The following is a 72089-nucleotide window of genomic DNA, read 5'->3' as shown; positions in this document are numbered from 1 at the left end:
GGGTAACTTGGGCTCCTGAACTGGGTCCAGGCATCCAGGTGATTGTGGTTTCCATGTGCCATTAAAAACTGTGTCCCTTAATGTTGCACCTACACTTCATCAGGCTTCTATAGAGGGAGGCTCCAAGGCAGGAAAAAAAGGCTGACCACGATGGACACCTGAAGCACACAAGTCTTTTAGGGGAGGGATGTGGCTGGTGGCTGGTGGCTGGTGGCCAGTGAGATGGCTCACAGTTACAGGTGCTTACTGCCAAGCCTGACCACATAAGTTTGGTTACCAGAACCCACAGGGTGGAAGGAGGGAACCAACTGCTGAAAGTTGTTCTTTGACCATCACATGTGCAAAACAGCATGTGTTCAGTCATACTCCCACATATGTTGGGGGGGCAGTTCCTATAGAGAAGAGAGGAAGTCATATATAGTGTGACAAAGGCTATAGAGAAAAAGTGAAGTCGTATAAAGTGTGACAAGGGCTAGAGAGGAGAGAGGAAGTCATCGGCAGTATGGAGAGAGTTGTAGAGAAGAGCTGAAACCACAACAGCTGAAAAACCTCCCACCCATTTTGTCCCAACTGAGAAATGTCTTGCCCGAGCCACTGCTTCCCAGGCAGCTTAGCCTAGAATGCAGGCCAGATGTTCCCAGCTGTGGGAGCCAGGCCTAGGCTGAGAAAATTCAGGAGGCCTTTATGAATGGCAGCCACCTTCCTTCGATGTCAGTAGATCCTCCCTACAAAACAACCAAACCAAAAACCAAAAACAAAACCAAAAACAAAAACAAAAAAACCCTGCTAGACAAACAGGTGGAGTGGGTGGATGTATTGATTTGTTCTTCGGTAATATCATACATGCATAGAAAGTAGCTTGAGCATAGCCACAGACAGCTTCCTGCCTGACAAGCACGTGGGGTTTCTCCAAAGTTCCCAGTAGCATGGGCATGAAGGTAGAAATGGAGACTCCCTGTGTGGAGAGATGAGGCAAAATAAAGGGGAGAGGAGAAGAGGAAAAACACAATGGGGCGACCTTCATTGAACAGCCATGTAAGACTCATTAAAGATTTGCTGGGGTAGCTGAGGGTTTCCAAGGCAACAACAAGCAGCGTTATGTAACCCTTAGTCCCAGCCTCTCCCACCCACTCAGTATTTATACGCACTAATTGTAATCTCAAAACTCACTTCCCTCTTCCAGGCCTCAGCTTCCTTTTCAGAAACATGGACTTCAGATCAGCTGGGATCTGGTGGCACGCACGTGCAATCTTAGTTCTCTGCAGCGTGAAGTGGAGGCATCACAAAGGTGGGGTCAGCCTGAACCACCTAGTAAGTCCTTGTCTCAGAAAAGAAGGGGAAAAACATACTGACAAGGGCCCTAACCTTGTGAGGTAGGTCCTCCTGGTGTCGTTTGCCATTTTCCCGACAACAAGGGGTGGAGGAAATTGAAGTAACTTCAGTGACTTCTGAGGTCACGCAGCCACTAAGTGGCAAAGTGGCTTTGAACCTCTGTAGCGTGTGCTACAGAATCTATATGCAAGCAGCTATTAGCACAAGGCGCTGAGGATAGAAATCGACCAAGGTCAGGGCATATGACCACTCAGCAGCAACTCCATCAGCAGAACAGCTGAGAAATAAAAGGAGACAAAAAAGAAGTCTATTTAGCAGGTTGGAGGAAAGTTGCATAAAAGGGAGGGTTCAGATAGTGTTGAACCCTCCTCGTCTTGGAGCAAACTTGTCCTTGTCTTCTGTTGGCACCCTCATTACTCTAGCAAATTAAAAGGGGACATAGGATTGCCCCCTCCTGCCACTTTGCCCTGAGCCCTGTTCTCATTTAGCCAGGTTAAAGCATCTTCCTTAATTGCCAGCAGGAGCTCAGTCTTGCACAAGGAGAGCATGGATGATAAGTTAAAACAAGGGACCTTTGTCTGGTGCACACAGTTAGGCATCACAGTCACCTTAATTATGCAATGATGTCACCCGCTACCCCGGGAAGCTCTGAGGCTTAAGCCCTGGGAGGCCCATGAGTAATGAGCCATGAGCACTGTGCAGTCTGCCTCCTCTGCAGTGACTGCGCATGGGCAACTGGAAAAGGAGACAGTGAGAAGCAGGAGAGGGGAGTGGCCCAGAGGACTGTGATCAAGGCCTGATCCTGGGGTTCCCTGGGCTGTGTGATGTTGGGGAAATAACGATGTAACTCGTGTGGCTGGGGTGATATAACTCAGCTGAGGAAGTTCCTGTCACACAAGCATAAGGACCCGAGTTCTCATCCTCGCACCTGCATAAAGAGCCAGGCCAGGGATACCTGATAGCCTAGCACTGGGAAGGAGAACACAAGATGGTCACTCTAGCCAATCGAGAGTTCCAAGGTCAACAAGACCCTGTTCTAAAATAATGAGGTAGAGAGTAATACAGTGAGACCCCTGATGTCAACCTCAGCCTTAGATTACATGCAGATATGTGAACACACACACACACACACGAGAGAGAGAGAGAGGAGAGAGAGAGAGAGAGAGAGAGAGAGAGAGAGAGAGAGAGAGAGAGAGAGAGAACAAAATAAAATGGGTAATAAGTAATTGAGGAAGACTCCAATGTCCAACTCTGGCCTCCACATGTGTGCACATGTGTGCACATACCCCACACCCTGCACAAACAAACCACTTCCTACAGGATGGAAAGATGCCAATGAGACAGCACATCCACGCCTCGGGGAAAAAAAAAATCACTTGCTGTAGCAAGGGCACCCTTAGCATTAAGACAGCTCCCTCCCTTGCTACTCAAGAAGAGCACAAGTGGACTTCTGTCAGTGAGGCCTGGCCTCCTAGTCCTTCTCTGAGTGTCAAGTCTCCTCTCTTCTGCGGCCGCACCTCCTTGTTTTATGCCACAGACTTAAGACTGGCCAGGCTTTGCTTGGGACCCGGACTAGCAGAGGATATCCCACACAGAGCTTTCATTTATTCCTAAACACAAATGGAGAGCAAAGGCCTGTGGGGTGCAGATGAGGCCTGTGGTTTCCTCCCGACACAGTGAAAGTTTGGTCACCACCAGCTCCCAGGCCTCTTGCTTCCCTGGGATGAAGAGGCTGCACTCTGTCATTCTGTTCCTTCTGGCCAGTACCTTAGCTGCTGGGGCACAGAATCTCTTCCTCTCCTCATGTCTTCCTTTCTGACGATGTGTAGAGGCACCTTGTCTCCCTCCCGGTGGGCCAGCAGGACAGCCCGATGGCCTATCTCTTCACCTTCTGCTGTGTCCCATGGCTTTCCACATGTGAGCCCTGACTCTCTGCTCTGCCTCCTGTTGTGCCTCCCAGCACCCAGATTTCAGTCTTTCCCAAGAGCAGGCAGGGACCTTCCTGCCTCTGTTTCAGGTGGTGAGAACTCCGGCTACTCCCCCAGGAAATGAGCCCAGGGAACAGACACGTCATGCAAGGGGACTTTCTGAATGTAGGGACAGCGGCATATTCAGTCACACATCCCACAGGCTCTCTCTCTCCTCACTCTCCATCTTCATCTCTGTCTTCACCTCCCCACCCTTCTCTTCACACACACACACACACACACACACACACACACACACACACACTCACTTAATCACACAGTCACACACATACACACTTATAGAGCTATACAAATACACACTAAAACTCAGATGAACACATTTCACATTCTCATCCTTAAGCATGTAGACTCACCTGTCACAGAGCCGTAGACACACTCATTCACACACAGCCATAGATTCATACACATGGACACACACACACACGTTCACAAATAGCCATAAATTCATACACACAAACACATATACCTTTGCACTCATTCCCACACAGCCATGCATACACATGCACACACACACACACACACACACACACACACACACACACACACACACACAGAGCCATACATGCCCGTACACATACAGGCAGACACCCATTCGTATACCCACAGACATCAGCACACTCAAATACACTTGTACATACTTACACACCCTGCACCATCCACAAAAGAGATAGAACTTGACCAAGCTCCATCAATAGATAAGAGGTCTAAGTCCTTCATGGATGTTTACGAAGATCACAGAAAATGGAATTTTCATAGTGAAGGGATGGGCTTGGCACAGAGCTGACATGGCTTCATTGAATCCAGAGGTGGCCCCAGTAGTGCGTGCTTTGGGGAAATGTCCCACCATGAAGACAAGGCCACCCATGAAATGTTGCCTTTTTGCTAATCCTTTTTCACAGCGTGAGTCCTGGGAAACAAATGTTCCAGCCCCGCAAATGAGAGTGCTCTGGGGATGGAGTGATGGGGGGGTAGCTCTTCCTGATTTGGGAAGTACCTGGGAGAAGCTACAAGCAACTATAGTGAGCATGGCAGTCAGGTGACTGAGATACACATGTGGAAAGTCAAGTTCCCGATCAGGACACTGGGAAAAGGACATCTCTGTCATATCCCAGGCCACTATCCCATCCTGTTGCATGAGTGGGCTGGTGAAGGTCTGAGCCCACTGGGGACAGTGTGGGTGGGGTAAGACAGAGAGTGCCCTTTGTGTACCAGCTCTTCTCACTCAAGAGCCACACGCGTTGTCATGCCAAATGATGGAAATATTTTGTTTTCCACATTGCTTGAGGGCTTCCCATCCTGGCAGAGATGATACGGACACCAGAGCATTAGGGCTGCCTTGGAATTTGAGCAGACTGGCTAAGAATGGAGCCCTCAAGACCAGGCAAGCTGCTCCCATTCAAATGAGTCAGCGCTTCACTCTTTTTTTTTAATTGGGGCTCATCAGGGTTGCAGTTTCCACTCTTAAGAATATGAGGAAGATTTTTAACGCATCTCTTTGTCTGGCATGAATGTCCTCTATTCCTCTAACGATAGCCTTAAATTGCTAGTCTGTCAGGTCTCCAGCTAGCAAGGTCAGCAGAAAGCACAGCCCCACACCTCGTCATCACACATAGGTGCCCACTGCCACACTGACTCTGCAGTCCTGAGTTCCTTCTTCCTTCACATGCACGTGTGACACAGACCTACACTCTCTTGGAAGCCCGTAGCAACCATCCCAGAAAAGTGTCAGAGGCCCTCCTGTGTCACTTTTCTGTGACTGCCGAAACAAATCCAACAAATTAAACAAGATAATAGACACAACACAGAACACAGACCGGTCTCCCTCACAGCTCTGGACGCTGGAACTTGGAAACAAAGGTGTGGCCCAGGCTCACAGGAGGGGTCATCTACAGTTCCCTGGTGGTGGCTCTGTCACTCTAGTCTCTGCCTCCGTCTTCAGCTCCCTCTTATGGCTGTCTTTCTCTTAGGAAGACAGCTGTCATTGGACTTAGGCCCCACCAGGAAATCTTCTCTCAACATTTTTAAGCAATCGCAGCTACAACCCCTTTTTCTAATAAAGTAGCAAGACTCTACAATCCACAGATGCAAGATAGTGAGTACAAATCTTTCCACAAGACTATTCACCCAGTCACCACTGCAGCACACAGAGCAACAACCGGCGACAGCATACAATGTAGGCACAACATGTCGGACATGATATGTAGGCCCCTCAAATACATAAATTTGAATAATTTTCCCATTTGAATTACAAATCCCTCTGTGCTTGTTGTTCTAAGTAATGGTGGATATAAACCAGAGTCCCCTCTGGCTCATTCAAAACCAGCTGTGATGTCACCCTGGCTTCAACAAGGTAGCCAGGAAGTCCTCTGAGTGACCCTGTCACTCATGCCCCCACCCCACCCCAGAGGGCTATGCTCAGGCGCAGATACCACAGGCAGCCAATGGGCAGTGGAAAGTACATAGTAAAGGCAGCAGGCTCCGGCCATTAGCAGAGCAGCGGGGGGGGGGGGGGGGGGGGGGGGGGGGGGGGCAGGGTGCCATGACTCACTAATGACAGTTTCTCTGTCTGGCTCCTATGTCCCTTGCTTAGCAGTGGCGTTAGTCCTAGAGTCTGGTATAGAAGGGTGGTGTTTAAAATCTATTGTTACCTAGCACCATGCTGTAGTGGGCACCTGCAGTGAAACAGAGGTTCCTGACATTTTCCCCCACAAGGCTACCTGGGGAGTGTGTGAGGAAGGAGACTAAGGGCATCCAAGGCTTGTTAGCAACAGCCTCCACGGGGTCTTCATCAGGGGCATATTCTGGAGGAGATGTCTCCTCAGGTAAGGTCAGTGATGCATAGGTGGAGCTGCTAAGGAGTGCAGAGCCTCATATTCTCTCTCTCTCTCTCTCTCTCTCTCTCTCTCTCTCTCTCTCTCTCTCTCTCTCCTCTCTCTTACACACACACATACCACACACACATACCATACACACACAAACAACACACCACACACACACATACATACAACACACACACACAACACACACACAAACATACACATGCCTTCTCCTGCTCATGATCAGCTTGGTGGTGGTAATACCTTGGCCTAAAGAGGCCTAAAGAGGCCAAGACTGCTCCTTCACTGGCTTCCTGTTTTCCTTCTCCCTTAGTAGCATAAGCTCAGTCCATGGGCCTTGCCTTTGTCCCACACATGACAGTTGTTTCCCATCTGTGTATAAGGCAGCTATGTGTGGAACAGAGCTGAAGATGTAGCTAAAAACTATCTTGGACTTATGATCCTCCTGCCTCTGGCTCCAGTATTCTGATTACAGGCAACTGCCACAAAGCACAGGTTATGTGGTGTCAGGGACAGACTTGGGCATGCCAGGCAGGCAGACTGCTCGCTGAGCCATGTCCTCGGCATGGCCTTCTAATCTCCAGCTCTGAGATGTCCCCTCTCCGAGTGCTGAGACTTTAAGGCAGTTGAGATGTCCTTCACCAAACCCCTCCACCCACACTTGATCATCCACTGCCAGTGGCCTGGAGAAGGACAGTAGGATGCTAACAGGCTGAGAGATAACACCTGTCTACCCATAGCTCCAGGAGACCACCTAGAAATTCACTCTGGCACAGAAGGGGTTAAGAGACCTGAGACACAGAGAGAGCAATCCCTTTTTGTGGTCTTACTAACAAGCTGAAGCTGATCCAAACCTTGTTTAATGAGCACTTATTTTCTACAAATAAGTTCATGGGGCATCCTCCCGTGTCATTAAACCAGAAAGAAAGCATTTGTTCTAACCTGATGACCTAGCTCAAGAATTAATTGTGAGGTTATTTAGAATTACAATCTTGTGACTCATTCCCCAAAGAGGAATAAAAAAGGGTGGGGGGCCACTACCAAGGAGTCTCACCCTGTATATTTTATTTTATTTTATTTTATTATTTTTGGATGTTGTTCCCTTTAATTCTTAGAAACCTCAGTCAGGATGGACTGATAATGTGCAAACAGAAGGGAAATTTTCAGGGCTGCTCACTGCTGCAGTTTCACAGAAGGCCAGGCAACTGGTGATAACAGCTCAACTCAGCATATTTTAATGTGCTCCCATAATTAAGCATTCACCCAGTTTCCATGTGGGGGACCTCGGGCTTATTTCTTAATTTCTGAAATCGGTTGTCAGGAGGTGTCTGCAAATGATGGATGCTCTCTCTCTCTCTCAGGACGTGTGGCCAGAGGTTTGGGTGTGTTCCCTGGCACCTGGTGCCCGTGGGTGGCACTGATTGCCAGGCATTTCTTAAGAATACATGACGAGATCGGCACATTGGGCTTGTTAGCTGCTTCCTCTGTTGCAGGTCTCTCTTCTGCTTCTTGTGGGTCCAGTGTCCTGACAGATGTTGCTCTCCCCCGACCCCCTCCCCCACTTCCCACCCTCCGACTGCTACACACGCATCTCTCCAGGCTGCAGGGAGAGCAAACTTGTCTTTGCTCTAAAAATAATCATGACATACGTGTCATTCCTGAAGGCACACTCTGAACCCTGGGACCAGGAGTAGATGTCGTTAAAGAGGATCGGGCAGGCTGGGACCCTGTGCTCTCTGGCACCTGGAAGCCTCCAACCCACTGGTGCACCTCTGCTTGGGGAAGCTGCGCTTGGGTTCCTAATTCCCTGCCAGGGGCAAAAGAAACCCAGATTGCTGCCAAGGAACCAGCTTGAGCTTGTGTTGCTGACACTTGTAAAAGTCTTGCTTTGACTTGCAGATGGGAGAAGCATATCTCAAGCTGAGCAGTGATGGACAGAAGGAGGACACTTGATGCCCCCAGGAGATGCTTCTCTTTGTGGAAACAGCCATTCCAAAGAGCGGGGTGAGGAGAGGGTTGGACTCCTGCGACTGTGGGCTTTCCACCCTGCAGCCTTACCATGAACACCTTTCCTCCCGGTCGGCTTCAAGTTTAGAGGAAAATAAAGATGACTGCCAGAGTTACACAGTGTGAAAGGACTCGAATGCAGGCCACGGGGATCACAAATGCTAAGAGGTAGCTAAACAGGAGCCAGAGGAACTGGTTCACTTTGGAGATGGATTCTAATGAGGATCAAGAGTGAGCTACTGGCTGGTCCATGTGCTCAGCCAGGAACACGGCATCGCCAGGTCTGCAGCAGCCCCCAGGCTGCCAGTGCTGTGCTGGGCAAACCAGCGGCCAGCAGGAAATTCAAGACAAAATTCTTCCCAGGAGACAGAGTGACAAGGAACAAGCCTAAAAAGGAGGGATCCAGGAGTAGAAGGGGCAGAGTGGGGTGGGGGTGGGGGGCATGACCTTCTCTCTAAGGACTGGCTGGGATCTCTAGTCCCAGAACCACCCTTGGGATCCCACCATCAGCATTCAGTAGGTGTGTCTGCAGTGGCCAGACAGAGCATGCCTGTGCAGACACGCAGAGAGCCACGCCCACCCCTCTACAGTTAGCCTGGAACAGACCAACGCCAGATGAAGTTGGGAAAGGCACAGAGGGGATGAATTAGGCCTCCATCAGGAGTGGGGTTCTCCATAGACTTCATCCCAGGCCCCCCTTGTTCACTCAGTGAGCTCACAGACTGCTTTAGGCCCCTCCCTCACCTCACAGAACATCTGATTTGCATACCCCTTAGTTCACCACCCACACAGGGGAGTGAGTGCAGCTTCTGGCCCAAGAGTGAGAGGACAACAGAGACAAAGAGATGCTAATTTATGTTTTGTTTGCTGCACGCAAAGACTTTCATGACCCAACGTTTAACTGAATTTATATTTTAATCCACCTAGAAAAAAAATGCATACATAAGAGAGTTTCAAATATCTTCTAAGATAATAATAGTTTAAATAAAATGTACTTACAATACACCATCAGCCTGGGAATGTAGCTTAGTGGTAGAGGGGCTACCTGATATATGGAAGACCCTGGGTTTGCTCCCCAGTAAAACACACACACACACACACACACACACACACACACACACACACACACACACACACACACCATGCACATCTAAAAAATTGCTAAAACAAAACAAAGCAAAAACCCATGTATCTGTGAGGATGGGTCCACAGTGGTGGCAAATGGACTCTGAACTCTCAGTGGCACAGCACACAAAAGTTTTTCATTTTGCCACATGTTCAACTAAAATCGGGGAGATGGTCCTACAAGAAGCTGGCCAAACTTGAAGCAACTCTAGGCCCCACAGAAAGGAAAGAAGAAACCAACAAGGGCAGGCGACCCTCTGGTGCAGAAAAAGCATCACCTGCTTCCACCAACAGCCCTCTGGTCAAAACTAGTCCCAGCAGCCTAGCCACAGTGGACACAGGGACAGTTGGAAAGTGTGTCACGGAGCGGCCTCTCTGGCATCGAGTCTGTTCTGGAAGCATCCATTCTCTATAAGAATGACCCCAAACCAGCCAAGTGGTAACTCAGCTGCTCTACTGAGGGTCATCCCCAAAGACTGGACATTTCCTCTTCTCTAGAGTCTCTCGAGAGGCCTGGGAAATGGTACTGTGTCTATATAGAAAATAAAATTCTTGAGATGGGCTCCTAGGGGGTGCCCTGCTCCCTTAGGAAAATGCATTTCAAGACAAAATCGAAAGGGAATGTTCATATTACTTTGAAAGCTTGGCATAAAGGAAAGAAGCTCGTGACAAGTTCACAGGGCATCACTGTGTTAAGGGAAGTAAGCCAGGCGAGAAAAGCAGCCGCTGTATGCGTTCTCATCTTCAGCATGTGTGTTTATTTATGCGTATGTGGATAGGGGTGGGGTATACGCTAGTGGGACGTGAAAATGGGAAAGGAGCCATGAGAAGGGAGACAGATCTCAACGGAGAAGACAAGAAGAGAGTGCTAGTGTAGTTAGTACACAAAGGCAGACCGGGACCACTTGGAGGAAGGAAAGGGATGGGTCACAGGGGAGGACTATAAACAAACACACACAAGCTTGGCAGCCTCTTCCAGGTAAACCCACTCTGTTGTCCTCTCCACCTTCCCAGGACCTCTCAGCTGAATAATAAATACCAAAGACCCCGACACCTCATGGTGAAGGGCCTGACCACGGAAGGGCCAGAGCAACTATTTGGTTAAATCATCACACAAGGCCTCTCGTATTATTTTTATTGTTTCCTCCAATTAGAGGTGGCATACCATACTAGAAGCAAATCAAATGGACTGAGCCTTTAAGATATAGGCCACGGTCCCTTCAAAGGACCTTAGGTGGGCATGTCTCTGGTTTGATAAAGCACCAGGAACCCTAAGAAATGGAAGCTCAAAAGCCGAAGCTGGAATTCTGTCTGGCCTGAGCCTGTACAAGTCTTGAATTTGCTGTCTCAGATGCTGTGAATTTTTTTTATTAATTTATTCTTGTTACATCTCAATGGTTATCCCATCCCTTGTATCATCCCATTCTTCCCTCCCTCCCATTTTCCCCTTATTCCCCTCCCCTATGACTGTTCCTGAGGGGGATTACCTCCTCCTGTATATGCTCATAGGGTATCAAGTCTCTTCTTGGTAACCTGCTGTCCTTCCTCTGAGTGCCACCAGGTCTCCCCTTCCACGGGACATGGTCAAATGTGAGGCACCAGAGTCCGTGAGAAAGTCATATCCCACTCTCCACTCAACTGTGGAGAATGTTCTGACCATTGGCTAAGTCTGGGTAGGGGTTTAAAGTTTACCCGCCTGTATTTTCCTTGGCTGGTGCCTTAGTTTGAGCAGGACCCCTGGGCCCAAATCTGCCTATCATAATGTTCTACTTGTAGGTTTCTAGGACCCTCTGGATCCTTCTACTTTGCTATTCTCCCATGCTTCTCTCATTTAGAGTCCCAATAGGATGTCCTTCCCTCTGTCCCAGTTTCCTGGTAAGTGAAGGCTTTCATGGGACATGCCCCTTGGGCTAGTATGCAGATATAAGTGAGTATATACCGTTTGACTCTTTCTGCTTCTGGGTTAACTCACTCATTATGATCATTCCTAGTTCAATCCATTTATCCACAAATTTTGGGAATTCCTTGTTTTTAATAGCTGAGTAGTATTCCATAGTGTATATGTACCACAGTTTCTTTATCTATTCTTCTACTGAGGGATACTTAGGCTGTTTCCATGTTCTGGCTATTATGAATAAGGCTGCTATGAACATGGTTGAGCAAATGTTCTTGTTGTGTGCTGGAGCATCTTCTGGGTATATTCCAAGGAGTAGAATAGCTGGGTGTTGAGGAAGCCCTATTCCCATTTTTCTGAGATGCTGTGAATTTATAAGTGCAACTGCCCTGCTGTGTTCATGGACAAGGAGGTAGGCAAAATTCTCAAACAAATGAAAAGAGAGGGGAAAAAAAATCCAAATCAAAAAACCTTAAACTGCCCTTTTATGGCCACTGACACAGCAGCTGCTAGAATGACCCCTGACCTTCTCCCACCTGGAGGAATAGTGTGTTTTGCCCTCTTTCCAAAGACCTAAGATAGATGTAGATGTTCTTTCTTTTCCCATCAAAGGAAAATGAAGTTCAAGGTGCAGAGGGTTAGCAGGTCAGCAAAGCAGTCCGGATTGCAGAAGAAATATGTTACCCACATGAGCAGGTGCTGGGAAGAAAGGCTAAGTGGAAAACTGTCTCCACGGACATTCACCTCAGCAAGGTGGCCACCCACCAGGTTAAATCTGGGCAAAGACTGCCAAAGGAGTCCTGGAACAGAAAGCTCAATCTTGAAAAATAGAAATAAAGGCAGGGGTGGGGGGTGGGGGCAAATATAAGGAAGAAAGAATCGATTAGTTGCAGGAATGACGGAACACACACACACATACACACATACACACACACATACATACATACACACACATAACGCACACGTATACATACATACAAACACACACACATACACACATACACACACATACACACACACACACATACACACATATAACGCACACATATACATACATGCATACACACACACACACACACAAGCACACATGGTTAAGTGAAGGAGGGATGATAAAGCTTAAACCATCTGAACTTCTGAGAGACTTACCCACAGGTACATTACTTCAATGAATTCTTCACTAAAAGCACATGGTATTGTCCCTCTGGACAGGAGTTTCTGATTGAAACCATCACAAAGGCGAGCAAAGTCCACTTGGACAGGAATTGAGCCACGACAGAGAAAGGCAAGAGGTCCCTGGCTGTGGTTAGCACCTCTCAGCCCCATTCTCTCGGCTTGTGTTGGCCTGCTTCAGTGCCCAGGAAAGTACTTGGGCCTACTCAGATCTCAAACGGCCATTTAGAAGGGTGGGGTCAGATCCGGGGCACTGAGACAGGACAGGAGTTGTGGGGAGTCTGAGGTCTTCCAGCACTCAAAGAGTGGTGCCTGGAGTGGAGGATGGAGCTAGGGCCCTTCCTATGCCATCACCTGAACAAAGTGTCTCCCTGTCACACCACTGTCACTGAGAAAACAACTGATGTTCACTGGAGCATCTGCCTGTGAATGGTTTACACAGAGCCAGCTCTCCCCCTGGGTGTCCATCCTATGCGCTGATGTTATTTAACGGAAATGAAAAGAGGAGACTGGGGAGTGGTGTGTACCAGCTGAGTCAGCTCCAGAGTCCTCCTGATTGCAAGCCTGAATCAACTCCATATCCTCCATCTTGCAGGGGCAGCTAGATGCCCACCATCCCCATCAGCTAAGTACCGAGGCCACTGCTCTCTGACCGTAAGATGTGAGGGTAAGATCTCCTTCAAAGCTTCCAGGAGGGTGGGGAGGCAGAAGACTCTGGCCTTTGGGAATGGTGGGGGTGGCTTACTCGGAGACAGAGTGTGCTCTGTTCTCTGGCCTAGGGATGCCTGGGAACTTGGAAAGTGGAGGTGCCCTGGCTGCAGGTGTGCCACATAGACATGCTGAACATGGGCCAATTTCTGCAAAGGATGAGATAAAACTGCATTCTACAGGTAATTACATGGTTGTTTCCTGCCAGGGGCAACTTGTGTTTGATGTGCTGCATTTTGCATTATAACATATAACATGAAGTTGAATTTCCTATCCATAAAACTGGCAGGTCTAAACTTACATTATTTAATATCCCTCTCTCTTCCTCTCCTCCTCCCCTTCCCTTCCCGCCTCATCTCTCTCTCTGTCTGTCTCTCTGTCTCTGTCTCTCTCTCTGTCTCTCTGTCTCTCTCTCTCTCTCTCTCTCTCTGTGTGTGTGTGTGTGTGTGTGTGTGTGTGTGTGTGTGTGTGTGTGTGCTTCCTGCCATGACAGTCTGTCTTCCCACATGTCTAGAGACAGGATCACATGGCCATGGACTAAACTGCCTGAAACTATGAACCAAAGGAAACCTCCCCTTCTTGTAAGTCATGTATCTCAGGTGTTTTGTCACAGTGAAAATAAGATAACCAGCAAAGCTGTAATATAATTTAACAAAGTACTTAGGGGTTCTTCACTCATTTATTGATGAGTGGTTTTTTTAATTTTAATATATTTTATTAATTTATTCTTATTAAATCTTAATGGTTATCCCATCCCTTGTATCCTCCCATTCCTCCCTCCCTCTCATTTTCCCCTTACTCCCCTCCCCTATGACTGTGACTGAGGGGGACTTCCACCCCCTTTATATGCTCATAGGGTGTCAAGTCTCTTCTTGGTAGCCTGCTATCCTTCCTCTGAGTGCCACCAGGTCTCCTCATCCAGGGGACGTCGTCAAATATGGGGCACCAGAGTTCATGTAAAAGTCAGACCCCACTCTCCACTCAACTGTGGAGAATGTCCTGTCCATTGGCTAGATCTGGGTAGGGGTTTGAAGTTTACTGCACGTATTGTCCTTGGCTGGTGCCATAGTTTGAGCAGGACCCCTGGGCCCAAATCTGCCTATCATAATGTTCTTCTTGTAGGTTTCTAGGGCCCTCTGGATCCTTCTATTTTGCCATTCTCCCACGCTTCTCTCATCTAGAGTCCCAGTAGGATATCCACTTATATCTGCACACTAGCCCAAGGGGCATGTTCCATGATGAGTGGTTTTATTGATACCTGGTAAGTGCTTTTGAAGCTAATGAGATGAGAATGAAGAAGTAAAGTCTCTGCTTTCTCTGCCCTTGTGTCCTTGCTCTATGTGGCTGTGACCAAACAGGGAAACAGTGTGCCATCACTTCGGAAAGCGAAAGGACTGTGAAACAATGCAATGGGGACAAGGCTGTGGGAACTTAAACCACTTCAGCCTCAGAGGCTCTAGTCTCACCTTGAGACTTCTTTGAGAAGGTGAGATTTGAGGCGTGAGCATCGTGGGAGGCAGAGCCCCATGAGAACCCAGGACACAGGAAACAGCAGACACAAAGCCCCGGAAGGGGGTGGTGGGTGCAGCTGATGGGCTGGGAGCTAAAGAGCAGCACAGATGGGGTCAGTGGGGAATGGGATGGCAGGGAGGTAACCAGCAGAGGGTCTGAGGTCTTGCCCAGATAAATGTTATTTCATAGTTGCCAGGCACATGGCGACCTAATTGTTGTTTCTAGTGGACGCCCTGAACTGTGATGTAAGGAGATGGTGGATGGCGCATACACTAGAGGCTTAACAGATGGGTAACAGAAATGTCTGGAATTAGCTTAGCAGCTATGAACTGGGATGACACAGGAAATCCGGGCCGTTTTGAGGTAAGACTAGAAAGAACCTGATGATTGGTTATATGCCAATGGCCAAAGGACAAAGACAGAAATCACAGATGACTCTCAGAACTGAGTCTGCTCAACTGGAGAGAGAAAGTAGAGATCCCAGCAGAGACAGGAAGCCCAGGAGGGTGCGCAAACCAATGGCTCATGATACACTAAGTTCTTTGTAAATTATTTTTTTCTCTAATGTGTATGAGTGTTCTGCCTGAAGTGTTCTCTGTACCGTGTGAGTGCCTAGTGCCTGTGGAGGCCAGAAGAGGCCATCGGGTGTCCTGGAACTGGAGTTAGAGATGGTTGTGAGCCTTCATGTGGGTGCTGGGAATAAAACTCAGGTCCTATAGAAAAGCATCCAGCGCTCTTAACTGCTGAGCCATCGCTCTACCCCCATACACACCAACTTCTCAATGTCTATTAGAATTGGGATGACAGGGAAGGGCCTAGACAGATGGATAGAATTTAAAGCCATGGGCCAAGAGGAGCTTCTAGGTCCCCAGAGATGGGGAGTCTCAGCATATACTTTGGGAGTACCTTAAAATTGAGACTCCAAGGAGGAGAAGTCAACATAAACTGAGACTTCCTTTTGCAGTAGATGGTAATTAACACAGAGCTCCGCAAATGGCTAATTCTCGAAGGATGAGACATTGCTCACCCCTACGTGAGATGTCCCTATCACACCCCCTTACCCCGAGGCTCAAGGATCATCATAGAAGAGGAGGCAGAAAGACCAGAAGAGCCAGAGGCAGTAAAGGACTTCATCAAAATGGCAAAGAAGTTGCGCATATGAAGTCACAATGGCTGTGGCAGTATGCACAAAACCTGTGTAAGACTAGATAGGCCTTCGAGAAATGCTAACTGTGAGGAGGCTTGAAAATTAATACCCATGTGTAAAAGTCATAATTGGCCAGCCTCTGCTGCAGTAATAGATAAGCCCAGCATCTCTGAAGGATAGATAATGCAATAATGCCTGAGGGGATTTGGGCAAGCACCCTCCAGTCCAGCCTTCTGTGTTCTCAGGACCTCAGAGGACAGAGGGAACAGAGAAAACAAACCTCCTCTTGGCCAGGAAGAAAATACAGTATTTCCTTTTCCATTGACTAGAACAAATCACACAAGTCACTCTAACTGAAAGGATAGCAAGAAAATATAATGGGCACATATAAAATTCCGTGAGCGTAAGTACCCATGCCGCAGTGCGTGTGGGTCTTATCAAAACTAAAGGCAGGAAGGAGGCCTTGGCTCTCCTCCTACCTGGATATCTGGGGTACTCTCTCTTGTTCACATGATCTATGTGAATTTGTGTTCTGACCCTGCGTTATCCCCTCAGGACTTGGATCTCAAGCAGCAAGATTTGAGAATTAATATCACCCAAAGGAGACACTGCCTCCTTGGGAAGCCGTTTTTATCCAATTAAAATGCAAAGCCAGCCCGTCTAATGATAGCCCTTCTGGGCCCAGATCAGGAAGAGGCGCCCACATGCCCGAGTGCATTTATCTAATTTGTGAATAATGGCTCCTTTTATTGGGTACTTACTATATATTGCTGTGATTATTTTTTATTGTTATTACTATTGTTTTGAAAAGCAGCACAGCCAAGTCAAACTCATATGTGGGGCTGAGCGGCCAAGAGCAAGTTATTTTATCTGCTCAACCATGTAAAACAGAGATAGGAACACCACCTCCTTAGGAGCTTTGTAGAGGCAAGAGGTGGTGCTTAAAGCCTCATTTCTAAGATGGGTACTCAATAAATAAAAAACGCCAAAAAAATGTTATCATTAATTATTGCCTCAATAGAAGAATTATAATTCAAATCCATGGTATATTTGAGCAATGGTAGCAAACCACTGTCCACTGAAGCCGTTCATTCATGAGAGGACGAAACTGATAGGAAAGAAAAGGAAACGAATGTTGAAAGAGCCCTCTGAAGCCATCTGCTGGCTTGCAAAGCCACTGCTCACAGTGTGCCACACTTTTCCCAGGTGGACACTCGGCACTGAATGACCCCTTCTGTGGGGGAATTCCACAGCACCTCTCAATGCTGTTTTCCCTCCCAGGAGCTCCAGCCATCCCCCTTCCCCTGAATCCTGACTGACACCCAGCAATGTTCCATCCAAAGGAAGAGGCTGGCAGCATGCTATAAATACTGACCCAGCCATGTTTAGTTACATTTCTGTGGAAAAACATCACTGAGAGGTGACTCTTTCTCAGCTGCCCTTCTCCAGACAGCCAACTCACTAGGTGTGTGATTTCTAGCCATCACCCCCTGTAGCAACACTCGAGCTGACACTGTCACTCTTGCCATGGTGTCATTCATCCCCTGAGGTGCTGAAGTGTTATTCGAAAACACAGGCCAGATTTTGGAAACCAGACACCTTCAGTGGAGAAACCTCCACTGTAGAAATTCTAGATGGGACTCAACGCCAAGCAGAGACTTGGAAGAAGTGACTTCTGGTGTGGTAAGATGGGAGTCCAGCAAATGTTAGGACCAAGATGGCAGGTGAGCCCAGAGACGGAGAACTCACATTCCTGACATACACATACACCCCAACCCACCCACAGGCAAGCCACAGAGCTTCCCCGCTAGGCCCCATCCCTAGTCACGTCAAGATGAGATGGTGCCAAGAGGCCAGAAGGACAATGGATAGTACAATAAGATCCTCAGGCCATTGTTTGATAAAAGCATCCAAAGTTTCTGTTTCTCCCCCAATTAAAACCAAAGTCAAGGCAGGTGAAGAAGGTGGTTGTGGTAGGTGGAAAATTGAAATTTTGTTCCAGCTCTGAGCCACATTCCAGGATCTTTTGCAGCTCATCCGTGTGAGTAAGAGCTAAACCACAACCATGATTCTGCTGCACGGGTCACACAGAAGATGCCATATATGTCACTCGAACCATCGTGGTAGATTAAGAGTCTAACAGGACAACAACTGTAATTACAGGCAGAAGAGATGGAAGGGAAGACATGTGGGTCAGTTTTAAACCAGGGCCGACTGACTGGGAGGTACCAGAACCAGATGGAATTTCCACTGGGAAAGTCCTCAGAGTCTCTAATTCATAGAGCTAGTTTGTCATTCTTTACCCAGCGAGCCTATGATAGAAAGACATGAAACACAAGTGCATGGCTGTGGCACAGCGCTAATCAAATCATCGGGGAACAGACTGCCCTGAGCCACGGTTCATAACAGAAAGTCAGAGAGTCTGTAGCAAGCCATGCAGACCTACACTTGCACTTAGGTGCCAGAATGGACTTGTACAGGTTCACAAAGACTCTTAGATTCCAAATGGAAAACAGGCACAAACGATGACGGTCTTCAACTTCCTGCAGAAGCTGTGGAAAGTGGTAGGAGTCAAAAAGCATTAATAATATATTTGACTGGAAGATGGGGAGTTAGAGGCCTATACTGTTCCCTCGCCATCTGTTCCCTATATAACTAGGATGTGAGAGATGAGTTTGAAGAATTAGATTCCGTGTCTGGGGGGAAAGTTCTGCTGAGATGATACTGTTCTGCCATCAGGATGGGCAGGAGTCCAAATGTCCCATTCAGAAGTTGAAGTTGTTAGAGAAAAGCACCAAGATAACCCTGCCCAGATATGATGGACAGAGCATTCAATGGTGCGGGGTAGGCTGTATTTTTAGTGAACAAATACTAGTGATAGAGTCAACACCATGGAAGGTCCCCAGGGCAGGTGGTAAAGCCAGAAAGAAAAGTGATGCTCAACCCAGGAGAACCAAGAATTAAGTTTTAGCAGACAAAAACATGTTCTGAGACTGTCTTAGGTCTCCATTGCTGTGATAAACATCACGGAGAAGAAAGGGCTATTTACCTTATACTTCCTTGTTACAGTCCATCCGTGAGGCAAGTCAGAGCAGGAATACAAGACAGGAATCCAGAGCCCAAAACTGGATCAGAGAGGCCATGGAGGAATGCTGCTTACTGGCTTACTTCCTATAGCTTGCTTGCTCATCCTGCTTTTGGTCATATGTCCAGGACCATCTGCCCAGGCTTAGCACCCCCTTCATCTCCAAAGCCTTCGCCTCCTGAATTACAGAGCTTGAGCAAAACATATAGCACCACGGCTTCCAGAATAGTCACAAATTTTAACTTTTCTCTCAGGGGTCCCGCTCCCCTCCACTGTATCAAAGGACACGCTGATTCATAGACATTAAATTCCTAGTGCTCAACCTCAGTCCCATGACAGCATCACACCCCGGTGCCTTTGACGCTCATCTTTGTAACTGAGTCAGCAACAGAATTAGAGCTCCTTACAAGCATCCTTAAGATGCAATGCCACCTACACTGGTACCTAGACAAAAATACAACTACGGACTGAGAACCCTGAGAAGGTCTCTATGCATATCTGCTTGTGTTTAGATTCTCTTTAAAGCAGATAGTTGTCTGAATGCTTCTCTCCAACTTCCTCAGATGTTATCCATGATAGTAATTATTTTAAATAAGCAAAAATTAAAATTCTATCCAAAGAGGAATTTCTAGTAAATCTCTCGGTTCGTTCTATAATTTTGCATTTAATTCAATGTTAGTGTGAAAACACTGACATTAAGGAAGTGCTAACAGGACAGGAGAGATAGGCACTCAGTGGGCAAAACCTCTGCAGCAGGAGGAATCTGGGCTTGCATGCTCAGCAGCTGCATAAAGGCTAAGCGTTGCCTTGGGGATCTGTATCCTCAGCATTGAGGGGCAAACACAGGCAGATCCCAGGCCAGCCAGTCTAGCCAGAACAGCAAGTTCCTGGTTCCGTGGGAGACCCTGACTCAAAAATGTAAGTCAGGGAGCTAGTGGATCTGCAGGTAAAGGTACTTGCTGCCAAACCTTATGACTTGAGTTCTGTCTTCCAGACCCCATGGCTGAAAGAGACCCGATTCCCAAAAGTTATCTTCTGACCTCCTGAGGCACAGCCCACCCCTCTCCAGTCAATATAAATATGGATAGATGGATGGATGGATGGATAGATAGATATATAGAGAGATAGATAGATAAATAGATAGATAGATAGATTTTTAGAGGTGGGAAATTATAGAGAAAGATGTCCCAACATCAGCCTACAGCCTTCTATGAACAGATGGTGTGCTCACCTGAACATACATGCATACAGCAAACATGTGCACACAGAGAAAGAAAGGGGGGAGAGAAAAAGAAAGAATTAATATTAAAGGGATGGTTGCTCCTTCAAACACTGAACATATTTTACCTTTCTTGATCTGACAGAAGCATTACAAAATGGAACTGTTTTGGACCCCATTTCATTAGACAGTCAATGCTTTGTTGCACAACACAGACGTGTGGTTTATTATTAATGAGAACAAAATACATAAATATTCGAGGCCACATGGCCAAGCCAACTCCCTCTGACAGCAGAGGCATCTTCTCAGCCAAGGAAACTGGAGAAGGGAGAAGAGAGCCTTGATTGGCTCCCAGGCCATATTTTCTCTGCTCACGCTTGTTTTCTCACTCTTCTCTCTGTCTGCGGTGTTCAGAAGGCCATGGGGCAAAGAGCCTCAGAGCCATTTGACATTTGCTTGAGCTAGGGCAACGGCAGTTGTCCTCGAGAGAACTCAGGAGATTTTTCCTTTAAAGCTTTGAGGAATCAGAGTTTATCCCCAAGGAGAAAGATAATGATGTCAAAAAGAAAAACAGGAAGAAGAGACAGACAGTAATTCCTAACTCAGTCCAACACAAGCAATATCGAAATCACTCGATTCATCAGGTTTCCCACATGCGTGGTTTACTTATGATGGATGATGGGGTGCGTGAGTATGCACGTGCACGCGCGCGTGTGTGTGTGTGTGTGTGTGTCTGGTGTCTGTCTGCATTTGTTCATGTGTATGTCTATATCTCTATATATGTTTATATCTATATCTGCCTGTGTATGTGTGTGTATGTATGTTCATATATGTGTCTTTATATCTATGTCAGTCTATCTGTGTGCATATGTTCATGTGTGTCTCTATGTGTGTCTATGTCTGTCTGTCTGTCTGTGTGTATATGAGAAAGAGAGAGTAGATGTGTTCTAGACACGAAGTCAATATGAACTAGAATAGCATTTCATTTTTGAAAAGATCCATCCTGTTCTAAATTTTTAAATTTTTCTGAAGACTCAAAAGTTGTTCCTTACCAAGAGGAAGGTCAGTGTCCATGCCCTGCCTCACCATGGGTTAGTTCACTCATTGCCCTTCCATTAAATATCTATTCCTTCACACTGAAGGGAGTCTGAAAATACATGTCATTCTAGTTACAATATAGTATGTATTTATTCCATAACACAATATGGTATCACATATGTACAATACATAGGAATACACATGTATATATGTGTATATGTGTCACATCCTGTTATTTTCTCTGCCTACTACAGATAATGCCGTATTTAATAGTGCAATAATAATAAAGAGGGAAATACATACACTTCCTTGTCACGACCCCTCCAGTGGAGTCTGTGTGACAAACATCACCATGAAACCCGAGGCTACGACCCCTACCCAAGGGAGAGCCTCTGGGAAAGGGTCTGATGTTCCTGCCAGGAGGGACTGATTACAGCACTCATTGTTTTGGGAACATCTTGACTGTTTTCTCTTTCTGCCTTTGTTTTTACTTTCTTATCAAAGAACTTTTTAGATGTAACTGTGTAGCTAGGTGACCCTTAACTTGAAACTGCAGCCAAGGGTCATTCAGTCAAGTTTACCACTAAGTTCCATTCCACTTGTTAATAAAAACATGGCTAAGAATTAATCATAGTTTATAATATGACTTACAAATAAAGTGTTTGAGTAAGCTCCAGATAGTGGCGGAAGAGCTAAGAAAACAAACTGTCCTGACTCACAGATGTTTGGAATAATGAGAGAACATTGGCCTTTGATAAAGAGGGTACATGCACTGATACCAATCTAATGACTTATAAATGATTGTTCAAGATTGATGACGACATTATTACACTGCATCCTGTATTTTGAATTGTATGAAAGAAAAAAATGTAACCACACACACACACAAAAATCCCCATTTCAAAATGTGTATAATGTGGCTTGTTTGCCTACAAAATACATTCAAACTCAAATATCCTCTGAGTTGGTCTGTTTGTTACTCGCCTATCTTCTGCTCCCCGACGCTTCGAGAACTCCTGACCAGCAGGACCTATACCCGACTGAGACGGTCCGCGGCACTTCCTGTTTTTTCTTTGTGTTTTCGGTTCTTCCTTACTCTTGGTTGCAGTTGTTTTGTGGATTTTGTTTTGTCTTAAGGTGGTCTATCACTTTCTAGCCCAGACTGGCCTCCAACTTGTAATTCTCCTGCCTCAGCTTTCCCAGTGCAGGATGAAGAAAATGTCGCCAGGCCCTGCTTGTTCCCCCGGCACTGTTCTCTCACCCTATGTATAAACACACACACACACACACACACACACACACACACAAACACACACACACACATCATGAGGAATCACAAACACTCAGCTTGCCTGACATTGCTAATTCAACTAACGACAGAAGAATTAAAGAGGGTGCAGTGACCAGTATTAATCACCAACATCATAGGATGCGGAGCCACTTTGGAGATGGGCAGGGCCTGTGGAGGGCTATCTTGATGGCTCACCACTCCCTGGATGGGACCCTGACGTGTACATAGAGAACAGGAGCTGAGCGGCATCATCACTGTTTCCTTGGCGAGACTGTGACCGGGTCAGCTGCTTTAAGCTTTGTAGCCCTGACTTGTCAGCTCTCTGTATCCTTGCATTACGAGACAGAATGAACTCTTTCTGTCTTACGTCGCTTAAGACAGGGAGATATTGAAGTAAACATACACCCGTGGCGGAGTTAGGATGGTCAGTTTTACATCTAAGAATATTCTTAAACTTTGCAATACACCAGTTCTTTTTGCCTATCCAGTGTTCCCTTAATTAAAGTGGTCCTCAACCGGTGTCGTTTTGCCCTCTAGGGATCATCGGGAAACATTTGGAGATATTTCTGGTTGTCACATTTAGAACAGCACATTCGGATATGTACAGGACAGGGGCGCTACACTGTCTCCTAGCAGATGACTGTCAGGTGTGACAATGCAGGTAGGCCGTGTGGAGGTAGAGGCAAGATCCACACAGACCAAGTGTTGCTTCCTCAGCTTTTCCATAACAGATACTCTCCACCTGACTTGGCACTGCGAACGTCGGTCTGGGTCGCGCGCTGACATCATGGTCTCGGGGTTCCTTCCCCTCCTTCACGATTGCTCTTTGAAAGGCAGTCTCTGGGTACAGCCCAACTTGAGCGGGGAGGAACGTTCTACTGGAATGACGGTGGACTTCCAGCACGCCCACCGCGGTCCTACACGTGCAGTGTGCCTCTTCTCGTGAAGTCATTCAGATTCAGCCGCTAGCTGACCCACATGGTCATTCACGGAGGCTCGTCCTATAAGTTCTGCTATATCCCACACTATTTTGTTTCTTTTCTTGCTCAAAACTCTCCCCCGACCACCTTGGGATCCCTGTGCCTGGCTCTAGAATCAGTTGTTTGAGGCGTTCTGGTTCTTTTCACTGGAGCATGGTATTAGGCACCAAGAGCTGGGCACTGAGCGTGATTATTTGTACTGAGGCCAATCTTTTTTTTTTTTCACTTTTAAAATTCTTGGGTACATAAGGTACCTTTTGATATCAGCTAGCAACCCTTATGCGTGCATATTATCTTTAAATAAACACATATGAAAATAGCAGGAGCCCTGTGGCCCAGTTCTAACTCGTGCATAATGATAGACATTCTTGGCTACTTTGCTCTGAAACATTGCCACTAACAGAACCAGTCCTAATAAACATGCTTCAGAGTATATGCTCCATGGCCGGCGACAGCACACTATGGCTTCTATAGGGCCACCCCGAGGAGTCAGGTTTAGTCCCCCCAGAAGCAGTTAGTGCTCAGAGCCATGCATTTGCTTCTAAGAGAGCTGCCCCACATGGAGCCACAGCAGAGGTAGAATAAGAAGAGGAACCTCAGCCAGGGGTTCTAAGTGACAGCCAGAGCCAAGGTGCTAGATGACACAGCTGGGTGACAGACCCTGGCAGCTTCCTCCAGGCCATCTACCTGGTTCACAGACCACCTGTCTCCACCAGGAACACCGAGGGTAAGATGTGATTTGTCAGGGACTCTCGGGCCTGAGGACAAGAAACAGTAACGATGCTTCCGCTACTGTGAACACATTAATATATGGGAACACATTACTGAACCCAGGAGTACAGTGGGGATAGGCCCTCCAGTTATGAGCTCTCAAGCGTATCTCCCATGTGTGCGAAGTACTCGGGCCCCACAACAGGAGACAGGTTAATGCTGAACCTGCTTCTTCCTAAGCATACCCTGAAAATCAAGGCCCATGCTCTTGAAGAGAACACTCGTAGGAGGCCCTGTCGCTACACACACGGTGCAGGATTGAGATGTGGACTAATGATACGGCTTGATCTTGGTTCTCACACCAGCCTAACCTTGCTGGAACAACCAGTGGCAGCTTCTACAGTGGCCATACTAAAAAATGGGCAGGACGGAAAAGCTATCAAAGTCTGCTCAGCCTGGGACAAGGTTGGGTCACCTTGGAAAGCCACGTCCCTGTGGGAGAGGCCTGTTCTTTCCTAGCTTTCCAAATAGAAGGAATGATGTCCTTTGCTGCGTCTGCAAGGGGAAGACATCCACCCTGAGATTTTTGCCTTGGTCTGTGAAGATGTGTTGCTGAGCACTTGATGCTCTGGTGCCGGCCTGGCGGGAAACAGCACCACTGGCCACTGCTTCCCAATTCTGCCTTTCACTCCCATGAGTCTCACTAAGGGGTTCAGCCATCAAGCCTTGCTCCTTAGCAGCTGGAATCCCAGCTGAGAAGGAGCCCAAGGCAGGTCCGTCCTCCCCCTAGTCCTTCTCCCGTGCTCCCATGCTCCCCTGCTGCCCTGTCCACGGTCCTCCCCTTTCCTCTGCAGGCCTTACAAAGCTCTCCCTCACCACAGCCAGGTCAGGGAAACAAACGCATTTTTGTTAGTGAATCCACAAGGCTTGAGTTTGGGGTTAAAAGCACAGAAAGTCATGGTATCAGTTGTCATTGTTGCAGCCCTAATGTTACCCTAGTCAAAGCACCACTGATTAAAACCAGGGCAGTTAATAAACCACAGGCTTTATTTCCCTCAAATGTCTATAACCACTTTCTTCAACCCCTATTAAAAGGCAAAACCCCAAGAAAAACACAGCTTTGGAGACCAAGTGCCCTTACTCCCCAGAGGAAGAAAAAGTGTGCCAGAGAGAAATTGTTCTTTCTCTCTCTCACCTTTACCCCACTTAGGAGAGGCAAGCATTTTTTAATAACTAAAGAGAGAAATCAATAAAAAAAAAAAAAAAAAAAAAAAAGCAGGCACAAGCTATCTGTGGCCTGCAACGTGAGATCAGCTGCAAGCAGGCCCCCTCAGCCTGGCCTCCTGCAACAAGGCATTTGCCAGCAATTCCCGGCCTCTGACTCACATCCTTATTACCTCTTTCTCCGCTTGCCTTCCCCTTAAGGGACCGATTTTTTCCTCCCATCTAAGCCAAAAGAATTTCTCTGGATTAAGAGGACTGATGAAAGCATTTTTTAATATTTGAGTTCAGGTTTGCAAGCTCCATAAAAAATGGACTTGTTCCCAACTGCCTGCTTTGTGTTCCCGCCTCCCCTTGTGGATGGCTTTTCTTCTCCGTTGCTCTGAAGTTGAGCAGCTAGAACCCTCGACTGGTGGTGTCTCTGGCCCCCTGGAAGCTTCGCCACTTGGGCTGCCCACCCTCACAGCCGCATTCTGCTGCCCACCTCCCCACCCACCCCCACCCCACCCCTCACCCCCCAATGCAGGATGGAACATCTTTCAAAAATCTTTCACTCATGGGTGGAGGGACTTAGGACACATCTTTCATGTTGATGCCATCTGTCTTTCAAGTTAAAAACTGGTTTGACGACATGCTGAGCAGCTGAGAGGGGAACAGGCCCCAAGCCTGGAAGGGATAGTTTTGACAACTGGTTCCAGGGGAAACTGGAGCCCCCTCCACCCACCTCGCCTGGACTAACAAGGAGGTGGCAGGGAGGGAGGTTGGTGTCTTTCCAGGCCTGGAAGAGATTCACTGTTTTGTTCTTCCTGCATTTGCCTGACTGTTGCCGCGTTCTCCAGATTAATGCCAAGTTTACCTTACAGTCTAGGAACCTTGAAGTTAGTCGGGGGGGGGACAAACATGCCTTTCACGGAGGACCCTTGCCAGGAACTGCACAAACTTGGCTCAGTTAAATGGTTCTTGATTGGCGAGGGGCCTGGGCCAACCCTAGTACCATTCTGAGCTTGGGGTCTGAGATCTGCCTGGCTGGGAAGTAGCTGTCCACCCAAGTGCTTCTCCCTGTTGTCTTACCCACAGTCCCTCTGGCCTCCCAGGCAAGTCTCATTCTGAAAGAGTAAAAAAACGTCCTCTCCACCAAGTGCCTCCCTCCCTCCCTCCCTCTGTGACATTTTCCATCTTTTTTCACATCCAGTCATACCACCACCCATGAGGTGATTGTTTTCAGATGGCAGCAATGTACCAAATGTCACATTTGGTGACATGGTGGGGGCATGTACATGTGTGTGTGAGTATTTGGGTTACATTATAAACCCCACCTGAAGGTACACTGCCCTGTGGAAGTTGGCTAACTCAGACACCGAGTCATGCAGAAAAACCGCCTTTGTCTGGATGAGGACATATTAAAGTGACTCCATTTTTTATTGGATGTGCTCTAGCAATTTTAGTGCTTAGGGCAGGGCAGCCAGTGTTTCCATTTTAAACATTTTCAGCAACAAAAACGAACAAAATCCCATCTCGCTGTTGTTTCTCCGGGGAACTTGGGAAATGAGCATATGCTCTGTCGGGGCCGGAGTCCCTGTTAGCCATGTGATTAATGACAGCTGTCCCATGAGAAGCTCTGTAGGATGACTTCCACCACCTTATCTTTTGAGATGGGGTCTCCCATGGTACCTGGAGCTCATCACTTTGGCTAGCCCAGCTGGCAGATGAGAGCTGCCTCTCTCAGCCTCCCAACCCTGGGGAGGTGGGGTGGGGTATCACGAGTGCACATCCACCTCTGGCTGCTTACATGGGTGCTGGAGATCAAAACTAAGGTTGTCTTGTTTGCACAGCAAGCACTTTGCTGCTTGAGCTCCTCCTAAGACATGCCCACAGGCTCCTCTGTCAGTGCCCACTGGTGCGCCCACCGAGCCCATGATCGCATGACTGTGCTGGTTAATTCAGTGGGTAAGAAAACAGAAAGGCATGGCTGTGACAAAGAGATTTGCAGGGAGTAAAGGGGGATTGCAGGGGAGGGAGGGGGTAACATAACATGAAAGGAAGAGTAATTAGAATATATTCCACATGTGTATGAAATTGTCCGAAGAACAAATCTAATTAATAAAAAAATGTTGAACCTTATTTTTGTCCCTTTACAGATAATAGCAACTCACTTTATTACTGAAAAATGAAGGGGTGGACATCCTGGTAAGACTTAACTATCAAGTTGACCCAACCTCAACTTATCTGAGAAGAGGAGCTGTGGCGATGTCTGTGAGAGACTGTCTTGAGTGGTAAGTGGCAAGGGACCGCCTGGCCCACAAAGAGTGGCACTATCCATCCCTGGCTGTATAAGAAAGCTAGCTAAGCCTGAGCCAGAGAGCAAGCCAGCAAGCATATTTCCCTTGGTAATGAACTGTGTAAGATGAAGAAAAAAAAAAAAACCAATCTTCCCCAAGCTGTTTTTTGCCATGGTGTTTATCATGACAACAGAAAAGAAACTAGGACAGCATATGTGGTAGTTTGGATGGAAATGGCTTCTCTAAAGGTAAATGAATAATTGGTCCCTAGCTGATAATTGGTTCCCAGTTGGTGGAACTCTTTGGGGAGGATCAAGAGGTGTGGCTTTGTTGGAGGTGTGTCACTGGGGGGGGGGGTAGGCTTTGAGGTTTCAAAAGACTTTGTGCTCTTTGTATCCAATTTGCGGTTTGAGACATGAACACTAAGCTGGTCCTTCACTCTGTCATCATCGACTCTAACTCTCTGAAACCATATGCTAAATTGAACACGTTCTTTTATAGGTTTCTCTGGCCATGATGTCTTATCGCAGCAATAGAAAAGTAATTAATACAGCATATGAATCCCAAAAGATGTCAGTCTGCCAATATTTGATATCCTGCTTGTTCTTTCTCCCTCTCCCTCTCCCTCTCCCTCTCTCTCTCTCTCTCCCTCTCTCTCTCTCTCTCTCTCTCACACACACACACACACACACTTACTTACACACACACACACTTACACACACACACACACACACACACACACTCACACAGAGTTTACCCATGCAGAATCCAGTTGCTGTGCCATACAGTCAAGTATTCCTCCTGCAGAATGACAGACTCATGAGGCAAGGAGCGCCAACGGCTCTTGTGACAGTCACACAATAGATCCATTTTGGCAGTGAGTTCTCGAGTTCCATTCAAGCCTTCAGGCTGCAGCTGCGACTGATAACTGCCACCAACTGGATGCTGGAGCAGAACTACCTTCCTAAATCTCCCCTGAATTCTGACCCACAGAAATTGTGAGATGAAAACCAGTTGTCATTTGAATTGTCCACATTCTAGGGTAATTTGTTACAAAGCAGACACTGACTCGGGCATCTCTCTCCTGAGTCATACTTCTTCAAGGGCAAGTCCAGGTGTTCATGTGTGTCCAGTAGTTCACAGAACCCACCAGAACAAGGAAATGAAAGTCCTCTTCCACTATCTCAAGACATGGAGACTACCAAGTGCTCTGAAGCTGTGAGTAGCCACCCTGACTACATATCAAACCATGGAGCATCACACTTGAATACCTAGGAGCTCACCTAGTTTCCTGTGACCCAAACTAAGATCAAAAGTTCCTGAAGCCTCCACATAAGGACGCGGGGGTTCTCACTCTGTCTCTGTCAGTGGTGTTTTATTTTTCCTCAGTGGTATTTTAACATGATTCTTACACTGGGTCACCCTCTCTTGACTGAGGACACAGCCGACTTATGGCCCTTGAAGTCACTCTTGACTGGCATAAAACCTTTCCCAGAGAAGTAAATGAGCTGAGTGTCCCACACTTGCCTACGCGACTCTGTTTGGACATCTCCGCACTCAAGACTGACTTTCTCTCCATGGTTTTGGCTCCTCTGAGTCTGACCAATGCTGGGACAAAAACACTGAAATGGAGAAATGCCCACACTGTAACAAAACCTGCTGTCACGGGCAAAATTCAACATAGTCTAGTTGCAAAGGTCAAAGAGGCTGGAGGGATTTCCAGACTTATCAGGACTTCCGAGGCATCCAAAGTCATGCTTTCTGCTGCTGCTTTCCCAGTGTTTAGACATTCCTGTGCAGAAGATTAAAAATGTGGAGGCTTTGCCTCTTTATAGAACTGCAAATAAAATATCCCCGAGAGAAGGTCTCAGTGATGAAGAAACACATGCCTTTCATTTGGCTGCCTCCACAAAGTGCTTTTAAAGCAATCCAGGAGAACCCTCCACGGGCCACAGTCAGCCAGCTGCCTGCTCCCCAGTCCCAGCACGAGGATAACGCACACCATGTTTTCCCCTCCCCCCTCCTCCTTTAATCAAGAGCATGAGAGCATGCAAGCAATGAAGGAGGGGTGCATGTCTCCAGATGGTTTTCCAGAACCACTGCAGGCTCCGTTCAGAAGGAAATGGAACAGCTCGCCCAGCTCAGGACCTTAAATTGGTGTGTTTTCCCCAAAGCTCCGTGCATGCTGACATCACTTTTTTGCTGAACTCCAAGAGACTGTGAGTCTGTTTCATGCCAGAGAGGAGAATGTGCCTGGGATCGTGTGCTCCTGCCAAAATAAAAGTAGCTTTCTCTCCCCATTATAGGGATGGGAGTTGAACTACCTAAGACTAGATCATACAAAAGGTTAATACAGATCTATAAAGCACATCCACAGGAGAGTTTTCTTGTGATTCTGTCCAGTTCTTATCTGTCTTTGTCTGAAAAGCTTATGGTGTTATTAGAATAAAAGCCTGTTTATTTCCATGCATTCCTCTATGCCACCCAAGCAACTCCGGAATCAAAGCTGTCTTCTCTCCAGGATACGCACTGGCCCCACGGTGAAGCGCTACCTTTAGGATGTGATGCTGACACCGGCACCCGTCCCTTCAAACCCAGCACAGGAGCTCTCCCTGTTAGGGATGGTTCCAGAAGGCAGTGCCTGTCTGTGCAGATGCTATGCCAATAGATAAAAATATCAAGTAAAACTGTCCATTCGAGTTACCACGTCCCAGGCATTGTGTGCTGTGCTTCATCATAGGTAACTTTTGACTATCTTAGTAACATCTCTAAATGAAACTGAAAATGAACCTAGAAGAGTTATGTAATGTGTCCAGAAGGGTTAGGATCCAGGCACCAAAATCTGAATAAGATATAGGCAAGAACTAAAGGGTAGACACTGAAATCCTGCCACCATGTGCTAAATCCCCAACCTGCTCCAGATGGAAGCTGTGGGGCCCCAGACAAACGTGTAAGTATCTTGGTGGATGAAGGAAGACTGGGGGCTGGGGCTTCATGAAGACTGGGATATTTGAGCTGTAGCTCAGATGGTGAGCACATATTGGCAAGGTTGACAGAGAGAAGGGAGAAGTGAAAACCCGGAAGATAATTTGAGAAAATAATACATCAGGTTGCAAAGGCTCAAAGAATGCGGTAAAGGTCTGAGCCACCATGGTTTTCTGGAACCAGAGCAGAGAACATCTGAGAAGCAGAAAAAAATAGAAGTCCGAGTATTGTTGCTCATTTGTAATTAATGCATAGACCTCTAGGGCTAGCAAGCAAGAGGGACAGGGCATCTGTTCTAAGCAACTGGAAACAGAGATTGAAAAGAAACTTGCAAAGTGTATTGAGAACCTAGACTCACTAGGGCATGTGTGTATGAAGGAAAAATAAACAGGGGCCTGGGACTTGGGATGGCAATAGTATTTCTGAGTGAGCGGTGCCTTTTACGAACACAAGGACAAGTCCTGTCCTGTGGGAACATAGACTTCTCAGCAGGTGCTGGTGTGCTTCTGTGAAGGTCTGGCGTTCCCCATCTGGATGTGCGGGAGGCACCTTGAGAGGTGCAGGCTGGGTCAGACTGTGAACCCTTCTAGAGAAACTAGTGTCCAAGTCTCTCACCGGCTGGAGAGTCTGGGAATGGGCTCTTCACGATGCCGGCGTCGTCCTGCAGAGGACCAGGTGTTCTCAAGACAGAAGTGCTCCTCCGGTTGGCTGTGTTCACTCTGCTGCAGGCCTGAGCTGCCCAACCAACCACACCCAATGCCCAAGGCAGAAGTTCCCCGAGTCTGACAAAGAATAATGGATCACCACCCTTCACCTGGCTGAGCCTGCAACTGCAATCAGAGGCCTGGGGGAAAGATCTTTTATTTAATAAAACTAACCTTTCCAGAAAACCTACCAAATAGCACTCACTGCAGAAAACTGCCACTAATGTAAGACTTTGGCCCCTGGCTTGAAGTCATTCATAGTCCACGGGGACTGATAAGAAGGACAAGGGTAACTCTGGGGAGCAGTGAGAACCGGCCCTGGGGAGCAGTGAGAGCCGGCCCTGGGGAGCAGTGAGACCTGGCCCTGGGGAGCAGTGAGACCTGGCTCTGGGGAGCAGTGAGACCCGGCCCTGGGGAGCAGTGAGACCTGGCCCTGGGGAGCAGTGAGGGATGGCAGCTACCATTCTTTTCTTAACCTCCCCTGCTCAGTATACCTGGACACGCTCAGGGAAGCTTCCAGCTTCTTCACAGAACCTCTGTACATCTTCCACAGACCTGTCATGTCTCCAGGTTCCTTCTAATGTCCAATACCATGCAAAGACTAAGCAAACGGCTACCATATTGTTAGTAAACAGTCACAGGATGTGTGGGTATGCTTGGTTCACACCTGAGCTTTTTCGAATACTGTTATCCGTGCTTCATTGAACCTGAGATCATGGAACCCGTGGATCCAGAGGACCAACTCTTGTATTTGCCCCTCCTGCAGCAGGTAGGCACTGCTGCCTTGCGCAGGCCAGACTTTATCCCACAGGTACTTTTTTCAGGCCTGGAATTCCTCACAAGGATTGAGACCACAGGCAGTGCACAGAAAGGAACCTGCCGCGAAGTGAGCCGACGCGACCCCATCCCTCCATCCGTCCCTCCCCTGGATTTTCACTCTGAAGATCTCTACTTTATGCACATCCTACCCATAACAAAGCTGTACCTGTTCCAAGGGCTCCACAGATCGGTAACCACTTGAGAAGTATAACAACACTCGGCCTTGGCTCTGGCCGCCACCAGCCTCTCCCCACTGTGGCTAACTGAGTCTCTGCATTAGACGCAAAATAAATGTCATAGGCTTCAGCTGTGTGTGCAACTCAATGTCTAAAAAGTCAAAGGACATGAAATAAGGCACACTCATGTTACAAAAATGCAGAGCAAGTCAACTTGGAGATCAGATTTGTTGCACATGTTCTTCTTAAAGATGAGGCACACATATCTTTGAGATAATGCCTCACCTAGGACCTGCCTCATAATAGGTGCTTAATAAAGCACCTGAGGAATTGAGATGAGTGTGTGACACTGCTGCAGGGTCTACAGGTGCTTGTCACTGGGGCCACCATAGCAAATATTTACAGTCAAGTGGAAAATTGCACCCCAGAGTTCCTTAAATAAAGATATACTTTAACTGGCTTGGGTCTGAACAAAATCTTAACAAGTCTTGCAGACGCACGCACCCACACATTCCCTTGTGCCCACACTCGGGAAACATGAGAGTTTCAGATAAACTCAGTCTAACCATGCAGGAGTCAAAAGCAGTAAGGCCACTCCTCACTCTTGGATGTTGGAAGTAAGGCCAAGGTTCCTAAGGCTGGGCTCAGCTCTTAGGCAAAGGCTAATGACGGCCTTAGTCCCCAGGCGTCAGCAAAAGCAAACTTGATACATTAAAGTGAAGTAAGTATAAAGTCTGTCTTTCTCCAGCCCTGTCAACTTTTTAAGCCTTGCTCAGTGCCACACCCTCACCTCACCTCTGAGCAGCCTGTGCCCTCAGAGTGTGACGCTCCCCAGCTGTGCTGCTGAAATTCTGCCTGTAAGAACATTTGTGTGTGTGTGTGTGTGTGTGTGTGTGTGTGTGTGTGTGTGTGTGTGTGTCGTTTACACTTCAGAAAGAATTTTAGCCAAGGGGTTCCACATCTGTGAAAGTACTTGGGCCTTACATTTCATTTTCAGTTATGAAAGAAAAGGTCACTGGGTAAGAACTTCTAAAGCCCTGAAAAGAGCCAAGGCAAAAACATCATTTGGAAATTGCTGTTTTCCAAACAACTTGTTACTGATCCAGTGAACAGGTAACAAAAGTCAACCTTGTTTCTTTTTCCTAATTTCCAAGGCTGAGTGTGGGATCTGGGAAGCCAGTCTTTGCACACCATTCTGGATCAGGGCTCGCTGAGGTCAATTCTTAGACTAGGGCCAATATACAATCAGAGGCGACCACAGCACACAGCAGCCTCAGCTTCCACCACATGCCAGTGGAACAGCAGTGACTTGGAAAGACCCAAAGACACGTTTAGCATGCTCTGAGCGGAGTCACTGCCCTGTTTGCATTGAAGATAACACTCCGTGAATCTGTTTTGCAGCAGTTGTCCCTATCAGCCTTTGGTTTTGACCCCCACAACACTAAGCTGGGAAACTGTGCTGCCTGTGACTTCACTGGTGCATGTGAGGAGCCTAGGAAGGTGGGAAAGCTGTCCTTCGGTAGAGCTGGTCATTTCAGCTGTGACCTCAGCTATCCACAGGGTCCAGGAATGAGACAAGCTTGGTTTGCTCAGTGTGACTACATAAGCTCTCCCCTGACACCTCATCTCCCTCCCTCTCTCCCTCCCCAATCTCTATTCTCCCTTTCTCAGTGTGTTTTGTAAAGATGGGGGAAGCCTAGTCGATCAGAATTTTTTTATCCTTTAGGGAAGGACACAGTTGCTACAGGGTTGGTGCTGACTCGTAGGATAGGAGGGGATAACAAAAGTCGTTTCTGTCTGTTGCTAGCCTCCCTCTGGATTAAGTTACATTGAGAGGAGGATGTGGGCATAACTTCCTGCCTCTGTAAAGGATATTGCGGGATATCTCAGGGTCTGATAGCTGGAGCTCGGAGATAATCCGAATCGATTTTTTTCATTCTTAACCACAAAGGGCCAGTTGCTTCTCCAAGGTAACCTGTTTGGAAGGTAGCAGGTCTGGACTCCAAGCCAGACTTCCGATGCCTTCAGCTCAGGCCTTTAAATGCCAAATGCTCTTAGAATCTAGGCGAGGTCACTTCCCTAGAAGATTCGAGCAAATCGGTTAGATTGGGAACTCCCTTTGCCTTGGGTGATTGAAAAACTGCGATCTTAATTCCTATGTGGATCTGAAGAACCTGGCCTCACAGCCACTGAATAGAATAAGAGCAGTCAAAGGCGGAGGAGGGCAGGGTGAAGAGATGGGGAGAGGTTGGCCAGGGAATTCAAAATCACAAGCAGATCTAGAAAGGCATCTTGATCTGTGTCGCACAGCAGGGTGACAACGGCTGACAGCATCACCCTGAATTCTCCTGAGGATGTGGAAAGGGAAACGCTGTGAGCATACATATCACAAACAAGTAACTTGAGTGAAATGATGGACGAGCTGGGCCTGGAAGACCGTACTCTGCCCCTGAAGCACATGCACTTACTATGCACTAACTACAAACTGAATCAAAGGGCTAAGGATGTAGTTCAGTGATAAATGTTTGTGCAGCACTCTCAGGACCCAGGGCCAAGCCTCAGCACTGCAGGAAGAAGAAGGCAAATAAAAACATATTTAAAAATGTTTACAGGCTGTGACTCTGAACTGAGAAAACGTAATGCTGTTTTGGAGAGCCGGTTCAGTGGTTAAGAGTGCATGCGTGCTGCTCTGTCGGAGGGCCTCATCCTATACCTCCAGTTCCAGGGGAATCCACCTGCACTCATGTTCATAAACCCTCACAGACACACATGTGTACACACAATTAAAAAATAAATCATTTTTAAGAGAACCGTGATGCTGTTGTCATCCATGTCTCAGCATCTCTAAAAAGATGAAGCCCTAAACCACAGGGAGGCTAAAAGAGGAAGTCATCTCAACACATCCAGGTCCAACAGAAAGTACTAACCATTCTAGCCTCCCCTCCCCCTCCCTTTCTCCCTCTCCCTTCCCCTTCCTTCCTTCCTTTTTAGTAAATGTTTTAGAGATATCATTTCACATCACTGGGGAAATGTTCCTTTCCTTCAGACACTGGAAATCAATTCGCAGAAAACCAAGTTGAATAGGAAAAAGAATGGAGGTCCTGCCCACTCACCAGAGGTCCTACCCGCTCACCAGTCCAGGATTTAAGCAACCAAGCTCCTGAGATCAACTTCATTACACAACATAGGACAGAAAACTCAAAACACTCACAGTGAAGCCTGGTGCCTCTGAGTGTGTGGCAGGGAGGTTGAAAATATTAGACAAATAAATGTATTCATTTAGCAACAGACAGAAAGCATCCCAGGTGACAGCCAGATGATACCTGACCTAAAAGAGTGACCCGACTCCTAAAGTGAATGAATATTGGGCAACACACCAGATAGAGGCTGGCTCTGAAATCCTCATGGTGCACCACAGGACAAGCCGGTGTTCTCGCAGCATCTTCAAATAAATCGAGAAAGACCACTATGCTTCCTGGCCTACGCCAGCCCCCAGGTTTCCCCAGGACACTCTTGATTTTAAGTCTCTTGTTAGATTCTGTCTCCAACTGATCATTTCCTGTCTCTGGCCACCAATTTCCTCTCCTAACAAATGAAAACGTTACCAAATTATCTCAAAAATACCATACTCTTTTAATAATATGAATGTTCTTTCAAACATGTGGCCATTATTTTTAACAAAATTTTAATCACACAGGTCACGAGTTACACAAAAATGAAAACATTTTCTTTCTTTTTTTTTTTTAATAAAGATTTATTTATTATTTATACAATATTCTGCCTGCATGTGTGCCTGCACACCAGAAGAGGGCACCAGATCTCATTATAGATGGTTGTGAGCGACCATGTGGTTGCTGGGGATTGAACTCAGGACCTTTGGGAGAACAGCCAGGGCTCTTAACCTCTGAGCCATCTCTCCAGCACCGAAAACATTTTCTTTATAAAAATAATTTTTGAAAAAAACATGTAATTTAAGATATTTACCCTAAACCCATCATCTCCATGTCTCTGGTCATTAGAAACAAGCTCATTTTTTTGTTTGTTTGTTTGTTTGTTTGTTTGGGGTTTTGGTTTTTGTTTTTAAAGAGTTTTTAATGTCATATTTTGCTCATGGGGAAAATACACAGCCCTGCTTTGCTTGTGTCCCCAGAAACAGTCCACCATGAAGCACATCCTTCTGCAATCCATTGGCTCCGCGTCAGTGAATGCAAGTTCTCCTCATCTGCAGCTGGATTCCACCAGGCTTCTAGCCCAGCCTGGACAAAGCTCACTCCTATTGCTAATGTTTCTTGTGTTCGTGGTAGCGTGTGCTGGGGTAGGTAGTGCACAATCAACTTCCTGGATCACAGACAGGAACTCTCAAACTTTAGTAAATGCCAAATTGCCCTTCCAAGTATTATTAATATTGATGTTTCTCGGGGGGTGGCGGGGTGGAGGTGTGTTGGTGCTGGTTGGATGGCTCAGTGGGTAGTGCAGTTGCCACACTTGCCATACATGGCAACCTGAGTTCTATCCTTGAAGTCATACAAAAATGGATAACATTATATCCTCTGATCTCCACATGTACCACATGGCATTCACATGAGACACAGACACACACAGACACACACACACACACACACACACACACACACACACACACACACACAACCTCACCACCACCAGCAGCAACACCAATAGTAGAAATAATATTGATAAAGATAATGGCTCTGAAGTATATAGTCAGTGCATACCCAGCTCGACAGGCTGCTTCTACTTCTCATCTGTGAGACATGAGAGCAAGTAGAAGAGTGATCATTGTCTACACGTGTACAGGTCACAGGAAAGCAAGGTCTTATGAAACAGAGATTGGTCATACAGGCTGAATAAAAACTGGGGGTTGCTATGCTGCTTGATTGGGAATCAAAAGAAATCTGAACCTGCCTTCCTCCTCCATAGACCTCTGCTGCACATACACACACACACCAGAAGCAGCAGCTTCTAAGATCCTCCAACTGCCAGGAGAAGTGCATTTGCCTCCAGGAACAGGCCTGTTTCACAGGAAAACAAAAAGTAAAGGCCATATTAGTACTGCACTAATTATGGGCTGGAATGTGTCAGCCAGGAATGAGTTACAAGCTGGTCAGGGCCTGCCAACTGTAGTTAGATATTTAATAAAGTTCAGGCATGCAGCTGCGAACACTCCTGGATGCTTGCCACCTTTTCTTATGGCGGCACCTGGCCCACATGCTGCAGTTAGGGGCTGTCAGCCTCACCGCGAGGAACGTCATCTGTGCAAGACTCTGGCTCTCGCCTGGAGTTTCACACTGCAGCTGGCCACTAACTGAAGAGACTTTGTGGTGGTTGTAAGTGTTATTTGCTTTGCAGATTTGAAGAAATTAATCTTATTCTGCCATTTACTATATAAAAGTATATATGAAAACAGCAACAGAATAAATAGTTAATAGGGTCATCAATTTGGTCCTTTTTTTTTTTTAAACAGGTGTGAACTTTCCTTTCTCAAACTATTTTGAAAGGGTAAAAAGACATTCATCATCAGTAAAGAATTTGCTTAAAGGATGACATTCGTCTTGAGTTAAGTCCAAAGAGCACCATGGAGTGAGCACAGAGCTCTCCCTGATGGAAGCTTAGCTTCGAGAAGATTGGTGACAGCCACACTCCTTATGTTGACCTTTTGCAAACAGGAGACTAATGTTTATTTAAAGATGGCAGGCAGGGCATGGCTGACAAAACTAGCCAGGCTGGTAATGTTGCCCATCCTTCCACTAGAGACCTCCCTATTGGGGACTAGCCAGATTGGTCAGTGGTGCCACAGCCTGCCAGACTCGACCACCACCTTCCACAGGGGCAAAGCCGCCAACCGAACAAATGGGAGGGTCACTGGAAAGGTGAGAGGAATGGATGGTTTGTGAGTGAAACATGTATAAGCAGAGCTGGGAATGCACACTGCACAGGCAAAGGTTCTGAGTTGTGCGGCTTAAATAAACAGTGAGTTATTTGACTCTTTGATGAGTAAATAAGAGTAGATAAAAAGAGACAAAGTCGCTCCATTGAGGAAAACAGTTAAGGAGAAGGAAAGGGAGAGGCTAGGGTGAACCTGGGCATCAGACTGGGATTTCTGTGAAATCATAGTCAGATAGATAGATAGATAGATAGATAGATAGATAGATAGATAGATGATAGATACATAGATGACAGACAAATAGGTGATAGACAGGTGACAGATCATAAATAGATAGATAGATAACAGATCATAGATAGATGGATGATACATAGATAGATGGATGATAGATAGACAGACAGATAGAGGATAAATTCACAGACAGATGATAGATAGACAAATAAATGATAGATAAATAGATAGATGATAGATACATAGATGATTGGTAGATAGATAGATAGATAGATAGATAGATAGATAGATAGATAGATAGACAGACAGACAGACCAACAGGTGATAGCTAGCTATATACAGAGATAAAAATAGATTGATAGATAGATGGTAGACAGGCAGGCAGGCAGATGATAGAAATGTATCTGTGTGTGTTTATGTTTCCTAACTCAGACCCAGCCAGGTGGGCTCCTGGGGGTGGCCTATGAGAATCTCATCAAAGAAAGAAATAATGATGATGCTAGATTGTGATCCATAGAATAAAATAAATATCTCGGGAGTGAGTGTGGATGTGTAAACCATTAAATCAATCTATCACGAATCCTCAGGACTCTTCTTTCTCTATGGATCCCTCCTTCACGGTTACAAAAATAAATACCAAAGAAAGGAAAATGAAGCAAGTCATCACCAAATTCCATTGCTACCAATGAGATGTTACTGATGGATGTTGGCATCATTAAGGAAAACAAGTAGAGAAGAAGTACAACCACAAATGTGTGACATGTCATAACGAACTCACTATTTTGTATGCTAACAACAATTTCTTTTAAGAACTTTCATCAGGAAAAACTGAAGTAATCAGATACAAATATGATCTCAGAGTAGCCCCCACCATGGCACTTATCAGTTACATAAGGGAAGCGGGTCCAGTAGACACCATCTTAAGTGAAGAGGTAGGAAAAGAGAGGCCAGAGGAAGGCTGTGCTTTGGCCTTGATCAGAGCTGCCACTAAAAGGGGTGCTTCGCTGTGATAAAGCACAGAACTGGAAGGAGTGAACCTCACCACAGCGTGTCACAAAAGCATCACTTACAGTTGTCAAAGCAAAATGACCAGGTGCAAAGACTGACCTGCTGGTGTGGCTTGAAACGCTCAGGAGGAGCAACGAGGACTTAAGAACCTTCTCAGAGGACAAGAAGAAGTGTGATCCTCCACTGCATGGACTCTCTGCAGGGGTCTCCAGCTCCCAGAACATCTAGGGACTGGAGAGAGAAAGTCATTTGAACTTCAAGGATAAGAAAACCAGTGCTCAGAACTGTAGAGTGAGGGGTGAGGGTCTAACTCAAGCAGCCCTCTCCCTGTGTTCCTGCTCCTCTGGAAAGCATATTTCTAGACAACAGGGGAGGGGGGCGGGGAGCAGAGCAGTGAGGCACTGGCCATTGCTGTGAGTATAGTGAAACCCCATAGAGCAAGTCAACTCCATCACACAGCACAGCTGTGGGACCCTGGGCTCTGAGCCTCGCTTTTCCTGTCCACAGTAAGAGGTTTATTATGATAATTGGGTTACATGGGGTGGGGCACGTGGGGGGGAGGAGGTGCTGTCAATAAAGTTCTTGCCGCACAAGTAGGAGGACTGCAGTTCAATCTGTAGCACCCATGTAGAAACAGCTGGGCATGGTGCCCTATGTGGTCCAGTGATGGGTGGGATCCTTGGGGTCACTGGCCATCCAGTCTAGTCTAATTAGGGAGCTCCCAAGTGGTGAGGGATGCCGCCTCAAAATAAGGTGAGTGGCATCTGAATAAAAATAGCCAAGGTTGTTCTGGCCTTCCCACACATGTATATTTACATGCATGCTTGCACTCACACTACACACACACACACAACACACACACACAGAGAGAGAGAGAGAGAGAGAGAGAGAGAGAGAGAGAGAGAGAGAGAGAGAGAGAGAGAGAGAGAATTAAATTATAAAATGGACTCACATTAGCAGCACATAGTAAACGTTCAAGAAATGGCAACAAAAAAAAAAAAAAAAAAAAAAAAAAGGAAAAGAAAAAAAAAAAAAAGCTTAACTATTCAGCTATGTCCCTTTTTACCAGGTAGATAGAGTTTTAATCTCCCCTATAGACCCACTGCCTTATCCCCAGACCTGTGAATACAGTAAGAAAACACCCCCAAAAGTATCTGAATAAACGAACTCTAAACACCGCTGAAGAGTCAGCATTTGAGGACCAGTTGGTTCGTTCCATCCCATTGTGTGCGGGACCCTGAGCTGACAATCTATAAACAACATCAGCTCAGGATTTTCTTCACCACATTCCCTTAGTATTTTTGCCTTTAACCTTCGGTTTTGAAGATAATCTTTAAAGTGTCTTATTCTGCTTTTATCTATTTCTTTGTCGAGTGTGAGGGGAAAGGTGTGCTATGGTACATGTGGGGAGGTCAGAGGGAAACTTGCAGGAGTCACTTCTTTTCTCCCACCACGTGGGTCTCAGGGATCAAACTCGAGTCGAAAGACTTGGCAGCAGGTGCCTTTACCTACTGAGCCATCTCCCTCTCCTACACACACACACACACACACACACACACACACACACACACAACCAAACAACAACAGCAACGAAACAGACGCTGTTTGCCTCCATCTTCTCTCACCGTTTAACAAATCACCAGAAACTTGATATCTTATGGTTTCATAGTTTAAAGTCCAACATAGTCCCAATTTTAGAAAAATTAAGAGCTGTGTTTCTCTCTGGAATACTAGAGGGCAGCCCATCACCTTGTGGTTTCCAGCTTCTAGCATCTGTCTGAACTCCTTGGCTGAGTGTGAGCCCCAGAACTTGGTGCTCATGCCCCTACCTCACTGAAGGAAGGGAGGAAAGGCAGGCAAAGGTGTAGACTGAGAAAAGCCTAGGCAGAAAGGCGGTGTGTAGTTGACTCCCAGGCTCATAGGCCCGCAGTGTCCTTCCATAAGATAACAATGCAAATGCATCTTCCCAACCAATCACCTGCTAGAAGAGCTGTTTGAAAGCCATGCCTTTAGGGTGTGGCCTAGAAGAAAGAAACAGGAAGCTTCTTCTAATGTTGGCTTCAAGGATGTCGGGCACAGGCTCTGCCAGGGCCCACCAGGGCTCTTTTATGCAGTTCGTGTTTCCCACAGTTCAAACCCTTCTCCCACTTATTTCTCTATCCAAATGAATGAGAGTTTCTGTTAAAAACTGAGCCTGTGTTGCATACCACACTGTTTTCCAGAACATTCTTTTCAAACAACAAATAAGCTTCCCAAAGCACTTTTCTTCTACAAAAAGAAGCAGCAGCTTTGCCTATGTATCCACCGTCCTAGTGTCTCTAGTAAATTGCTCTCACATGCTGTCTTGCAGACCCACCAACTGCTGAGGGCCCACTCTTCTCATGCCTGGGGTGACCTTTCCCCCACGGGGCTTGAACCCAAGGGGCAGTGTAGGCCAACTTTGCTCTGTGTTCTATTATCCATGAGATTGTGAAGAATTGTGGGTAATTGCTGAGGCAAACGAGTTGCAGCTAATTATTAGTATGGTCTTAATCCTGGCCACCAATGAGACCAGCTCAGCCATCTCACTCAACACTGTAGTGAATACAGCTTGAAATGTTAGCTGATGCCGGGGCACCAGCCGCCATGAGCAGAGTCTGAAACCACGGGCCATGAGATTCGCCAAGTATTTCAGCCTGTGGGGTTGTTCTAGTCCCACCTCCAATGTGTTGTCAGCTGGGCAGCTCCACTTCCTTTTCTCTCCTAGGCAGATTTTGAAGTTGTTGGGAAGAACACCGGTCAGTGCTGCGTCTGTTGCCCTCTCGTAACTTACCAACAACGTTTTGTGAAAAGTACTACCGGTTAACTACTGCGTGGAAGGTGGATGGTAACTGGTTGACTACCTGGGTCACTGTAGCCCGGAGTGTTTATTGAACAAGAAATCTTCAGGTGTTTGCTCTCATTGACTGGAGCTATATTGCAAGTGTGTTAATCCCTCTGTTCTACGGTGCCTTCAGTTCACTACAGTATATCATGCTGCCTGCACCGGGGGCATCCAAGCACCCAGAACATGTCAGCAGACAGTCAGCCCTTTCGCTAACATAGGAGATGTTTGCAGCCACCTACAGGCTGGGGTGACTGTTACACAGAGGCCGGCATGCGGCCTGGGCTCTGCGGGACGGGTAGTCCAGGTGCTCCAAGTATATTCTCAGCCTGCTTCCCTGTCTGCATCCACGTACAAGCCTCTCTTGCTCCCCCCCGCCCCGCCCCCACCAGGGGACGAAGCTAGAGACTTTCAGACCCAGATGAAAACTCACTCAAATACTGATCTATACCCTGCATCGAACTCACGGTTGCTCTGGCAACAGCACTCTAAGGAACTTTCAGTTAAACACCACACCATTTTTAGAATCAAACTGTGTTTCAGAAAGCGTAATTTATAGGAGGTTTTTGCCTATTCGTGGAGGTCAACGTGTAACCCATTGTTGGAGGCAAGACATGTGAACACTTATAGGAATGAGAACGCTGTGCAAAGAGAACCCACCTTCTTTGTCAGCTAGGTCTTCCCACTCCCTCACCTCACAGCAGGCTCTGATTCAGAGAGAGCCAGCCCACCTGCCTGGGAGGCGGGGCCTGAATGGCAGCCAGGAGGGAAAAGGTAGGGACCTGGCAAAGGGGAGACTTCTGCCCCTGCCCCAGAGGTCAGGACTGCCTCTCATCTCCAGCCAAGTGTTTCCATGTGGGAGTGGAGACCAGAGCTGATGGTCTGTGAAACCAATAATCCATATTTTCATAGAAATTCTTCTGATTTGATCTATGTCATCAAGTGGATGGGGAAACTGTATAACTCATAGAAATGAGAACATGGAAGACTCCCCTCACAAACTTAGAATCAAGAAAATACATCTAAACATGGGAAACCCCAAAAGATAAGAAAATAAATTTAATTTGGCTGTAACTTTTTTCTTTTTCTTATTTTTTTGAAAGACAAAATGCCATCAGTGTAAAAAGCTAGAAAATAAACGTGTGAAGATAATTTCAATTTTCTTAATACAAAGTATGCTGTCAGAAGTGAACTTTATATGTTAAATATTCAAACACAAAACTGTTGGCAAGAACATATACAGACGGTTCATGAAAAAAAGGAAATGCAAATTGTCTTCAAATACATGAAAAGACATCACTCCTAATAAAGAAATGCTAATTGCACCATGGTGGCATAGCTCACTGACTAATTTGGCAGAGATCAAAGGACTCCAAATCATACGGTTGGCAGAGATGGGAAACAGACCTCTTCTACAGTGGTGGAAGGTTATAAATTGATAAGTCTTCAGGGGGCATTTGGCAGAATTTATAAAATTCATAATAATACATATCTTTTGACCCAGAGAGTTTGCACACCAATATGCAAAGTGGACTAGGGATACCCTCACAGGAAGAGGGCTGCAGTGCATTTATAAAAGGCAAAGCTAGGGAACAGACTCATTCAAGCTGACACTGGGGCAAAGTAAAGAGATTCCTGGGGGCAGAGCCCAGGGCCAAGTGACAATTAGAGAGCAGCAGGGTGCAGCACCTCTCCCGCCAGGATGCAGAAAACAGAATGGAATCCTGGGCAAATCCAAAGCTCAAGTACTGAGCAGCTAAGCTTGCCTTCAGAACCATGCCCAGGCTGCCACAAGCATCAGCCATTCACTCGGCTGATCCTCACAAAACACTCAGGTGTGTGGCTTTATTCTTAATGTATCTCTATCTTACTTTATCATCTCTGTCACATCCTGAGAGGCAAGAGGGAGGAGAGTTCACATCTGTCACTTCCCTGTTTTCTAATGTACAGCGTAGAAATAAAATGTCTTATGCTCAGAGAAGAGGCTGGTAGTTATCCCTACAAGAATATGCACAGGCCAGGTTTGACACATGAAGGGTGGTAGTCAAGAAGGAAGATTGGAACAGAGCCTGCAAAACACATCCTACATCCTCAAAGGAATGTGTGCCAACTGCCAGCTATGTGCTCACATCCTACATCCTTGAAGGAATGTGTACCAACTGCCAGCTGTGAGCCCACATCCCGCATCCTTTAAAGAACATGTACCGACTGCCAGCTGCGAGCCCTCTGGAAAAGGAAGGCAGCCCCAGTATCCCACCAGCACCACGTATGGCAGAAATAAACTACCATGCCCTTCCAAAGTTCTGGACCACAGTTTTGTAGCTTCCATTTTTGCTGAGGATGGTTGCTGCTTCCCAGCAGTCCTGACAAGGTTAAATAGCACAACTTATGCAAAACATTCACAAGCTGTTCTCACTGCTGTCACAGGAACGGCTCCCACTGGAAGAATGGCCCTTCTCCAACAGGTAGAGTCTATTCCACTACTCCCTTCAATCGTGGCACACCATGGGTGAGTCATGGCACACCGTGGGCAAATCGTAGCACACCGTGGGTAAGTCGTGGCACACCGTGGGTGAATCATGGCACACCGAGGGTGAATCGTGGCACATCATGGTTGAATTATGGCACACCATGGGTGAATTGTGATACATTGTGGGTCTGTTCTGTCCCACGGGATGTAGATACAGTGATGCTAGGCAGCCCTTCAAACAACTATGGCAGGAGAAGGCCAGGCTGCAAGACCAGAGAACAAACACCATGTGCGGGGAGGGAGGACCAGAGAACAAACACCATGTGCGGGGAGGGAGGACCAGGGAACAAACATCATGTGCGGGGAGGGAAGACCAGGAACACAGAGGAGCTGGGCATGTGAGTGATGAAAGGAAAAGGAAGGCAGCCCCAGTACCCCACCAACACCATGTATGCCAGAAATGAACTACCATGCCCTTCCAAAGTTCTAGACCACAGTCTAGAGTGCTCAGTTGCTCATCATATTGGCTGAGTGCACAAGTAATAATAGGTGATTAATAACATCTAGTGTAGGAGACTTGAGAATGATGCCCTCTGTGATTTTAATAGTTGATATACATAAGTCCCATTGGGAGACACTGAAGTAAATACTACAAGAATTTCATTTATGTGCTGGAGAGATGGCTCAGAGGTTAAGAGCACTGACTGCTTTTCCAAAAGTCCTGAGTTCAATTCCCAGCAACCACATGGTGGCTCACAACCATCTAGAATGTAATCTGACGCCCTCTTCTAGCTTGTGAGTATACATGAGTGTAGAGCACTGTAAACATAATAATAAATAAATAAATACTTTTTTAAAAAAGAATTTCATTTATGCAGACAGAGAGAGATCTTTCTCAGCTACTCGGTAGATAAGAGTGCTTGCTCTGTAACCCAGATGGCCTGAGTTCAAATTCCAAAAACCAATGTAAAAATCCAGGCATGGCAACACACAGGCAAGCTGACCCCTCTGGGAGAGCTGCCAGTCTGGTAAAAAACAGCCAACAACAAGTTCAAGAAAAAACATCTTGTCAAAAATGTAAGGTGGAGAAGCCACTGAAGAAAACATTCTAATACCAACTTCCGATCTCCACACCACCCAGTACAGGTACACACACACACACACACACACACACACACACACGCACACGCACACGCACGCACGCAATTTATAACAGTGGTTTTCATGACCCCTTTTGAGGTGTCAAACAACCCATTCACAGAAATCACCCAAGACCATCAGAAAACAGAGCTACCTACATTATAATTCATAACAGAAGCAAAATTACAGTTATGAAGTAGCAATAAAAATAACTTCATGGTTGGATATCACCACAACATGAGGAACTGTATTAAAGGATCACAACATTAAAAAGATTGAGAACCACTGACTTATCATTTTAAATATTAAACTCTGTGGTGCCACAGAATTAAGGGCTTCAATAGTTCTTTCAAAACTAAAGAATGTAAGGGGAGGGATAAATTAAGTCTTATCTACATACTATTTCCAAGAGACACTGGAGCTATCACAAAAGCAAGCTTAATTTCTGCAGTAGAAAAATAAATCCAAGTTTTCATATTTCATCGTGTTTCAGAATTGGCTTGCCTCTGAATGGCTATGGTAACAATGACACATGTATTTCTATTGCACACATAAATGTTTATACCTTAATGTACCTTTTTCATCTAGAATGACTGACAGGATCCATCCTTACTGACTAGAACGGTTCACAGGATCCATCCTTACTGTCTAGAATGGTTGGTAGGATCCATCCTTACTGTCTAGAACAGTTGACAGGATCCATCCTTACTGTCTAGAACAGTTGACAGGATCCATCCTTACTGACTAGAATGGTTGACAGGATCCATCCTTGCTGTCTAGAACAGTTGACATGGTCCATCCTTACTTCCTAGAATGGTTGACAGGATCCATCCTTGCTGTCTAGAACAGTTGACAGGATCCATCCTTACTGACTAGAATGGTTGACAGGATCCATCCTTACTGTCTAGAACAGTTGACAGGATCCATCCTTACTGTCTAGAACAGTTGACAGGATCCATTCTTGCTGTCTAGAACAGTTGACAGGATCCATCCTTGCTGTCTAGAACAGTTGACAGGATCCATCTTTACAGTCTAGAATGGTTGACAGGATCCATCCTTACTGCCTAGAATTATTGATAGGATCTATCCTTACTGTCTAGAACAGTTGACAGGATCCATCCTTGCTGTCTAGAACGTTTGACAGGATCCATCTTTACAGTCTAGAATGGTTGACAGGATCCATCCTTACTCTGGAATGGTTGACAGGATCCATCCTTATTGCCTAGAATGGTTGACAGGACCCACCTTTATTACATAGAATGGTTGACAGGACCCATCTTTATTGTATGGAATGGCTCCCAGGATGAGGCTGTGGTTAGAACTCTTGGATATGAGTCTCTGTGCTGTAGAATACAACTTGGCTGGCAAATTCACTCAAGCTGCATGAGGAAATCATACTCAACCTGCCTCATGTAGACACAGTAGGCCATTCTCTCAATAGTTCTCACTCAGAAAGAACCACTGGGTGACACTAAAAATCTCTCTTATTTAACCAATCCATGAAGCTCAGAAGCCTCCAGAACCAGCTGCCTTCCACCCGTGTTAGACAAACACCGTCTTCTCTATCAGAACTGTTTTATAATGAGGAAAAATATTTATTTTCTTACTAATAAAACATCTCCCTCCTATGAAGGGACTCCCCACAGCTTTGGCTATAATAGATGCTCAGTCTACTTTAAAAGTACATTCACTGCAATAAATTTAAAAGGAAAAGGGCACAGAGGTTAGTGAGATGGCTCAGCAGCTAAGAGCACTTGCTACTTTTGCAGAGGACCTGGGTTCAGTTCCAGCATCCACATCGAGGCTTATAACCATCCCTAACTCAGTTCCAGGGGACACAGTACCTCTTCTGACCTCTATAGACACCAGCGTGCATATGGTATAACACACACTGGTAAAACACTACACAAATAAAATTAAAATTATTTTTTACAAATATGACATATACCCAGCTTTATCCTATTTTTTGAACCTATCAAAACATAGGTCTGAAAATAGCTGCTGACCTAGTGTACAGATAGGGACCAAAATACTTTATTTTTAAATGCTAATGAATCATTGACCTACATTTTAGTCTTTAGTTAAATTCTCTGCAATGGCTTTCTCTAGGTATGGGAGTGGATTTGAATCCATTTGAATCCTGGAAGGTGAGAACAGCTTTTTATCAGCACTTCTGTGACAGAAGACAAGTTCACAGGATGAAAACTGGAGTCAGTTACCAGTCTCTGCACACCTTCCATGCCTAACCTTGGTGGAGGCCACTGACCATATATATATATATTTTTTTTTTTTTTTTTTTTTTTTTTTTTTTTACTTTACAACAAAAGGAGAGGTCTTTTTTGTACCTTATAAAATGTAAGTGGCATTCCCCTCTCTCCCGCCCCCACTCCCACCCTGGCAGTCTACTAATTCTAAGTCACCCATGTAACATGGTGCTAGAGGGATTCCAGTACCGGGATCCTCCCTCCTGACCAGGGACCTGTCAGGCTCACTCTCAAGATGCTGGAATTGTGTTCCAAGCCATAAAGTGTGAGGGATGAGGTGAACCAGCCACTCAGCAGCAGCAGCTGAAAGACAGTGCGGTGAGCAGGTTGTATTCTCTCCAACCTCAACCTCCCTGCCTCCTCTGGAGACACAATGGGTAGCTCTGTATTTCTTCCCCCAGTCTTGTTAACTGCAAAGCATCCATCACACCAAGCAGTTCCTCCTCTATGGGACCCAGTTTCTATGGTTTATTATCAAACGCTGCTGATAACTTAGTACCAAAGAGTACAACGAATGATGTGAAATTATCACATCGAGATGGGGAAAAAAAATGAGTGGGGTTGCTGCTTGCGACCTGGGAATTGGCGATGAGCGCCTACCACAGCACTGACTGCTACGGGTCAGATTAGGACCAGTAGCCACCAAGGCCACACACCCTAGGCATGGAACAGTCACTAGACCTAGAGGTAACTAATGAATGCAAAGGGGCCCACGTTCAGTGGCTTTTCTGTGTTCTGGATGTGCTCTTATCATCTTGGAGTTATACTGATGGGAAACCAAACCTCGGAAGTCTACTGTTTGCTGAGCACAAGCACTAATGAAGTCCTCAGCCTTCCAAGCCTCTTACTTGGAACACTAGACCTTGGCCAATGATGTTGTTTGAATCTTTATCTCAAACAGGATATGTTAGGAACTCAACCACCAGGAGCCACGTGCCCTGTGGACGTAATGTGATGAAGCAAAATTGCCCACCTAAGCCTGGGAAGCAAAACCAGAGAAGCCAACTAGGACCCACAATCCCCTGCAAAGTCACTTATACATTCACCCCTCAATGGTTCCACCTATAGTGACATGGGACTGAGTTCATTCCTCATGTCTGAGCAGCAGAGCAGTGACCGCTGTAATAGCAGAGTGTCAGAGTGCCTGTGTGACCTCGTGTCCACATGCACAGAGGCAGTCTTATGCACTTTTGAAAAGATCACAGGAAACAGGAATTTGGGTGTTCAGGGGAACCCCAGGCTGCTGCGAGAACAGCTGGAATGGAGCATTCTGGCACCGAAATAAAACACAAACAGACAGCAAGTTTTCTCTGCAACCCATAAATGATTTATAACAGCTTTAATAGTGGCTATTGAGTGGACCTACAGAGTCATTAGGTGTTTTGCTTTTTTTTGACCAGGGAAATAGCTGCACATTGAAGAGTGCGATGTGCTATCGCAGACTCTGGGGACAATGAGCTAGTCAAGGGCCGTGGAAGAAGCCCTGCTCTGCCCAGTCCTCTCCTAAAGCCATTTCGACAAGTGCGAGTATTTCTTCAGTCATTAAAACCCAGACATTGGCTATATAAAGAGAGATCCTGTATCTACTAAAAATGTAGTGTTGCCTGCAGCATAGTCAAATAAAACAGGAAGGGACTGGAGGAAGTGTCAGGGCCTCTCACATTTGGTCCCTAAGGAAAGATACAAACTCAGGGCAAAGACCCAAATCCTCCCTCCTTCGTGAATGCCACCATGTGGGTCAAGAGAGTGACCAAACTGCAAAGGTAAACTCGTTTTCTCTGAATCTACCCTGGTTTTGCTAGATTTGTAAGGCAGTCTAGGCTTTTGAAGTAATTGTGAAGTTCGTTCTCTGATGAGTCCTCTTTTCCTGGATGTTATGATGAGCAACAGAAAGGAAGAAATGGATAGAGCCGCTGTCCCAGTGTCATGTCAACCTGTTGCTGTGAGAAAACACCCTGACAGAAAGCGTCTCAGGCTGTGGTTCTCAACCTTCCTGGCGTTGTACTCCTTTAATATGGTTCCTCATGTTGAGGTGACCCCAACCGTAAAATTATTTTCATTGCTGCTTCATAACTGTAATTTTGCTACTGTTGTAAATTGTAATGTAATATCTGATATGCAGAATATCTGATATGGGACCCCCAAAAGGGTCTCAACCCCTAGGTTGAGAAGCACTGATCTAGAGTTAGAGGTTGTTGTAAGCCTCCCAGCACGGGTGCTGGGAAACAAACTTGGGTCCTCTACAAAAACAGAATGAGCTCCAGAACACAGTGCGCACAGCAGCAGCACACTTTGCTCAGGACCGTCTAGGAGCCCAGCATGGTGGCCCACATCTGTAATCCCAGCTCTCAGGAGGCTGAAAAGAAGGGGTTGCTGCAAGTTTGAGGCTAACCTCTGCTACATAATGAAAATTCTGTCTGAAAACTAAACAAAAACCAGTAGCAAGGAATCAAACCTTGTGTGCCATAAGAAGAAAGGCACGGACACGTGGAAATGTGGGCTTTTTGCTTGCTTGTTGCTTTTTCGAGTTTTGGATAATGCCTACAAGTTTGGAGACCTCTCCTGGCTTAATTCCTCCAGCCTTGAATTCCAAAATTTTATACCTTACTCCTTTAGGAAGAAATGGAAAATTATTATTAATTCTATTTTTTTAAAAAAGCAGATACAAAGCATGAATGTAAAGGAGGAAGGACATGGTTGACAACCAGGGTCTTTGAGTCAAAGCAGCCATATGTCCAGCCCTGTGCATGCCACAGGCTCAGAACCATTTTCACAGTATTGAAGAGTTAGAGACTTTTTTTTTTTTTTTTTTTTTTTTTTTTTTTTTTTAATGACAAGGTCTCACTCAGCAAATCCAAGCTGTCCTGAAACTCACTATGTAACCCTAGGCTGCCTTGAATTTATGGTCCTCTCCTGCCTCAGCCTCCTGAGTGCTGAGATGACAGGTATGCCCCCACTGGTTGAAAACATTTTTATTAGAACAATATTTCATGACATAAAACAATAATTCTGTGACATTCACATTTCAGTGTCCACAGCCTGCCTGCCCGGAAGGAAGGAATGCCTTCTCGTCTCTTATTTTCCATGGAAGATTGAGCCAGGGCAGAATGTTTACTATCTGACCTTACAGAGTTTGCTCAACCTGAGTAAGGAAAATTAAAAGAAATGAAAAGGCAAGGGGCCAAGGAAGGAAGAAAACGGAGGGATGAAGTGGAGGTCCCTCCTGAAAACTCCTTCATTTCTGACTATGGAAATATGAAACTGGGCAGATAGGAAGTGTGGGATTGATGCCTTGTGCTTCCAGAGACCAGGACGAGATGGATGGACCATGAAAGCCACTCTGAGTCTCTATGGGATGTGTCTTAGTGTGTGCCTGAGCATTCTTTAACTGTCATTCATAGGCTGGAGCAGCTCACGGGACACTAATTCGATTCAATCTGGGGTGTGTGTGTGTGTGTGTGTGTGTGTGTGTGTATAGAAAGAGAGAGACAGAGACAGAGAGATTAGCAGGAAGAAAGGGGATGTAAACAGATAAACAGAATCAGACTAAATAGAGAGGCTTTTTAAACTCTGGATGTTATATGGTTCTGTCCTAACTGAATGTCGCCTTCAGCATTTTCAGTGATTTAATAAACCAATAAAATGGAAACAGCATTAACAGAAATTCTAACTGAGGACCAGGGAGGTGACTCAGTTGGTCACATGATTGCCTTGCAAGCATGAGGACTTAAGTCAATCCTCAGTACTCGCATTTTTAAAAAAATGTTGTTGCCTGGGTGAGGTGGTTGGTACATACCTTTAGTCCCAGCACTTGGGAGGGAGAGGCAGCCTGGTCTACAAAGTGAGTCCAGGACATACAAGGCTACACAGAGAAACCCTGTCTTAAAAAAAAAAAAAAAAAATCTGATACAGTCATGCATACTGCAGTCTCAGCAGAGACAGCAGGTCCTTGGTGGTCTCTGGGGCCCTGGTCAGTCAAGCTAACCTTCTTGTGAGCTCTAGTCCAATGAGAGGTCCTGTCTCAAAATACAAGGTAGACAGCCCCTGAAACACATGAGATTGTCCTCTGTCCTCTACATGCAAACACATGTCTCACACACACGCGCGCGCGCGCGCGCACACACACACACACACACACACACACAGAGCTAAGATGTTTTTCAAAGAAGTACAATTTTGTAGTTACTTTTGTAGCTTCAAAGACGATGCTGGAAGTCACATGTAACTAAGCTAGAGAAGAGATGTAAAAGAGGGGCCTCAGGAAAGGCATTTGGGGGCCACACCATTTGCAATAAGCCTTCAAGGATCAATAAGATGCAGCCAAAATGGGCATCCATAGCTAAAGAAATAGACAAGGCACAGGATGGGAAGGCCACTGCCCCAGAAAACAAAACAAAACAAAACAAAACAGTCTGCTCTGTCCAGATGGTCTTCAGGCTTTTTGACCTTCCAAATGCATTTACAAGATTGAATTACCGACACAGGCACATCTTACAAAATAACCAGCCATGACAGAATGCAGAACTACTTCCTAGTAGACATCAGTGGCTTCTCAGAGATAACAAGAAAAAAAATGGTTTCTGCCACACTAGAGTGAGTGCTGAAGATGGCCTGTCCAACTCTTAAATTCCCACGTGCTCACCAATGCCTGGCAGGAAGATAAGACTAAAGAAAGCCAGGGACTCAGGACCATGATCGGTTACACCTTTTTCTGCTGTGATGAACTTGAGCAAAGCTATCCTCCAAGTGTAAGGATGGGTGTTTTGACTCTGTACCCAGTCCTTTTTCTGCACCACAAAATACTGCTTCCTAGACCCGGCTCCACACCCTCATCGCTAGACACTAAATTCCCAAGGGACACCATTTCCCATAAAGGAGCCCAGTTCAAACACTGCCCTTCAAGCCTTGTCTGTTGAAATTAAAGGTGATGTCGATGTTGCAAAAGCTTTCTTCTAAAATGGGTGGAATCAGAGTTAGTGGCACGTACCTGTAACCTCAGCACTTGAGAGGCTGTGGCACTGAGGAAACTGAGGACAACCTAAGCCATATAACAAGACCCTGTCTCAAAACAAAAAAGAGGAAAGGGGAGGGTGGGCATGCTCAGTGTGTTAAAGAGCTTGAGCCCTCAGAAAGTGGTGTTCAGCTAGGATCATTCTCCATATAAAAAGAAGGTGCTGGAATGAACTGGAGATTTCCCAGGCATTGGGGCTCAGTCCTCTTACAGATCCCCTGGGGCAGGGGCAGCTTAGTGCCAAGCCCTGTCCAACAGACTTTACTTAATTCCCTTGAGTAATTCAAACCACCAAGTCTGGAAGTCGGGGCACTTCTGAACTTCTCATGCTTTAGCTTTGATCTTAAATGTCTCTCAGGGGCTTCAAGAATTAAGGATGGGTCCTTAACTGGACACTCGGGGACAAAGCTTGGGGGAGTCCTAGAAACCTTAGGAGGTAGGAACCATGGGAAGTTCTTCAGTGCTGAGGACGTGTCCTTGAAAGGGGCTGTGAACTCCTGGTCCCCTCTCTTTCATCTCCATGGAGTTGGTTTGCTCCACTGCTCTCTGTGTGAACCACTGCTGTCCTCAGGGCCATGGCCACAGAGCCAGGGGAGTGTGGACTGCAACCTCCACAACTAGAGACAAAATAACATTTCTCTCACTATTCATTGACTGTGTCAGGTGTTCTGTTATAGTGATGGAAAGCTGACAACACACCTGGGAATACGGAGTGTGAGCAGCATGATTCATACCTGTCAGCTTTATAGGAATAAACCGACCAGGAAAATGGAGTTCGGCGTTGAGGTAGCCCAAGTTAGTGATGACTCTTTAAGTCTCAAAAAAAAAAAAAAAAAAAAAAAAAAAAAAAAAAAAATCTTTCTGCAAGTCCCAAGACCCAGTGACTTCTCACCTCGCCTCTCTGCACTGTCAGCTTTTATTACTTTCCCTTGCAGATGCCCCTGTTTCTAATTAAAGCAGGGACCTGACCCCTGGAGAGCTGATAACAATTTTGCCTTGAGCCCAGCGTTATTGGCTAACTGGAAAAGGCAGGTTAATGGTGTCCGCATGGAAGGTATATTATTAGAAGTGAGCCTGTGAAGGGAACGCCCCGTGACTCCAATCTCCAGAATGCTGACTCCTGAGGTCAGTAATTGGGCAGCACAGAATTCATCCGAGCAGCAGGCCTAAGCCTGTCTTCAGACCTCTTTGAAATGCAGTTCCCGAGGTCAGAGGAATAATTGCTTCATTTGAAGGGGTGGGAAGGGGGGGGCGAGAAGAAACAACCTTCATTATGCGTCCAGTTGATCAACGCACCATGTTCTCAATATCCCGCTCTCATTAAAATAACACAGGCTGCTTGAGAAACTCAATCATTTCTACAGCCATTCTTGTCAGCTTGCTCTTCCTGCCAGCTCAGAGATGCCTAATGGCAGATAAGCCCAGAGTCTGGGACCCATTGCTCAGCCATTAACTCAGCAGCCAGGGTGCCACGGCGCTCATTAACGTTCTTTACGTCGGCTACATTAAACCCTTAATTAGCAGGGAGGCTATTTTAATGTCAATGCTTTGCAACTTTCCAAAGAAATATGCCAATGTAATCAACTTGATCTCTTGACCACAGCTTCTAAGGCTGTAGGGAGGATCACTCCCCTTCTGCTCAACCCTGTGGGTTAACTCTGGGCTCGGCTCCACTCCAGGATGGAGCCTGCAAGCCTGGCCCTGGCAGAGAGCTTGAGAATGGAACCCATCACCCAGGGATTTCTCTGAAGTTCAGTTTGCGTTGCCATCCCAGTCAGCTGAGAAAAACTCTCGTGGTTCGCATTTGGTGGTCAAATGAGCAGAGGGGAGGAAGGGAGAGAGGAGGGAGAGGCAGGGAGAGAGGAGAGCTGTCTGTACAGCTCCTTTGGGCCAGCCTCAGCCCAAAGGAAAATAAAAAAAAGAAAAAGTGCTAATAAGAAAAAAAAGGGGGGGCAGGGCTGGAAACTAAAACCACAGGGAAGATTTTGCTGTTTCTATCTTTGCTCTTTACAAAAGACAAGATCCTACAGTCTCACCGCCAATGTCAACTTCCTGGCCCCAACAGGTCATACCCTGCAGGAGATGCTAGCCTGTCCCAAGCAGCCCTGGTGTCCCTCACAGAGGGGCTCCTGCAGAAGCACAGGCCACCACTGGCCTGGCCACAAAGACTAGCATAGATCTTTCTTTAACACAGGCATTTTGGGGTCCACCTTTTGGTCGTAGTTTTGATTGCTACCCTTGTTAGCCCTACCTCTGACTTGGTTTGTCACCTTCTGGTCATGTCCCCAGGCAGGGCACTAAGCTAGAGCTTTGGAGCCTCTGAATTCCCCCCTGGTCCTCAACGCCTGCTTCACTGCTGAGCCATCAGCAGTGGTTAGTTAGCAGGGGCTAAGTTAGCAGGCTGACGTGTTGAAGGAACAACTGAGACACCACACAAAATGCATGGCGCCATTACCCACCCACCCCTTTTTTGTCCCCTAAGACACCAACATCCCTGATGTTTCTGAGCTAATTATAGAGATTGTGTGAATTTTCTTCTTGTATTCATGTTAATTGCAAGGCACCCTCCAACCCCTACCCCCACCCACCCCTACCCTCGACTCGTTCCTCAGGCCACAGCAGAAAAGCATTAGAGAGGAGTAGATCAAGGCTGAGAGACTGGAATCTTAAAAATGAGATTCAGATGTGTCCATAAATCTGACAAGGAGACCTCTAAGCCGGTGTGGGCAAAACATGCCTGGAATTTGGTCTGTGACCTCACCTGGCCATTTGCTTCATTAACTCTGCTGCTCTGGGGCACATATGGGTCTGGGGTCAGCTGGCATGTTTTCATCCCCCTTCAAGACGCTGCAGTGTTTGCTCGCCTGGGGGCTGTAGAACCTCCTGCTCCAGTGTCATGACTCAGAGCTGAGCAGAGGCGGGATTGGGAGCTGAATGGATCACCGGTTTGATCTCCAGAGACAAATCCCTTGTTGTGACCTCCATCAGTAGCAGGAGGTGGGTGGGAAGGTGGGGTGGGCAGGTGGTGGAAAAGCAGCCTCCTCGCTGGCATTCTCCCCTTAAATCTGGCCCTCCCTCTGTCCCCAAGTGCTTCTCAAGTCTGTCTGTCCAGAGTTCATGAAGTACCTAGGAGTGACACTCAGGGAGGCATCATACAAAATGCAGTAGGATTTTTTTAGAGCAAGATTATTCTACAGTCAGTGCCAGGCTCTGCCCCTTGCCTGCTAAGTCAGCTTGCACAAGTGATTTCACCTTTCTGGGCCTTGGTGCCCTCGTCTGTAAAATGGTAGTAGCAATATTTGTGTGTCCCAGTTGCCAAGCGGAAAATATGCCAAGTGCCTGTACAATGTTCCTTTTATTAATATGCTAATTCGGGTATCCACACTACAGAAATTGTGCACTCTGAAGCAAGTATAAGGGGACATTGGGAATACAGTCCTCAGCAGGGGGGATGTATAGTGCTAAGAACTGAACCCGAGTCCTTGCTAAAAACTACCACCCTTGAGCCACCTCTCAGCATTGTCTTAAAGGGTGTTCTTCCTTCTTGTATAACAAATACCTTTACTGTACAGCAGTGTGGTGTGTCGTGCCAGTGGCTGCCTCAGAGAGCTATGTACTGGGGTCTCTTGGATACACTGAATCAAAGTGACCCACACCAACTAGTTTTGCAGCAAGGCACTCTTAGATGTTTGAAGAACAAAGTGTTTCTCCAAAGGCATTCAGACTGGATGCTCAGCTTGCTAACAAATCACCTACAGTTGCAAGAACACTGCATCCTCTTCTGGAGGCCCTGGACCACTGACTGTTTCATGGTCTGCTGCATCTTTAGACAGGGCAGAGTTTTTGCAGAATCCACTTTAACACTAAAGGTTGAGAGCTCTAATGCCAAGATATGAAACTGAGATGCTTCAAAATTCAATAGCTGTTGTGGTGTTTCAAGATTTAAAAAACAAACAAAACTCTACAATCAGATCTTCATTGGCGGGGATGGAGTTGGGGGAGACGGGGAGCAGGGGGTGCCCTTAAGCATTTTGAGCATGGCAGACTCAATCAATACTTTGAGAATTAAGTCAATCACCATTTCTACTCTCTGCCCACCTCTATCTGGGCCTTGCCAGCCAGTGAATATCCATCACCTCCGGGTAATTACAGAACTGTTGTTTCTGTGGATACACAGAGAAGTTCACACATCCCTTTGCAGCTACTGTTCATATGAGCATAGCCATTGACGTTCTAAGTCCTCACTCAGTGGCTGCCACTGTCCTCAAGGCCATGCCTCATTGTCCTCCGCACTTCCCACAGCTGCCTCAAGAGCATCTGAGGCTCACTGAGTGATGTCCCCATTCAGCCAGTCAGCAGTGGAGCCAGAAATTGACCCCGTAATGGCAACTTCAGAGTTTTCCACCCCATCCCTAACCCCAAGAAATCTTCTCCCTGGCTGCAGGTCAGAAGCCATGCTCAACCTGTTTCACACACACCTGGAGCAGTGAGCCATGTGTGGTGACAGCTGTGGAGTTCCAGTGTGGTCCCCTGATCCCTGCCTCATTATAGAGAGTTAGGAGGGCTTTTTCCATGCAGCACTGCCCCAGTCCACAGCACGCAGGAGTCTTTATAACCTTCTTCTCCATACCTCTCACTACAGCACTTTAATTTCCACTGGGTGGGAGAAATGTCAAGGGTCATAAAAGCTGTGGCCAATGATATAATATAATTTGCCCATCTTTAAGAGGCTTTATAAACAGACACAAATTAGCAAGTGAAAGCCCCCGAAGACAGCATTTTAAGTCCTTCCCACAGCTTTCTGTCTATTCACTCTAGAGGTGCTGGATTCCATTCAAGAATCCCACCACCACCACCACCACCGAAGAGTGGGCCCTGTGCCCCGTGTCCCAGGATGGACATGGTCTCCTCCATGGAACCCCAGATGTTAGGAAGCCTGATCCAAGCTCAGCAAATGCTACATGTGGGTCGAAGGTCTCTCAATCAAGACCACCCCCTCTTCGCCACGCTTCACAGGCAAGATTTGGACAGTAGTCATGCTTAAGTTTTAAAGGTTTTTGCAAGATGTGTCAGGATTTTTCTGGGGTTTCCTTTTCCAATAAACCCTCCAGCTTTGACTCCTCTGTGTCTGAGCCAGCTCAGCTCCAAGCTCCATCCCTTCCGTGGGAACACTTGAGGAGGAGGGTGAGGGGTGTCAGTTTCTCTCTGCACACAGCTGTCTCTAATCTTAGCTACCCAGCCCCCATGTCTCCGGAGATGATAGACTAGCCTTCATGTCTGAGATTCTGAACCATCTTGGATGATAAGGGCATTTCAGATTTTCCACTTGGCAGAAATGGTGAGTATATTTCAAGATTGCTGTAGTTTGACTCTGCCACCAAGACACCCTTTGGTGATAAGCTGTGGTCGGATCTTTCCATGGGTTAGACCCTTACGTTCTCTCCCTACCAGCATTCAGGCATAGAACTTTGGTAAGTTAAGCAAAGGCATCCATCTCTGAGCAGGTTCTACAAAAAACCTGCATATTGAGTGTTAAAACAGAAATGCGGGAGATGCTGGCTTACTGTTAAGTTGTCTGGTTCCCGGTGCTATGACAAAACATTTGAAATAACTCACTTAAGAAACCATATATCAGGATAACAATTGAGATGTAATATGAATAAATTAATGAAATATATTAAAAAACGAAACCATATATCTGGGCCCATGGTTTTATAAGAGTCTGCTCACATTGCTGCATCTGTTCCTTTTGCGTCTATGAAAGGTGGGACGTGACGGCGTAGGTCTGTAGAGCATGCGGTAGGGCCAGAGAGGCCAAAAGGGCTCCAGAGGAACAGGAAGCTAGACAGGTTAAAAGGGCTTTGGAGGTAAGGGCACCACTAGAGGAATTTTCTAGAACTACACAGACACCATCAGTTCCCCCAGTCTTTGTGCATTTATCCTTCACTTTTTTAAAAAAATGTTAAGTAACTGGGCTATGCAGCATAAACTTATTCCCCAAGATTGGAAGGGATTGGTGTCAGCTGTGTTAGAAGCTGCTCAACAGGCACAGTGGTTATTGTGATGGAGAAATGAAGCCACGAGAATGTAACATCAAAATCTAACAAGTGGGATAAGTATTGTTAAAAATCAATTGCTTGGTGAAGGACTTTACACTGACTGAACAAGCCCAGTCCAGAGATGTAGTAATTGAACAATGCCATGTTGCAGCCTTAAGAGTTTAGGACATGGTTGAGGAGCCTGGTAAAACAACCACCTCATTGACCAAGGTAATTCAAGGCCCCGGAGAAGCCTTCAGAGAATTCTTACAGAGATTGGGTTCAGCTCTAGATAGAGCCGTATCAGACTCTAAGACCCAACAGGAATTGACACTGATCATGGCATATGAGAATGCAAATACTGAACGTAACGGAGCAAGTAGACCATGAAAAACATGAGGAGCCCCATTAGATGAACGGATAACAGAAACCGCTGATACCGGCTCTCAGGAGCATCAAGCCATTGATATAGGACAAGCCATAGCTAGAGGTCTCAGAAATCAACACACCTGGTGCTTTGTGGTAAATTTAGCCATTTACAAACAAAATTGTAAGGTTAAAAGCTTCAGACCTTAAAATAACAGGTGCATTAGTTCTGGTGAAAACTACTTATAGAAGAAAACAAGGCGTTTCTGGCCATGATGGTAATGGTATGCCAAGACTTCCAGGCTTCCATTGGTCTATGGATTGCCATTCCAAGAGAGATATATGAGGTAATCTCTTGCCATCTAGAAATGAAAGGAGGAGCCTGTTGGCTCAAGGCCCTGCAGCAAACAACACAAGCCGTCTTTCTTTGGTCCATCAGGAGGTAACAAGCTTGCAGGAAGATGAAAACTAGGTATTGATAACTTAATGCATGCTACTGAAGGCCATGCGGCTTTGGAGCTGGCCTCAGATAACTCTCTTACACTATTCCCATAGGATGACCGTTACAAAATAACCACTGGTGTTTATGGTCCATTGTCTTCAGGAACAATAGGAACAATCTTGGGAAGAACTAAGTTAACTTCTCAAGGCTTTATTGTGCATCCCGGTATTATAGATGGGGATTGTAAGGAAGAAAAATCATGGCATATGTAAAGGAGGAGATGCAAATTAATGTAGGGGATAGAATCGCTCAGCTGTTACTGTTTCCTTGCATCAAGAGCAAAGCCACTCCAGTAGAAAGAACAGGTGCAGTTGGGCATGGAAGTATATGCCATTAATCCCAGCACTCGGGAGGCAGAGGCAGGTAGATCTGAGTTCGAGGCCAGTCTGGTCTACAAAGTGAGTCCAGGACAGCCAAGGCTACACAGAGAAACCCTGTCTTGAGAGACAAAAAAACAAAAAACAAAAACAGAAAACAAAGAAGAACAGGTGCATTTGGGAGTACTGGAAGATGTGTGTTCTGGCAAACAATGGTTAATGATCAGAGACCCAAATTAATTGTACAAATGTTGAAGTAGAAGGTTTGGTGGGTACAGAAGCAGAAGTCACGATCCTTTCCCAAAAGTTTTAGCATCCAGATTGGCCTCTTCAGGTTTATACACAATTTATAAGAATTGGTAAATTATCTCAAATAAGACAAAGTGTACAGTGGATTAAATGTATGGGACCAGAAGGGCAAGCAGGGAAGCTAAGACCCTATTGTGGCTGACATATCAATACATTTTTGGGAAGGAATCTTTTACAACATTAGGGTACTCAAATCAATATTCCTGCCATCACAGAGACACACGATGATGAAATGAGGGGTGAGATGGTAGATGCTCCTGGGGAATATATTGCTATGTATAATCAAGAACGATCACAAGCTGTGCCCATTGCCCAAACAGAACCTCACAGGTATTGAGTTTCCAAATTTATAAAGGGGGCCACTGCTGACATACCAACATCCTTGCCCCTAGAGTGGTTATCAAACAGACCTGTGTGGCCAGAGCAGTGGCCCAGAGCAAAAGAAATATCACAGGCACTTGAACCACGGGTACAAGAGCAGCTGGAGGCTCAACATATAGAAGATTCTACCGTTTGTTTGTTGTAAAGGAGAAATCAGGAAAATGGAGGATGGTGATGTATTTAAGAGCAATGAATAGAGTAGTAATTGAACCAATGAGTCCTTTACAGTCTGGAATTCCTTGGCCTTCTTTGTTACCTAGGATATGGCCTATAATAGTGATATTAGGTTAAAAGATTGATTTTTCTTTCCCACAATACTCTTGCATAAGCAGGCTAGGGAAAGGTTTGCCTTCTCAGTATCTATGCTGAACAGTAGTGGCCCAATAAAGCGATACCATTGGAAGGGACTTCCACAGGGAATGTTAAATAGTCCAACTTTGTGTCAATACTTTGTGCGACAACTGTTAGAAACAACTCGTAGAGAAGAACATCGTGATAGGTGCATCAGGGCCCAGGGGGGTGTGCTCAAGCTATTGCACTAACCAAGGACAATACAAGTAGTAACCATCGAACCCTACTCTGATCCAGCCAATGGACAGGACATTCTCCACAGTTATATGGAGAGCATGGACTGACTTAGATATGAACTCTGGTGCCCCATATTTGACCACCTCCTCTTGGTGGGGAGGCCTGATGGCACTCAAAGAAAGAATAAGCAGGTTTCCAAGATAAGACTTGATAGCCTATGATCATATAGTGGGGGAGGAGGTCCCCTTCGGTCATAGGCCTAGGGGAGGGAGGGAGGAATGGGAGGATATAAGGGATGGGAGAACAATTGAGTTGTAATCTGAATAAATAAAATAAAAAATAAATAATTCATAGCCAATTTACTCAATCTTTTACCATTACGTGGTTAATTCTGATGCAGATACTTTAAAGAAAATGTTTAAAGAGACACAAAGAATTCTGCCATGTTGGGAGTTATAGATTGCTCCAGAAAAAATACAAAGAGGAGATTCAATTACCTATTTGGGCTATAAAATAACTCAAGAAATTCGATCACAAAAGGTATAGATCTGTAGAAACCAGTTGCAAACTTTTAATGATTTTCAGAAATTAATGGGAGACATTAACTGGCTGAAGCCTACAATTGGCTTAGCTACTTAAGAGTTTCATAATTTGATTCAAACATTACAAGGAGATTCAGATTTAAATAGTCCAAGGTGTCTAACGTCTGAAGCAGAAAAAGCTAATTCTGGTAAAACAAAGACTGCAAGATGTATATATGGATAGAATTGATCCTGAGCTTGATTGCATTTAGGTTATTTTACCTTCTACTAGGATAATATTATGAAATGGATTTTCTTAGCACATGAACAAAGTGAAAAATTGAAGACGTACATAGAAAAAAATCTGAATTATAAAAGGTAGAATAAGACTGTGTCAACTGTTAGGAACAGACCCAACTGAAATTGTATTGCCTCTTACTAATGATGAGATTATGTCATTACGGGTAATCAATGAAAATTGGCAAAGGGCTTGTAATAGCTACTTGGAGGAAATAACAAATACCAGAAAAGCAAATGTATAGAGTTTATTAAAAGAACTAATTGGATTCTTCCACATATTATAAAGAGAACACCAGTTCCAGATGCACCAACATTCTATACTGATGTAAACAGGATGAGAGTGGCAGGTTATAAATCAGATAAAATAAGCAAGGCAGGGCTAGAGAGATGGCTCAGAGGTTAAGAGCACTGTCTGCTCTTCCAAAGGTCCTGAGTTCAATTCCCAACACCCACATGCTGGCTCACAACCATCTATAATATGATCTAATGCCCTCTTCTGGCATGCAGATGTACATGCAGGCAGAACACTGCACATGATAAATAAATCTTAAAAACAAAATAACCAAGGTGATCAAAAGCCCATATACCTCAGTACAAAAATCAGAATTACATGCAATCCTTATGGTGCTAGTGTTAGGGGAAAAGAGGGAAATGGGAATTATAAAAGAGGAGATATAGCAGTATAGGATAAAAGGTAGACTATTAAATCTACTAGCCTGAAATATTCTACATTGGTATTGTATATTGATAGAAATCTATTACTTTGTTCAACTTTTGTTTAATGTATTGTACATATGCAATTCATTTGAAAGTGTGATGTAAAATCCTAGTCTTATGAAAGCTATTGCAAACTGTTCAGGATGGTTGCAGATGCAAGTTAGTAGTTAGTCGCCTATAAATCTTGTAGTCTTGTTAGATAATAGTTTAGTTAAATACAGAAATAAACTTTTAGTTTCTTGTATATGTTTTCAAGATCAAGCAGATAGTACATAGCTAGAAACAAGCAGTATTTTTCTATTTAGATATACTGAAAGATAGATTTGATTATGCACTGTAGTAAATAGATAAATGGTCTTCAAACATTTCAGAGATCTACAGAATATGACATTTAATAAGAAAGGGTTTTTCTGACAGACACATTTTCTCCTGGCAGCACCTCCAATCTACTTCAGTGATGATGATGGGCATCAAACAAGTGTGGCCAAAGTAGTCATTGGATCAAAAAACTGTTCTTATCTCTTCTGCTGTTAGCAGACTGTCTGTCCAAACTGCGAACACGCATGACACTGGAAAACTGATTGTCCAACTATGCAGAGACTAGGTGGGCCAGTCCTTCAAAATTTCTACTTCACAAAAAATGTCTGTTAGACATCTGGTAGGCTGGTAGTCTAAAGACTGGCTGCCCCAACAATACATTAAAAACATTTGGTGACTGTCCAGGCAGACAACTGTCTCTGTCATTTCTATACGTTTGGAAGCTTCTTGCCTGCACTTTCTACATATTAGACATTTCCTTTTTAATTCTCTGATGGGGCTGAAAATTAGCCATAGTATTCCTATACTTAAGCTTTAGTTGTTTAAGAGCAAAAAACATGTTTGTAGGTTGATAAATGTAAGTTATAATAAGAAAGCAATCTAGGAAAACTTTGGACCTAGGATAGGACTTGCTAGGATAGGATAGATAGTGGAATGCTTTCTCCAAGATTGTCAAATATAAATGGACTGGTCCTTGTAAATGTAACTTTTACTGATAATTCTTTTATGTATATAGCTCTTTTTAATAGAAAAGGGGATGTGAAGGAGAGATAAACATATTTTTTGTTTAGATCCCAAGTGTGGGATGAGGAACAGACTTGTGAGAGAGCAGGTGATGTTTATCTCCTTAGAAGTTGAACTACCTTGTGGGGGAGCTTGGTTGTTACCAGCTAAAAACATCCTTGAACAAGTTCTGAGAGGAGATATAAATGTGAGCCAAAAACAGGAGGGGGGGCGTCTTTGGAGACTTGAGATGGTTTGGCTGTTCATTGCTCCACTTCAAAATGCCCTAAAGAGAACCACTCGAGGGAAGACTTCGGGGCTCCAGTCTCTGCCTGAGGCTCTGTGTTCTGGTTGTTCCAGGTTCCAGCAGAAGAAATCCTGCTGATGGTGCCAGGAGAGTCATTCCTAGGAACGGATACCCAGAAGGTTTCATTTTTGTGTTTTTAATCTCTTTTTCCTCTTGTTTGGGTTAGTTGGGTTGTAAGAGAGGTACGCTCGTGGTGGCGCACGCCTTTAATCCCAGCACTCGGGAGGCAGAGGCAGGCGGATCGCTGTGAGTTCGAGGCCAGCCTGGTCTACAAAGTGAGTCCAGGATGGCCAAGGATACACAGAGAAACCCTGTCTCGAAAAACAAACAAAAACAAAAAAAGAGGTACGCTCAGTTAATAAGTTCATAGTAAAATATAATTAAGAAAATTGAGTCTAGAGGGATGTATAGTGATGTAAACATGTTATTGTTTTGATCCCAAGTGTGGGATGGGAAACAGTCTTGTAAGAGAAAAGGTGATGTTTATCCGCTAGAAGAGGAACTGCCTCTTTTGGGGGCTTGGTCTTTGCCATAGGAAAAACATCCTAGTACGGACTCTGAGAGGAGATATATATTGGTCTTGGCATTGTTTCCTGTTGTTTGGCTGTTCATCGCTCCACTTTGAGACACTCCTAGAGAGAACTTCTCCAGAGAAGGCTTCAAAGTTCTAGGTTCCAGCTACTACAGTTGCAGTCACCTTTGCTGAATTGTTGGCTTGCTGTTTAACAGGTGTGCTGAAATCCTGCCAACTATGAAGGGTGGCGTTGCTCCCAGGAACTGAGTCTAAGAAGGTCTGCTTCTCCTGTTCACATTAACCTCTTTCCTCTCCTATGTAGGACAGGTGGGTTGGAAGGAAGGTATAAGCTGTAAAGAACCCCAAATAAAGCAGCTCTGAAAAAGTGCAAAGCCTACGACTCTGAATGATAGCGCAGTGGTCCAAGTGGTGATGCTACTGTGCGACAACAGCCGGGCTCTGCAGAGGTTCATGGAGATCTTTGTCTTTGCTCCTGAGGGCTCTGTTGCCAACAAATTCTATGTTCACAAGGACATCCTCAGATAACAAGATGAGGTCTTTGGTGGCTTTGTCACGGAGCCTCGGGAGGAATCTAAGTAGAAGAACCTGAAGAAAGACACCCAGAGGTGGTGCTTGATGATTCTGGGACTTTCTATGGTCAGACTGTCAGCAATGGCTTAAAGGAAGATTTAGAGGAGCCTGTTGTGGAACCAGAGGCGACCTGGAGCCCAAACCTATGAACGACCTGCAAGGTGAACAAGCCTGAGCCTGCACTGGAGGAAGCTGCTCCTGAGGATGAGCAGAAAAGCGCTTCCCCACTCCCAGCCGACACGGCCCCAGCAGAGGAGGACTTGGGGATGTCTTATTGGGCATCTGTGATGAGTAAGAACCTTTCTCCCAGTGGGGCTGTTCCAGTGACCAGGACCACCTCATGTGGTCACAGCCATGTCCAGAATTGATGCCTGATTCTCAGACTCTACCACAAAGGTCTCAGAGAGATCAGAGAGCTCGAGAGCAACGGATTAACATTCCTCCACAGAGAAGACCCCGCCACCCCTGCCAATCCATGAAGCTGGTGAACCAGGGGGCGGTTCCAAGGGTGGTGAGGCACCCTGACAGTCACTACCTCTTCGTTGGGAACCTGCCACATGAGATTGACAAGTTGGAACTGAAGGATTTTTTTCCCCAAATTTATGGGAACATGATGGAGCTGTGCTGAAGTTACCCAACTCTGGTTTTGTTGTGTTTGATGATTCTGAGCCTTTTCAGAATGTCCTTAACAATAGGCTGATCAGGTTCCAAATGTGTAAGAGACAACTTGAGCTGCCCTGGAAGGTGACCTCAGGGATAACCACCTTCGGGCACCCGGAGACATCCACCCACACACCGTGGTGGGTTGAGTGATGGGGTGAGAGGTTTTCCCCACACAGGCATGGTGCAGAAATTGGGCTTTGGAGTGGGCAGGGGAATTACAACTTCAAGGCAGTGAATTGCTTGGCCCACATCTCCACACAGCACACAGCCCCAGCTCCTGCAGAGTGATGATTCCTTCAACCAGCCTTTGGTGTCTTGGAGTAGTCCATTATAAACTGCTTGAGTTTGTACAATTTTAATTTCGCTTGTGTTCATGATATGTGCTCCCTGCCGTTCTCTCCTCCTCTGACTTTTTAGGCCTTCTCTTCCAGTTGTCTAGAATGATACTTTAGGAGGAACAGATTTTTAAAGAGGAAAGACTGACCTTTTTCATCACGTGTATGTGTTGTGTTGACATTGTTCTGCCTTGTCCTAAAACCATGCCTCAGACTGGGAGGCTGTTGAAGAAGGTGATTCTGTGAGGCCTCGGACCTCAGTTGGCTCTGTCTGCCATGCTTCACTCTGTCTGTCTGAGTTCCTGATGGGGCCCTAAGAAGGACTTGGCTTGAATATCAGACTTGGCTCCAGGCTCTGCATTTGGTTCGTTTTGTTTTGTTTTGGTTTGGTTTGGTTTTTTCTTTAAATCATAGCCACATGGTAGCTTTTCTATTTTGTTATGGTTCTCTTTTACTGATGGACATGCAGTGGCTGTTTCTTGGAAAGGGCCAATTTTTATTAAAATATTTCTGGAAGAAAAAAGAAAAAAAAAGAAATATTTCTTCTTATGACTATTTTCTTAGGTGACCCCTAAACACGATAAATATAAATGGCCTAGATTAAAAAACATAATAATCTAGCCTTTGAATATATCGTGTCTGCTTAATGCTGTTGATTAGAAGATCTTGAAAATAAATTATTCTGCCTCCCACCCTTCCCTTGGCACAATATAGAAAAAAGAAAAGAAAAGTACTTGACTTAAACATAATCCTGATGTTTGTTCATTTATAGCTGCTAAGAGTAAAATACAGTCAGAAGACCCTTGGATGTGAACCACTGAAGTCAGTCAACTAGTCAAGTTTGCAAGACATTTTATAAAATTAGCATAGCTTTGCCTATTGTCTGTGTGTTTAGGGCTTCATACTCAGGGAAGAGGCAGGAGAGCTACTACTGTGTTTGTCATTGAGAGGAGAGCCAGTTCTATATGTATATATACACACTAACATGCATGCACACTCACACACTCACTCACACATTCATATACACGCTCATACACATACTCCTCACATACATTCATGCTCACACACATACATGCATGCTCACACACTTGTAATGCTGTCATACACACTAACTCACACACACAGATACACATGCACACCTACTTTGTGTCTGCCCTTCAAATTGGCAAAATCAAATAGTGACATCAAGGAAATAGAGAAACAGCAACCTGTTGTTGCTTAAGGCATTTACAGGCAGGAGCACACTTAGATGATGTACCAAAAGGGTGCTTTAACTGGAATCCAAGTACCCAAAGGAAGAATTTATGTCTAATGAACTAGTTTTCTACCTTTTCAAAAATGTGAGCTATAAATATTTTTAGTTGTGAGATTTATTTGAATCAAGAATCTAAACAAATCTCCAAGGAGTTCCATCCACCCCCTCCCCCCACTTTTCTAGATTAAAAACAAAACATCCCAGGCTTGCCAAATGACTCAGAGGGTAGAGGCACTGGGTGACCTGAGTTTGACCCCTAGATCCCAACAGGTGGCAGAAGAGAAGGAGATTCCCAAGAGCTGTCCTCTGACCTCACATGTACTTTACCACATGCATGTGCACACATACATGCGTGTACATTAAATTAGTGTACAAATCTTAAAACTAAGAATGCTAATAGAATGAAGCTGAAAACTGCCTTACTTTGCTTTCTGTTCCTATAATAAATACCATACTCAAAAAGCAACTTGGGGAGAAAAAAGTTTAACTTTCAGGTCACAGTCTGTCTTCAAGGGATGACAGGACAGGAACTCAAGGCTGGAACTGAAGCAGAGACCATGAAGAATGCTTTGCTCTCTGGCTCATGCTCAATATATTTCTTATACAGCCCAGGCTCTGTTATGGAAGTTTTGGTTTCTCGGTTACATTATAGATACATGTTTTTGTTTTAATCCCAGGTGTGGGATACGGGGTTGTCCACAGCAGCATACTATTTGCCTCATGTGGCATGGTCTCTGCCGGGGCAGGGGGGGGGGGGTGAGGAGGGGCTCACAGAAGGAAGAAGAATGCTGCTGCCCCCTCCCCCGTTGCTCCTGGTTGCTACTGATGCAGTGTGATGAAAAGACGTCAGAAATATTCCAAAACAGAGATTGATACTGCCCCGAAGAACCTGATGACCCTAAACAGCAGGAAATAGCTAAAGAGAACTGTGCCTCCCTTTCTTCCTCCTACTCCCCTCAGGGTGTTAGAAGGAATTGGAGTGGAGAAGGGAGAAAGAGATATAAGAAACCAAAATAAAGATAGAGGTTTAAGAATACACCAATAAGGCTCACCTGCCCAGGAGATAGATGGCATTGCCTACAATGAGCTGGGCTGTCGTCAATTATCAATTAAGAAATCTACATACACACACACACACACACATACACACCTATCTTATGGAGACGGTTCCTCAGCTGAGGTTTTTCTCTTCCCTGGTGTGTCAAGCTGACAATGAAAACTAACTGTGGCAGAAGTGCTGTCAACATCTGCAGTGAGAAAACACGGGTGGTGGACTGAAAGCGAAGACTCTGATACAAGGGCTGAAGGTGATGGATATCAGGCTCAGGTGAGAGTCTGCATATTCATATGATTGCATATACAGGCAAATACACACCTATGCACATATACATATGTACAATACATACACACACACACCCCTCTTGGCAAGCCTGTCCTAAATTTTTCCCATGGTATCCTCATTGCCCCAGCTTAGTGTGGGTCTAAGTTATATGAATTTACCTGATTTCATCTTCCTCAACCCTATTTCCATGATTTGCACACATTCCCATAGATAGTTCAACAACCTGGCTTCTTGGAGGAAGCTGAGAACATCTGCCTCCAGCCAACCACAAAGCACCCAGTACTGCCCTCCTACACACACGTCCCCTCGGTCAGGCTGGCACTACAAACAGTGCCGGCTGAGGGTCTGGGATGCTCCTTTGCTCTGCGATTATTGAATTCACATTTCCACCTCTACCATTTTCTTATGGCTCCATTTCTAGGACAGTCATAAGAAGTCAGGCTGTACACACATGAGGCACTCGCATGTCCCAAATGAGCCATGGTGAGTCAGCAATGGGCTGAAATGCATGAGCACTAAGGCATAGATCCTAAGACCCCTTCCACCAACTTCCTTTCCTATTTGTGAAGTCAGAAGCACTGTTTCTAGATCAGCAGGAAAGCAGCAGGCCCCTGTGCACCTGTGTGCTAACCCTTCCACACTGAAGGTGCCTCTCTCTCCCCCAAACGTTTCTGTCACTGTTCACCTTATTCTGAGTGTGTGCTCAAATCCTGGATGAGAAACTATGCTCCAATTTCTAGAACGCAGGTTCCGAAACAAGGAAGCAATACCAGCTACTCAAGTCAGAATAATATAGATTCAACCTTCTTCTCCCCCAAAAGATGAAGCCTTTCCCCACCCACAAGAACACATGGAAATACATGAGCATTCTTATCCAAGGGAAAGTAAGCATTGCTATTTAAAGACAAGCCTTTTCAGCTGGAAGTAGCTCGGCACTGTTAACCACTTGTGTGAGAAAGCTGTCATCCACTCACACTTTGCAATTAACATACAATTAATATATAATTACAATTAAGCTCCTGTAATAGTAAATTAAAGGCTAGTGTTAAGTGTTGCCATTAATCATTTTAATGATGTTTAAAAGGCGCTTGGAAGGCGTGGATGACGTACTCAATACCACTCACCGAGATGGAAATGGTAAGTTTTAAGTATCCTAATTATTTCTTTCATTTAAAATTTGTGAGGCTGGAGAGATGGCTCAGCAGTTAAAAAGCACTGCCTGTTATTGCAGAGACGCAAGACTCAGGCCCCAGCACCACATGGCTGCCTGCAACTGTCTGTAACGTCTCTAGGAGCTAATGCCCCTGCTACCCTCCACCTGCATCTGACATGCAGAAAGTGCACATATGTATTCACAGGCACACATAATATATATATTTAAAGGGGTGTGTGTGTGCATGTGTGTGTGGTACGTGCACATATGTGTGTGTACACGCATAGTGTGGGAGCCAAATGAAGACATATTCTGGGCCTCTTCTATCATTCTTTGCCTTATTCCCTGAGATGGTCTCTCACTAAGCCTGGAGCTAGGCTGGCAGCCAGCAAGACACACTGTTGCTCCTGTTACACACACACACACACACACACACACACTGGGTTTTCAGGGTGCTCTACCTTACCGGACTCTTTATGTAGATATTAGAAATTTGAACTCAGGTTTTTAGGCTTGCACCGCAAGCACTCATGCCCAAGGAGCCACCTCCACAGCCCTGGGATCCTGATTACAATCCATCAATACATATGCCACGTGGACACACACCCATTTTGACTATATATATATATATATATATATATATATATACACATACATACATACATACATATATATTAAATAAATATATATGAATCAAATATATATTTCTTTTCTGTTTCTTTTTTTTTCCCCTTAGGTTTTTTGAGACAGGATTTTTGTTTGTTTGTTTGTTTGATATTATTGGCTGTCCTGGACTCACTTTATAGACCAGGCTGGCCTTGAACGCACAGAGATCAGCCTGCCTCTGCCTCCTGAGTGCTGTGATTAAAGACATGCGCCATTATGCCTGGCTTTTAAATCTATATTTCTAATTTAATTTGGAAGTCAAGTCTGGATTGTATATTCCCTGTTAGAAAATCTAGAGCATCAAAGTCTCCCCTCCGCTCTAGATGGATCCACCAAGTATAGGGGGGCTAACTGCAGAGCAAACTCTGAGTTTAAGTTTGAGGCACCTTAAGAACTAGCTAGTGTGGCACATCCCTTGCTCTACAGCTTTCCTCTAGTTACCAAACTTTTCTGAGACCGTTTCCTAGTCTATAAAATGAAAATAATACTGTGAAACTTTTAGAATCTCTTCTAATCAGAGCAAATTCAGCAACACACTGGCTGCATAGGAAATCATGGAATTTTCAGCCATTTCCTGAATGCTTTGCATCTATCACAGACTCAGTGATCAGTGTGTTCCTCTCCTAACATCCATGGAAATAAAAACCCAGGGCACAGAAGAGCCTTCTGCCCACTTACTGCCTCCCCTGCTGTCCAAGCTTGTCACCAAAACTTCTTGTTCCATCCAGATGGAGCCCTCCTCTCCATCTGAGTCTCCACACCTTTGTCACCTCACCCTCTGCGTGGCCATAGCCACTGGGTGTCACTCATCCACAGAAAGCCATCTTACAGTTTCTCGCAACTGCATTTTCTTCAAACATCTTGGTCCTGACATTCAGGCCCCTCCACAACCTGGTAATTAGAGCATGCCATCCACGCTAACCAATCAACACACATGAAGGCCACAGACAGCACCCATGTACCATCTCAGTGCATTGACTACCATTTGCTCATGGCCCTTCGTATGTCTTGAGTAGAACTCTTTGAAAGATAAGGTCTGACAGAGTTAGCTAGTGCTGACTGTGTTCCTGTTGTGCAGACGTTCGCAGGTCACCTTCCTGTCTCTAGAGGGATGCTCCTGCCATCC

General features: G+C 45.7%; 1 pseudogene; it reads left to right on the top strand.

Moving 5' to 3' along the window:
- The first annotated feature begins 18245 nt into the window (after positions 1 to 18245).
- LOC127187064 (ras GTPase-activating protein-binding protein 1-like) lies at positions 18246 to 66590 on the top strand (annotated as a pseudogene).
- The last annotated feature ends 5499 nt before the right edge of the window (positions 66591 to 72089 follow it).

This window comes from Acomys russatus, chromosome 3 (assembly GCF_903995435.1).
Source record: "Acomys russatus chromosome 3, mAcoRus1.1, whole genome shotgun sequence".
Taxonomy (NCBI): domain Eukaryota; kingdom Metazoa; phylum Chordata; class Mammalia; order Rodentia; family Muridae; genus Acomys; species Acomys russatus.
This window is presented reverse-complemented; position numbering and strand designations above follow the sequence as displayed.